Source organism: Panthera uncia, assembly GCF_023721935.1.
Source record: "Panthera uncia isolate 11264 chromosome A1 unlocalized genomic scaffold, Puncia_PCG_1.0 HiC_scaffold_17, whole genome shotgun sequence".
Taxonomy (NCBI): Eukaryota; Metazoa; Chordata; class Mammalia; order Carnivora; family Felidae; genus Panthera; species Panthera uncia.
Genome location: NW_026057577.1, coordinates 6,256,002 through 6,316,949, shown reverse-complemented (window position 1 = coordinate 6,316,949; position 60,948 = coordinate 6,256,002). Strand labels below are relative to the sequence as shown.

General features: G+C 41.0%; 1 protein-coding gene and 2 long non-coding RNA genes across 4 annotated transcripts in view; 2 read left to right on the top strand and 1 right to left on the bottom strand.

Moving 5' to 3' along the window:
- Positions 1–2,800: 2,800 nt before the first annotated feature.
- LOC125934780 (nuclear envelope pore membrane protein POM 121-like) lies at positions 2,801–28,488 on the top strand. Of its 2 annotated transcripts, none has more exons than XM_049648378.1 (2): positions 2,801–4,056; positions 28,315–28,488. In XM_049648378.1, exons 1-2 carry the CDS (start codon positions 2,920–2,922, stop codon positions 28,360–28,362), a joined length of 1,185 nt encoding a protein of 394 aa, XP_049504335.1. In that variant the 5' UTR covers positions 2,801–2,919; the 3' UTR covers positions 28,363–28,488. The 2 variants fall into 2 exon arrangements, with proteins under 2 accessions (XP_049504335.1, XP_049504333.1); XM_049648376.1 differs by having other exon boundaries at positions 2,802–4,136.
- An 11,111-nt stretch (positions 28,489–39,599) lies between these two features.
- Positions 39,600–45,232, bottom strand: LOC125934824 (uncharacterized). Its single transcript, XR_007461529.1, has 3 exons — positions 45,024–45,232; positions 42,975–43,088; positions 39,600–40,874 (listed from the first exon to the last, which is right to left on the bottom strand). It is a non-coding gene; the product is annotated as an uncharacterized LOC125934824 (long non-coding RNA).
- A 12,072-nt stretch (positions 45,233–57,304) lies between these two features.
- Positions 57,305–60,948, top strand: part of LOC125934832 (uncharacterized) — a 6,254-nt gene continuing 2,610 nt past the window's right edge. The window contains exons 1-2 of the long non-coding RNA XR_007461537.1: positions 57,305–58,121; positions 60,406–60,564. This is a non-coding gene — a long non-coding RNA (uncharacterized LOC125934832). The remainder of the gene's footprint in view (positions 58,122–60,405; positions 60,565–60,948) is intronic.

The following is a 60,948-nucleotide window of genomic DNA, read 5'->3' as shown; positions in this document are numbered from 1 at the left end:
TAATACCTTTGAGTTCCATCCACATTGCTGCAAATGGCATGATTTCATTCTGATTGCCAAGTAGTATTCCATTGAATATATAAACCACATCTTTATCCATTCATCAGTTGATGGACATTTAGCCTCTTTCTATCATTTGGCTATTGTTGAAAGTGCTGCTATAAACACTGGGGTACAAGTGCCCCTATGCATCGGCACTCCTGTATCCCTTGGGTAAATTCCTAGCAGTGCTAGTGCTGGATCATAGGGTAGCTCTATTTTTAATTTTTTGAGGAACCTCCGCACTGTTTTCCAGAGTGGCTGCACCAGTTTGCATTACCATCAACAGTGCAAGAGGGTTCCCATTTCTCCACATCCTCACCACCATCTGTAGTTTCCTGATTTGTTCATTTTAGCCACTCTGACAGGTGTGAGGTGGTATCTCAGTGTGGTTTTGATTTGTATTTCCCTGATGATGAGTGACGTTAAGCATCTTTTCATGTGTCTGTTGGCCATCTGGATGTCTTCTTTGGAAAAGTGTCTATTCATGTCTTCTGCCCATTTCTTCACTGGGTTATTTGTTTTTTTGGGTGTTCAGTTTGGTAAGTTTTTGTTTGGATTTTGGACACTAGCCCTTTATCCGGTATGTCATTTGCAAATATCTTTTCCCATTCCATCGGTTGCCTTTTAGTTTTGTTGATTGTTTCCTTTGTAGTGCAGAAGATTTTTATGTTGATGAGGTCCCAATAGTTCATTTTTTTGCTTTTAATTCCCTTGCGTTTGGAGATGTGTCGAGTAAGAAATTGCTGCTGCTGAGGTCGAAGAGGTTTTTGCCTGCTTTCTCCTCTAGGGTTTTGATGGTTTCCTTCTCAAATTTAGGTCTGTCATCCATTTTGAGTTTATTTTTGTGTATGGTGTAAGAAGGTGGTCTAGTTTCATTCTTCTGCATGTTCTCCCAGCACCATTTGCTAAAAAGACTGTCTTTTTTCCATTGGATGCTCTTTCCTGTTTTGTCAAAAATTAGTTGGCCATACATTTGTGGGTCTAATTCTATGTTCTGTATTCTATTCCATTGGTCTATGTGTCTGTTTTTTGTGCCAATACCATAATGTCTTGATGGTTACAGCTTTGTAGTACAGGCTAAAGTCTGGGATTGTGATATCTCCCACTTTGGTTTTCTTCTTCAATATTACTTTAGCTATTCAGAGTCTTTTGTGGTTCCATACAAATTTTAGGATTGTTTGTTCTAGCTTTGAGAAGAATGCTGGTGTAATTTTGATTGTTATTGCACTGTGTAGATTGCCTTGGATAGTACTGACATTTTAACATATTTATTCTTCCAATCCATGAGCATGGAATGTTTTGCTATTTCTTTGTGTCTTCTTCAATTTCCTTCATAAGCTTTCTATAGTCTTCGGTGTATAGATTTTTCACCTCTTTGGTTAGGTTTATTGCTAGGCATTTTACAGTTTTTGGTGCAATTGTAAATGGGATCAATTCCTTGATTTCCTTTTCTGTTGCTTCATTATTGGTGTATAAAAATGCAACCGATTTCTGTACATTGATTTTGTACCCTGCAACTTTGCTGAATTCATATATCGGTTCTAGGAGTCTTTTGGGTTTTCCATGTAGAGTATCATGTCGTCTGTGAAAAGTGAAAGTTTGACTTCTTCTTTGCCTATTTCATGCCTTTTACTTCATTTTGTTGTCTGATTGCTGATGCTAGGACTTCCAACACTATGTTAAACAACAACGGTGAGAGTGGACATCACCAACCAACAATGGTGAGAATGGAGATCATGACCTGAGGTGAGGTCAGATGCTTAACCAACTGAGCCAACAAGGTGCCTCTGATTTTTTTTTTAACAAAAAATTAAAAAAAAAATTTTTTTTTATTTATTTATTTTTGAGAAACAGAGTGAGACAAAGCGTGAGCGGGGGAGGAGCAGAGAGAGTTGGAGACACAGAATGTGAAGCAGCCTCCAGGCTCTGAGCAAGCGGTCAGCACAGAGCCTGATGTGGGGCTCCAACCCACAAACTGTGAGATCATGACCTGAGCCGAAGTTGGAGGCTCAACCGACTGAGCCACCCAGGTGTCCCATAACAAAAATTTTTTTTAACGTCTATTTATTTTCGAGAGACAGAGCATGAGCGGGGGAGCAGCAGAGAGAGAGGGAGACAGAATCCAAAGCAGGCTCTAGGCTCTGAGCTGTCAGCACAAAGCCAGTGGTGGGGCTTGAACCCAGGAACTGTGAAATCATGACCTGAGCCAGTCAGGTGCCCCTACAAGTTCTGATTTTATAAAATGTGTCTAGAATCCTTACTTCCCAGGAAAGGGGAAGGAGAGACAAGAAGGAGTAGCTGGAAAGTCAGGTTCTAGGGAAAGGGAAGAGGGTAGGTTAGGGACTCCACTCTGGTGTCCCACGCCTAGCCAGTTCCCTCCTGGGGTCCTCCCGCCTCCTGAACACTCAGGTGGTTGTACCATCCCTTAGGATCTAGGCACCACAGATTCTGAGTGGTTTGACCTCTGGGTATGGGGGGCTAGAGTAAGCACAGGTAGACCCCGGTGTTGACTCTGAATCTCTGGATTGGAGGGAGCACTCCTGAGCCTGGAGCCGTTCCTGGGTTCTGGGAACCATGGTGTTGCACCTTCCCCACCCCCAAAGGAACTGGGGCCTGGCTGATGAAGGGCGGCTGTGCCCGCAATAAGCTGGTCTATTTCGTGCCTTCGATGAGAAGCAGGGGTTAGGAAGCGACCTGGGTGCGCGCGCCCATCCCTCGTGCAGTACTCGCGCGCCCCTTTCTTTGTTCACACGTTCCAAGGACGCGTCATAGGCGGGACACCCAACAGTGTGCGCTTTGCCTGGCCCCTTTGGCAGCTAACGGAAACCTGAGCCACTGACTCCATTTGAAGGACCCGACCTTGCAGAAGTGCTCCTCATGGGCAGTTACCTGAGCCGGCCCCGCCCTCGGCCGCTGTCCCCTTCTCTGCTAGGCGGGGACCCGCCCGAGACGCTTGAGAGCCTCGGGCCCGCACACTCAGCCCGCAGTGTTCCTCCGACGTGCCGGGTTCACTCGGCGGCCCCGACCCTGGACCTAACTCGCAGGCCGTCATGCGAGAATCTTGTGGCTTCACCCCGTCGTCGTCGGTACCGTCGGCGGTTTGCCATAGTCCATCTGCGGCAGTATCCAATCCAGCAGGCCCGGTGTTTATTTCTGGGGGTCTTTTCCTCAGTGCCCCACACCCGCCATCCGAAGCCTGTGCTGTCTGCCTGCAGGTCCAAGATGTTCTGCACTTCAGTGATCCTGAAGATGGCATCTGCTAAGGGCAAGCTGACGCTGCGTTTGGCTCTGAAGGAGACAGTCCTCTGTATGTGGTCTTCGCTGTCTAGTCACCTCCCAAATCCTTGTGTAAGGGAGACCTTGATGAGGGCCCTCGAAGAGAATGGTCAAGCGAAAGCCAAAGAAGAGAAAGACCTGACCTCCCTGGTTGAGAGCAGGGAAGAGCTGGCAAAGCCTGGAGAAGGGCACCCAGTCCCCAAGAGGCAGGATGATCTGAGAGGGGATGCCGAGTGCAGCAGGAGCATGCAGTCAGCATTTAGGCGCCTGATGGTCAATGGAGTCCTCTCTTCCTTTGTGCCCAGGCCGGGGCCTCTGAAGAGAGACTTCTGTTCTACCAGCTTAGCAGACAGCCTGATTAGGAAATCCCACACCTGCTTTTTGAGCTCATGCAGCAAACGCAATGCCATCACCAGTTCTTACAGCTCCACTCGAGGGTTCCCACCGCTGTCGAGGAGCTTCCCAGGCACAGCTGGGATCCGAGGCCCAGCCTCATACCAGCCCCAAGTGGCCGCAAAGAAAGCCAGTGAGGAAAGCTATCATTCTAGCTCTTCAGCCTCAGTAGAACCACAAAGGAAGATCAAGCATGAAAATGTTGCAGATGCACCTTCTGGGCAGAAGCAAAGTTTGAGGGATCGCTCACCTCTACCTGACAGCTCCAGGCCCCGGAAGCGCAAGATTCCTCTGCTGTTGTCCTCTAGGCGACATGACCCACTGATCCTGCTCCCACCACCCCAGGTGGGTTATCGAGTCACTGCTGAAGACCTTGACTTAGAGAAGAGAGCTGCGATCCAGTGGATCAACAAGGCCTTGGAAGGGTAAGACTGAGGCCATCTCCAACTGTAGCGCCCCTCAGCTTTCCTGTTTGTCCATACCCGCCTGTGGCAGGCACTCCCTCCTCCAGCTCCCAGCACTAATTCACAGCAGAAGACTTCTGGCAGATGCAGAACTCCCCAGGCCCAGTGGCCTTCCCATAGTTGGATGGAGGGGCACCTCCATGGGCTGTTTTTCTTGGTTCTCTCTAAACCTTTGCCTTACTTGGCTTGGCTATAAGAAAGGGGTCCTCCTTTCCCTGGTCCACCAGGGTTTATTCCCCAGTACTTTGTGCAGGGCCTCACTGGTTCTTTGGAGGAGCATTGTAGGAAACCATCAAAGTTCTGCTATGCCCAGGGCACTGTGCCTGTGGGCCAACTACCCCCATCAGGTAGCTGTCTCCATAGAGACAATGTTTCATTCCCATTGTCTTTCTGCCTGATGTGTCCCTAGAAATTGGGTGGCTGGAGCTTGTTAGGCCGGCCCACCCAGTGATCCCTGCAACCGAAGAACAAGATTTGGACCAGTTTTTCTCTAGGCAGGAGCAGGCAAGACAGCCTTCAGTCTTTCTCTTTCTACATATGAACACTTGGTACCACATAAACATTCAATAAATGAACAAAGTTGTATATGTCACACACATATATAGTCATATATGTTTATATGTTATATGTTTTATATAGTCATATATAATATATACGTATATAATATGTATTATGTGTATTGTTAGATGTATTATATATATTACATAATTTACTATCTGTAATGTACATAATATATATGTAATGCATATGTATAATATGTATATTTAACATGCTACATATGTATAATGTATAATATATAATTATTATACATAATAGAATATACAATATAAAATATATGCATACATTATATACATATGTAATATATGTATATATAGGTGATATATATAATAGGTGATATATATAATAATTTTTGTACATATAAAATGTATATAATATGTGTAATATATACAAAATATACAATATGTATCATATAATAATATATATCGAATACATATGTGATTTTTTGTTATGCCAAATGTTCCATGTCTTTTCTCTTTGAACATAATGGAGGAAAAATTAACTCGTACAAGTAGCTGGTCTTAACTGTGTCAGGTTTTCTGTGGCTCAGCTGATGGGAAAGCAGCACCACTTTATGCCTCTAGACACTGACTCCTGATTTTTGTATTTGAGACCATGAGGTGGCAACCCGTGCACCAGCCTTTTCCCTCTTTTGTGTCTCACAGGCTCACCCGACATCACTCTGGGCTTGATCATGCCTACTGTATGTTATGAAATGGCTGTGACAACTTAGTCTTTTTAAAAATTTTTAAATTGGATGCAACTGTAGACTTACAGGACAGTTACAAAGTTACAGAGAATCCCCATCTAGTCTTCACTGAGCTTCTCCTAATGTTAATATCTTACAGAACAATGGTTGAAACCAGGAAACTGACACTGATATGATGCTATTAGCTAAACTTCAGACTTTAATTGGATTTTCCTAGTTTTTCTAGTAAAGTTTTCTTTCTGTCCCAGTATCAGTCCAGAATCTCAAATTTGATTTAGTTGTCATGTCTCCTGAGTCTCCTCCCAACTGACCATCTCTCTGTCTTAATATCTTGTGTAACCTTGATACGTCTGAAGAGTACTGGTTAGGTATTTTGTAGAATTTCCCTCAGTCTGGATTTCTCTTTTTTCTCATAAGAACATTGAGGTTAGGATTTTGAAGAAAAATCTTAGGTGATGTACCCTTCTCAGCACGTCACCTCAAGGGTACATAATATCCATATATCTTACTATGGGAAATATTAGCCTTGATCACCTGGTTAAGGTGATGTATACCAGAGTTCTCCATTGGATAATTATTTTTCCCTGTGTCATAAATATTTGAGGGGGGAAATCATACTTTGATGCTACAAAAAAATTCTGTTTATCCTTGAACTTTGCATCATCAGTGGATCTTGACTACAGCAATTATTATTGTGCTGTTTTATAAAAATTTTTTAATGTTTTTTTATTATTTATTTTTGAGGGAGAGACAGAGTGTGAGCAGGGAAGGGGCAGAGAGAGAGGGGGAGACACAGAATCTGAAGCAGGTTCCAGGCTCATACCTGTCAGCATGCGGGGCTTGAACCCACCAACCATGAGATCGTGACCTGAGCTGAAGTCAGACACTTAACCGACTGAGCCACCCAGGTGCCCCCAAAACACTTCTTGTAAGAATCACTTGGTTCAGATCCTTTCAGCTTCCTTTAAGTGAGGTTATGTGATTCATTTGTATCACACTTAGATTCATTTCTCACAGTCTGCATTCCATTTCAGGTTCCCCTAACAGTCTAACAATCTAGTTGATTTTAATTTGCAAACAGTGAATCTCACTCTTTTTGGTGTACAGTTTGGTTATGTTTTGTTGAGTACTTCTGTGTCTGAGTATTCTGTGTTTGAGTATCCATGAGAGATATTGGTCTGAAATTTTATTTTCTTGTGCTCTTTTTGTCTGGCTTTGATATCAGAGTAATATTGCTCACATAGAATGAGCTGGAAGGGTTCCCTCCTATATATCTGGAAGAATTTGTAGAAGGATTGGTATAATTCCTTCTTGAAATGTTTGGGAGGATTTACCAATGGAGCCATCTGGGCCTGGGTTTCTATGGGAAGATTTAAAAATTACTAATTCAATATCTTGCTGTAGGCCTACTAAGGTTTTCTAATTCTTCTTGAATCAGTTTCAGTAACTGGTGTCTTTCTGGGAATCTGCCCATTTCATGTAAGTTGTCTAATGTGTTGGCATAAAATTGTCCATTGTATTTCCTTATAATCTTAATATTTGTAAGGTAGAAAATGATACCCTCTCTTCAATTTCTAATTTTCTTAGTGACTTTACTCTGTATCTCCACCTAAATGTCTCCCATTCTCATTCTTGCTTTCTTTTTGGTTAGTGTGTCTAAACGTTGTTAATTGTGTTGATTTTTTGTGGTTTTTATTGCTGTTTTCTATTTTTGTTGTTAATTTAGGTTCTAATCTTTATTATTTAATTCTTTCTGCTTCCTTTGGGTTTAGTTTGCTCTTCTCTTAGAAGTTTCTTAAGGTGGAAGATTAGGGATTTGAGACCTTTCTCTTCTGTAATTTAGGCATTTTAAGCTATAAATTCGCCTTTTTAATGGCATTAGAATAATGTTGAAACTATGTTTGGATGACACTCAGTTCAATATATGTTCTAATTTCTATTATGATTTTTTTCTTTTACCCTAAGTTTAGAAGTATGTTCTTTAATTTCCAAATATTTGGGGATTTTTGCACATTTCTTTCTGGTTTTGATTTATAATTTTATTCCACTGTGATCTTAAACCTACATTTAATGATTTCAATCCTTTTAAATTTGTTGGGGCATTTTTTATGGCCAACCATATGCTCTATTTTGGAAAATGTTCCATAGGTACTTAAAAAAAGGTATATTCTACTGTTTGGGGGCAGAGTGTTCAATCAATGTCAAGTTGAGTTGTTGGATAGTGTTGTCCAAAACTTAAAAATAAGTCTTTTAGGGGAGCCTGGGTGGCTCAGTTGGTTGAGCGTCTGACTTCAGCTCATGGTTCGTGAGTTCGAGCCCCGTGTCGTCTCTGTGCTGACAGCTCAGAACCTGGAGTCTCTGTGCTGACAGCTCAGAGCCTGGAGCCTGCTTCCAATTCTGTCTCCCTCTCTGTCCCTCTGTCCCTCTCCCCCTCACGCTCTGTCTCTATCTCTCAAAAATAAATAAATGTTAAAAAATTTTTAAAAATGTCTTTTTATTCTTGCTGTTTTCCTGTCTAATTTTTCTATCAGCTATTGAAAGTGGAGGCTTAAAATACTCAACTATAATTGTCTTATTGTCTGTTTTACATTTCAATTCTGTAAGTTTTGGCTGTGTGGATGGATGTTGGAGCTCTGTTGTTAGCTGCATATAAGTTTTAAATTGTGACAGCTTCCTGATTATTGATCATTTTATCATTATGAAATGTCCCTCTTTCTCTTTTGTAATATTTTTAGACTTAAAGTTAGCTTTGCCAAATATTGTTACAGTTAATCCAGCTCTTATGGATACTGTTTACGATTAATATATTTTTCCATTCTTTTAATTTGAATTTGTTTTTATACTTGAATCCAAGCTGTATCTCTTATAGCCCAGCATATAATGGGTCTTGCTATTTAAAATCCAGTCTCTGTTCTTTTATTTGTACTTTTTAATCTATTCACATTTATTGTAATTATTGCCAAGGTTGGGTTTACTTTTTACATTTTGCTACTTATTTTCTATTTGTCTCATGTGTGGTTTTTGTTTTTTGTTTTTTGCTTCTCTGTTGCTCCTTTACTACCTTTGTGCTAAATAGATTTTTTTTAGTGTATAATTTTAATCTCCTCTCTTCCCCCTTTATTTTTACTATTTTTGAGTTATTTTCATAGTGGTTTCTCTAAGAATTACAATATGCATCTTAAATTTTCAAATATCTACCTCCTTACATGCAGATGACAAATAAATACATGAAAATATATTTAACATCATTAGCTGGTAGGGAAATGCAAATTAAAACCACAATGAGCTATTACTACATGCCTATGAGAATGGCTAAAATAAGTAGTGATGATATCAAGTGCTGGTGAAGATGCTAGGTCATTCATACATTGATAGTCAAAATGCAAAATGATACAGCCACTCTATGGCAGTTCCTTTGAAAACCAAAAGTGGACTTACCATTTGACTGAGTTGTACTCATGGCCATTTATCACAAAGAAATGAAAACTTATTTCCATGAGAAAACATGTTCACCAATGTTTATAGCAGCCTTATACCTGATATCTCAAAACTGTAAACTACCCAAAAGTCCTTCAATGGGTGAATGGTTAAACAACTATGTACATCATTCTATGAAATACTATTCAGCAATAAAAATAAACGAGGAACACCTGAGTGGCTCAGTCAGTTAAGTGTCTCCCCTTTCTCTCCGCCCCTCCCTGATCACTCTGTCTCTCAAAAATAAATAAATGTTAAAAAAAATGAACTATTGTTATATGCAATTTAGATGGATCTCAAGAGAATTATGATGAGTGAATAAAGTCAGTCTCCAAAGGTTACATAGCATATGATTCCATTTATGTAACATTCTTGAAATAATAAAAGTATGGAAATAGAGAATAGATTAGTAGTTGACAAGGGTTAGGCATGGGGTGGATATATATGGCTATGAAGAGATGTCACAAGGAAGGCTTTTGGTGATAGATTAGTTCTGCATATTGATTGTGGTGGTTACATAAATCTGCATAGACATTGTAATTGAATTGCATAGAAATACACACACATAAATACATGTAAAATAATGAAAAATGAGTAAACTTTGTAGATTGTACCAATGTAATTTTTCTTGTTTTTATGTTGTTCTATAGTTATACAGGTATTGTGATTGGGGGAAATTGACTAAAGGGTACATACAAACTCCCTGTACCTTCCCCCAAATTTGCTGGCAAACATAAAATTATATCAAAATAAAATGTAAAGGAAGTATATCTCAGATTAATATGAATTAATTGATTAATACTAATTTATTTCCAGTAAATAACGTAAACTTTGCTCCAACATAGATATATTATTTTTCCTCTCTGAGAGACTATTGCATCTTTATATGTTATAAGCCCAGGTTGATAATTATTATTTTGTAAACTTATGCCTTTTAAATCAGTTTCTTCATGATAAGAGCTAAGATGATGGAGTAGTAGGAGGACCCTATGCTTACCTTGTCCCTCAAACACAGCTAAATGAGTATCAAATCATTCTGAACACCCAACAAATAGATCTGAGGACTGAGAGAGCAGACCGCACAATTAGTGGGAGAGAAGAGACTACATCATGGAAGATAGGAGGTGCAGAGATGTGATTTGAGGAACAAAAGGATCTCAGGTGCTGCAGAGGAGAGGGAGCCCTGATCACAGAGGAGAGAGAGCAGCACAAAGGAGATTGCACAAAGAAAACACTTCCCCAAGGCTATTTACTGGGAAAAGGAGAGGGACTGATTATTTGAGTTTTTACAACTAGCAGAGCTCAAAGACTGGAGTTCTAGAGGTCCACACCCTGGCTAGTGTTGAATCTGGCAGGCACTACAGTGGATCCAGTGGATAAGGCAGGGAGAGGGCTGGGAGCAGATGGTGTGATCTGAGAATCCCTCAGATCCTCGCTGAAAATAAATGATATAGAAGATAATAATAATAATAATAATAATAAAACAAGTAGAACAGATCAATGAGACTAGGAGCTGGTTCCTTGACTTAATAAAATTGGTAACCCCAGCTTTATCAAAAAGAAAAGAGAAAGGACCCAAATAATAAAACCATTAATGAGAGAGGAGAAATCATAACCAACAGAAATACAATTATAAGAGAATATTATGAAAAATTCTATGTCATCAAATTGGGCAATCTGGAAGAAGTGGATAAATTCCTAGGAACATATAAACCACCAAAACTGAAACAGAAACAAAATTTAAACAGACTGATAACCAGCAAAGAAATTGAATCAGAAATCAAAAATCTCCTAACAAAAAAAATTACAGGGCCGGATGGCTTCCTAGGGGACTTCTATGAAACATTAAAAAAAAGAGTTAAAATGTATTCTTCTGAAACTGTTCTAAAAAATAGAAATGGCAGGAAAACTTCCAAACTCATTCTACAAGGCCATAATTACCTTGATTCCAAAACCAAAGACCCCACTAAAAAAGAGAATTATAGGCCAATATTCATGATGAACACGGATGCAAAAACTCATAACAAGTTACTACACATTAAATCCAACAGTACATTAAAGGAATCATTCACCACAATCAACTGAGACTTATTCCTTGGCTGTAAGTTTGGTTCAATATTCACAAATCAATCAATGTGATATACCACATTAATAAATGAAAGGATAAGAACCATATGATCCTCTCAATAGATGCAAACATATGTCAAAAAGCATTTGACAAAATACAGCATCCATTCTTGATAAAACCCTCAACAAAGGGATGTTAAAGGGGACTCTGAGTATAAAGGAAAGGCCATAAGTAAGAATTAGAAAAATAAGAAGTATAAAAGGAGTAAAAATAAGGATATCAGTCAAGGGACTCACAAAATAAAAGGACATAAACTATGACACCATATACCTAAAACGTGGGGAGAAGAGTAAAGAATGGGTTCAAACTTAAGTGACCATCAACTTAAGATAGACTGCTGTGTGCAGAAGATGTTATACACACTTAATGGTAACCACAAATCAAAAACCAGTAGTAGATATGCAAAAAATGAAGAGAAAGTCATCCAGGTATGTCACTAAAGACAGCAAACTTATGGTGAGAGAAGACAGCATGGAAAGAAAGGAACAGAGAAAATCCACAAAAAGAAACACAAAACAAATAACAAGATGGCAATAAGTACATACCTATTATAATTGTTTTTAATGTAAATGTACTAAATGCTCCAATCAAGAGACATAGGGTGATAGACTGGATAAAAAAAAAAAAAAAAAAAAAAAGCCATCTATATGTTGCCTACAAGAGACTCATGTAAGACCCTAACAACACATGCATATTGAAAGTGAAGGGATGCAGAAGCATTTATCATGCAAATGGATGTGGAAAGAAAAGCAGGGGTAGCAATACTTATATGAGAAAAAATTGACTTTAAAACAAAGACAGTAACAAGAGATAAAGACGGACACTATATAATCATTAAGGAGACAATCCAAAGAGAAGGCATAACAATTGTAAGTATGTATGCACCCAACATGTCAGCACCCAAACACATAAAATGGTTAATGACAAATATAAGGGAACTAACTGATAGTAACACAATAATAGTAGGGGATACCCCACTTACATTGATGGACAGATCATTCAGACAGAAAATCAACCAAGAAATGGTGGCTTTGAATGACACAGTAGACCACACAGATTTAATAGATATATTCAGAGCATTTCATCCTATAACAGCACAATACACATTCTTTTCACCAGCACACAAAACATTCTCCAGAATAGATGACATATTAGTCACAAGTCTCAACAATTTCAAAAAGATCAAATTATACCATGCATCTTTTCTGACCACAATGCAATGAAATTAGAAATCAACCACAAAAAAAATTTTGGAAAGAGCACAAATATTTGGAGTCATTTTAAATAACATGCTACTAAACAATGAATAGTTCAGTGAAGAAATGAAAGAGGAAATCAAAAAATACATGCAGACAAATGAAAATGAAAACATAGTAGTCCAAAACCCCTGGGATACAGCAAAAGTGGTTCTAAGAGGGAAATTAATAGCAATACAGGCCTGCCTCAAGAAGCAAGACAAATGTGAAATAAAAAATCTAAACTTACACCTAATGGAACTATAAAAAGAACAACAAACAAAGCCTAAAGCCAGCAAAAGGGAAATCATAAAGATTAGAGCATAAATAATCAATGAAACCAACAGCTTGTTCTCTGAAAAGATCAACAAAATTAATAGCTTCTACCCAGACTCATCAAAAGAGAAAGGGAAGGAGGGAGGGAGGCAGAGTGAGAGAGAGAGAGAGAGAGAGAGGACTCAAATAAAAAAACCCAGAAATTAAAGAGGAGAAATAACAACCAACACCACAGAAATACAAAGGATTTTAAGAAAATTTTATGAAAAAATATATGCCAACAAACTGGACAACCTAGAAGAAATAGATAAATTTGTAGAAAGAAATAAACTACCAGAACTGAGTCAGGAAGAAATAGAAAATCTGATTAGACAGATTACCAGCAAGATAATCTTTTCCAAAATATAGAAGAGAAAAGATCACTTCCAAATTCATTCTATGAGGCCAACATTACCCTGATTCCAAAACCAGATAAAGATACTACACAAAAAGAGAACCACAGGCCAATATCTCTAATGAACATAAATGTAAAAATCCTCAAAATTATATTAAACTGAACCCAACAATATATTTTTAAAAATTCACCATGATCAAGTGGGATTTATTTCTGGGATGCTAGTGTGTTTTAATATTTTCAAATCAATCAATGTAATACATCACATTAATAAGAGAAAGAACAAAAACCATACGATCACTTCCATAACTGCAGAAAAAGCATTTGAAAAAGCATAAGATACACTCATGACAAAACCCTCAACAAAGTATTTAGAGGCAACATACCTCAACATAATAAAGGCCTTTTATGAAAAACCCATAGCTAACACCATAGACAAAGGTGAAAAATTGAGAGCTTTTCCTCCACGGTCAGGAACAAGATGGGGCTGTCCACTCTCACCAGTTATCCAGCGTAGTACTAGAAGTCCTAACCACAGCAATCAGACAAGAGAAAGGAATAAAAGGTGTCCAAATTGGTAAGGATGGAGTAAAACTTTCACTATTTGCAGATGACCTAATACTATATATACAGAAAACTCCAAAATCTACTAGAACTGATAAATGAATTAATCAAGGTCACAGGATACAAAATTAATGTACAGAAATCCACTGCATTTCTATATGCCAATAATGAAGCAGCAGAAGAGAAATTAAGAAAGCAATCCCATTTACAGTAGCACTAAAAGTAATAAGATACTTAGGAATAAATTTAACCAAAGGGGTGAAATTGAAATTGAAGATGACACAAAGAAATGGAAAGTAATTCCATGCTCATGAATTGGAAGAACCAATATTATTAAAATGTCTATACTACCCAAAGCAATCTACACATTTAATGCAACCCCTATCAAAATACAAATGGGATTTTTCACAGAACTAGAACAAACAATCCTAAAACTTGTATGGAACCACAAAAGACCCCAAATACCAAAGCAATCTTTGAAAAAAAAGAAAAAGAAAAAAGAAAACAGGAAGCATCACAATTCCACACTTCAAGTTATATTACAAAGCTACAGTAATCAAGACAGTATGGTACTGGCACAAAAATAGAAACATAGATCAATGGAACAGAATAGTAAGCCCAGAAATAAACCTGTAATTATATGGTCAATTAATCTTCAACAAAGGAGACAAGGCTATTCAATGGGAAAAAGACATTCTCTTTAACAAAATGTGTTTGGAAACCTGGACAGCTACATCCAAAAGAATGAAATTGGACCACTTTTTTTTTTACATCATACACAAAAATAAACTCGGAATAGATTCAGAATTTAAATGTGAGACGAGAAATCATAAAGATCCCAGATGAGAGCACAGGCAGTAATTTCTCTGACATCAGCCATAGTGACATCTTTCTAGATAAATCTCTTGAAGCAAAGGAAATAAAAGCAAAAATAAAATATTGGTATTACATCAAAATAAAGAAGTTTCTGCACAGCAAAGGAAACAACAAAACTAAAAGACAACCTATGGAATTGGAGAAGATATTTGCAATATAAGAGATATTCACTGAAAAGGAAAAAATAAAACTCCATTTCCAAATGGCATGATGGTCTGTATAGAAAATCCCAGGAAAATCTACAAAATAAATCCTCCTGAAGCAAATTATTGAGCTTGACCTGCTCTCAGGATACAAGATCAATACACAAAAATGAATTTCATTTCTATATACTAATGGTGAATAGGTAGAAACTAAAATCAAAGCCACAATAACACACTTACAATTTCTTTGGAGAAAACGAAATACTGAGGTATAAATCAAACAAGATATGCACAGGATCTGTGAGATAAAAATAAAAAATGCAAATGGAAGAAATAAAAGATGATCTAAATTCTTGGAGAGACCTACCACATGAAAGGACCAAAAATCTCAACATAATAAAGATGTCAAATCTCTCTGAATTCATTTATAGGGTTTTTTTTTGCTTGCTTATTTGTTTGTTTGTTGGGTTTTTAAATGTTTTTAAGTTTTAATTCCAATGTAGTTAACATACAATGTTACATTTGTTTCAGGTGTACAGTATAGCGATTCAACAATTCTATATACTACTCAGTGCTCATCAAGGTGTATACTCTTAATCCCCTTTACCAATTTCATCCATCTCCCCACCCACTTCCCCTCTACTAACCATCTCTTCTCTATAGTTTGTTGATTTTATTTTTTTCAGAAAAGTGGGGTTTTGCTTAATTTTCTCTATTTTCCTGTTTCAATTTCATTGGCTGCTGCTTTTGTCTTTAATAATTCTTTCCTTCTGCTTTCTTGGTATTTATTTTTATTTTTTTCTAATTTCTGGAGGTAGGAACTTAGATTATTGAGTTCTATTGAGTTCTGTTTTTTTTTTTAATGTTTGTTTGTTTTTAAGAGAGAGAGAGAGAGAGAGACAGAGTGTGAGCAGGGGAGGGTCAGAGAGAGAGGGAGACACAGAATCCAAAGCAGGCTCCAGGCCGTGAGCTGTCAACACAGAGCCCGATGTGGGGCTCAAACCCATGAATGGTGAGATTATGACCTGAGCCAAAGTCAAACGCCCAACTGACTGAGCCACCCAGGTACTTAGTGAATTCTGTTTTCTAAAGTAAGCATTTGTTGCTATAAGTGCCTCTCTCAGCACTGCTTTGGCTACATCCCACAAATTGTGATAAGTTGTGCTTTCATTTACATTCAATACATAATATATATATTTTTCCTGTGGGACTTTCTCTTTGACTCATGAATTATTTAGAAGTATGTCATCTAATTTCCAAATATTTGAAGATTTTTTTGTTCACTTTCTGTAATTTATTTCTAGCTTTATGCTAGTATGGTCAGAGAACCTTCTCTATGATTTCTACTCTTTTAAATTTGTTAAGGTTTATTTTATGGTCCTCCTTAAGTGTTATCTTGATAATTGTTCTATGGATGTCAGAAAAGAATGTGTATTTTACTATTTTTGGAGTATTTTACAAACGTCCATCAAGTTCTTTTTCTTTATATCATTGCTGAATTCTTCTATTTTGCTGATTTTCTGTTTAATTTTATCAATTGATAAATGAGGACTGAAACCCCCAACTATACTTGTGAATTTGTCTATTCTTTTGGTGCTTTCAGTTTTTTGCTTCATGTAGTTTGTTTTTTTAAAAAAAATTTTTAAATGTTTATTTATTTTGAGAGAGTGACAGAGTGTGAGTGGGGGAGGGTCAGAGAGAGAGGGAGACACAGAATTCGAAGTAGGCTCCAGGCTCTGAGCTGTCAGCACAGAATCTGATGCAGGGCTTGAACTCAACCTGAGCCCAAGTCAGATGCTTAACCGACTGAGCCACCCAGGCGCCCCATGCTTCATGTGTTTTGAAGCTTTATTGTTTGGTACATACACCTTTAGGATTGCTGTATCTTCTTGGTGGATAGGTCCGTTTGTTGTTACGTAATGTCCCTATTTATCCCTACTTACTTTCTTTGCACCAAAGTCTACTTTATCTGATGTTAATATATCCCTTTCTGATTAAAAAAATAATGTTTGCATGCTTTGTCCTTTTCCTTTCCAGCATAGGTATGTCATTATGTTTGAGGTGAGTTTTTGCAGGCAAACTACGTTTAGGTCTGCCAAACTCTGTCTTTCAATTTGTGTATTCAGACCATAGACATTTAAAGTAATTATTGGTATATTCGGGCATGGTTCTGTCCTTTTATTATTTGTTGTCTGTTTCCTATATTTCTCGTTCTTCTGCTACTTTTTCCTTCTATCCTGTAAGTTAGCTGAACATTTTTAGAGTTCCATTTTGACTGATTTATAGTGTTCTCCAGCATATTACTTTTTGTGTAGTTTTCATAGTAGTTGTTCTAGTTATAATCATACATATATGTAATCACAGCCTACTGGTGTTGATGTCTTATCACTTCAAGTGAAATGTAGAAACTTTACCTACCTTTACCCTTCCACTTTAAAAAATATAATTATTTCCACTATATACTTTAAGTACCACATCACATGGTGTTATAACTTTTGCTTCAACCATAAAATATGATTAAAGAAACTCATGAACTGAAGGATTGTGTATTATATTTACTTCCAGTTTTATCATTTTCTTTCTATTTGGAGATCTTCCTTTAGCTGGTATTTAAGACTAGGTCTGTTAGCAATAAATTCTCTTAGTTTTCCTTGTCTTAGGATATCATTATTTCTTATTCACTCTTGAAGGAAGGACATGGGATTCAAAATTGACAGTTCTCTGCTTTCAACGCCTGAAAGATGTGTCTTTTCTTTTTAGCCTCCATTGTTTTAGATGAGAAATCTGTTGTCGTTCAAATGGGTGCTCTCTTCAATGCAATATCTTGCTTCTTTCTGGCTGTTTTAAAGTTGTTTCCCTTTTTGGGGCACCTGGGGGGCTTAGCCAGTTTAGCATCCGACTAGATTTCTGTTCAGGTCATGATCTCGAAGTGGTGAAATCAAGCCCTGCATCAAGCCCCAAGTTGGACTGTGAGCATGGAGCCTGCTTAGGATTCTCTCTCTCTCTCTCTCTCTCTCTCTCTCTCCCCCTCCCTCCCTCCATACCTCCCTCCCTCTCCCTCTCTCAGCCCCTCCCCTGCTCATGCTCACTCTCTCTCAAAATAAATATACATTAAAAGAACAAATAAAATTGTTTCCTTGTTAGTTTTCAGAAGTTTAGTTTTGCTGTGTCTCGGCATGGATTTTTCTTTTCTTGTTATCCTTTTTGGGAATTGTTCAGCTTCTTGAATCTGTAGAATTATGTCTTTTGCCAAATTTGGGACTTTCAGCCATTATTTCTTCCAATACATGTTTATTTCCACACGTTGTCCTCTCCTTCTTCTGGGGCTCTGATAGTATAAATTCTATGAATGGTAGACCTCCTTTTTATTTAGTCCTTTAAGTTCCCGAGGATCTTTCACACACTCTTCCCCCCTTTTTTGGTCTACTGTGTTCTCTTTACTCAGATTGGGTAAATTCTACTCACTTGTTTTCATTGATTCTGTCCTCTGTCAGCTTCACTTACTATTGAGTCTATCTAGCAAGTTTTTAAACATTAGTTATTTTATTTCAGTTGTATAATTTCCACTTAAGGTTTTGGAGAAGTTAAAATGGCAGAATAGTGGGGGTTATGCTGAGCTTGCCTTGTCCTTCCAACACAGCTAGATCATCATCAAATTATTTTTAACAACTAGGAAATCAATCGAAGGATTAAGAAAATAATCTGTACAATTGGAGTGGGAGAACATGGCAGATGTGAGGTTCAGAGCTATTAATTGAGGGAGAGGAAAGTCTCAGTACCACAGCGGGAAGGGAAACTTTTTCATGGAGAGTGGTCAGGAAGAGAGGGAGAGAGTGGTGGGGAAGGAATGACTTGTAGGATTCACACAAGACTCCATGGTGTGTGGATCCCCTGGGTCGCACTAAGAGATATTGCTTCCTTTCCCGGTGTATATTTGGAAGAGGGCTTTTGTTTGTTTGTTTTTGGTTTTGTCTCTTCAAGGACAACAGTCCTGTTGGGAGCCATTGAGTGGCCATTCAATAGCAGGGAATTGCTATGGTAGCACCTGCAGATGGTAGACATACTGGTTGCAGCTTTTTGCTGTTCACTGCAGTAGACTCCAGCCACTTGGCTTGCCTTGTGCGACTGCTTTTCTGGAACAGAGGCACACAGAGACTGCAAATAACCTGATCACAGCTTTTCACTGTGTGCCACAATATATTCCAGCCACTGTGAGCGTGCCATGTGACTACTTTTCTGGGACAGGCCAGTGAAGGGCAGAGGAAGAGAGCAGGTCTGCTCCAGGCCTGGCCCTTTAAGACTTGGGGTTTTGAATCACAGTCACCAGCCAGAGATAAAACACAGGAGAACTGTGGTGCTGGGTGTGCCAACTGCCAGGTACAGACAGGTTAAGGACAGGGATTTGACAAAAGCCTAGGACGCTTTTCTGTAAGGGCCACCTGAACAGAGGTGAGTTCCCCTCCTATGGGATTAAAGGGTGATGTGATGCCATCTTCCATCTACTCCCCAATCCCAGCAACATCAGGCTTCAGAGGGAAGCACAGCGCCATCTAGTGGAGGCTGAAGTCTTTTACATCAATCCCCACCCCCTGCATCCTGGAAGTGTTTCCATGACACACGTCAGCCTGAGAGTCAGTGATGCAGGACCTTCCGGCAAAGACCAGCACAAACAACTCCCTTGCACCAAGTCTACATATCGTAGTGTTGCAAAGTTTCAGCTCGAGGGAAAATATGATCTAACTTCAGTTTTACCGTTATTCTTTATTTTATTATTTTTCATTTATTTTCTTGTTTTTTAAATTCTTTTTATTATTATTATTTTTATTTATACATTTTATATATATACATATTCTTTTAATTTTATTGTTTCTTGTTTTTTATTATATTTTGTTATATATATGCATATATATATATATATATATATTGAAGTTTATTTATTTTGAGACAAAGACAGAGTGTGAACAGGGGAGGGGCAGAGAAAGAGAGGGAGAGTCACAATCGCAAGCAGGCCCCGCACTGTCAGCATGGAGCTTGATGAGGGGCTCAAACTAAAAAACTGTGAGATCATGACCTGAGCTGAAACTAAGAGTAGGATGCTTAACCTACTGAACCACTCAGGCACCCCTATTTTATTTTCTTATATTTTATTTTATTTTTGGATCTAGATTTCTTTAGCAAGTAGACCAAAACACATACAGGATCTAGGCGGTTTTTTGTTTGCTTGTTTTTCTTTATTATTTTTCTTCTTCTTTTCTTTTCTGGACAAAATAACAAGATGGAGAAATTCATCCCAAAAGAAAGAACAGTAGACTTCAAGTTGTGTTACAAAGCTGTAATCATCAAGACAGTATGGTACTGGCACAAGAACAGACACTCAGATCAATGGAACAGAATAGAGAACCCAGAAATGGACCCACAAATGTATGACCAACTAATCTTTGACAAAGCGGGAAAGAATATCCAATGGAATAAAGACAGTCTCTTCAGCAACTGGTGCTGGGAAAACTGGACAGCAACCTGCAGAAAAATGAACCTGGACCACTTTCTTACACCATACACAAAAATAAACTCAAAATGGATGAAAGACCTCAATGTAAGACAGGAAGCATCAAAATCCTCGAGGAGAAAGCAGGCAAAAACCTCTTTGACCTTGGCCGCAGCAACTTCTTAGTCAACACGTCTCCGGAAGCAAGGGAAACAAAAGCAAACATGAACTACTGGGACCTCATCAAAATAAAAAGCTTCTGCACAGCAAAGGAAACAATCAGCAAAATGAAAAGGCAACCAACAGAATGGGATAAGATATTTGCAAGCTACATATCAGATAAAGGATTAGTGTCCAAAATCTATAAAGAACTTATCAAACTCAACACCCAAAAAACAAATAATCCAGTGACGAGATGGGCAAAAGACATGAATAGACACTTCTCCAAAGAAGACATCCAGATGGCCAACGGACACATGAAAAAATGCTCAGCATCACTCATCATCAGGGAAATACAAATCAAAACCACAGTGAGATGCCACCTCACACCTGTCAGAATGGCTAACATTAACAACTCAGGCAACAACAGATGTTGGCGAGGATGCAGAGAGAGAGGATCTCTTTTGCACTGCTGGTGGGAATGCTAGCTGGTGCAGCCACTCTGGAAAACAGTATGGAGTTTCCTCAAAAAAATTAAAAATAGAACTACCCTATGGCCCAGCAATTACAGTACTAGGTATTTATCCAAGGGATACAGGTATGTTGTTTTGAAGGGGCACATGCACCCCAATGTTTATAGTAGCACTATCCACAATAGCCAAAGTATGGAAAGAGCCCAAATGCCCCTCAATGGATGAATGGATAAAGAAGATGTGGTATATATATACAATGGAGTATTACTCAGCAATCAAAAAGAATGAAATCTTGCCATTTACAACTACATGGATGGAACTGGAGGGTATTATGCTAAGAGAAATTAATCATTCAGAGAAAGACAAATATCATAAGACTTCACTCATATGAAGACTTTAAGATGCAGAACAGATAAACATAATGGAAGGGAAGCAAAAATAATATAAAAACGGAGGGGGACAAAGCATAAGAGAACAAACTGAGGGTTACTGGAGGCGTTGTGGGAGGGGGGATGGGCTAAATAGGTAAAGGACATTAAGGAATACACTTCTGAAATCATTGCTGCACTATATGCTAACTAACTTGGATGTAAATTTAAAAAATAAATTAAATAAAATGGTAAAAAAAATTTAAAAAAAGAAAGAAAGAACAGGCAGTAGAACTCACAGCCAGGGATTTAATCAATACAGATATAAGTAAGATGTCTGAACTAGAATTTAAAACCATGATTACAAGGATACTAGCTGGGCTTGAAAAAAGCATAGAAGATGCTAGAGAGTCCCTTTCTGCAGAGATAGAAGAACTAAAATCTAGTCATGCTGAAGTTAAAAATGGTATAATTGAGATTCAATCTCCAATGGATGCCATGATGGCAAGGATGGATGAAGCAGAGTAATAAATCAGTGACACAGAAGATAAAATTATGGAAAATAATGAAGCTGAAAAGAGTGGGAAACAAGGCAAAAGACCCACAATACAAGACATAGAGAGAACCCAGTGACTTATTAAGAGGAAAACAATTATATCATAGGAGTCCCAGAAAATGAAGAGACACAAAAAGGGGCAGAAGGTGTATGTGAGCAAATTATAGCTGAAAACTTTCCTAATCTGGGGAGGACACAGACATCAAAATCCAGAAGCACAGACAACTCCCTTTAAGTTCAACAAAAGCTGACGATTACCAAGGAATATCATAGTCAAATTCACAAATACACAGACAAGGAAATAATCATGAAAACAAGGGGAAAAAAACCTTACCTACAAGGCAAGAGAGATCGGTTCACAGCAGATCTGTCTACAGAATCTTGGCAGGCCACAAGGGAATGGCAGGAAATATTCAACATGCTGAATGGGAAAAACATGCAGCCAAGAATTCTTTATCCAGCAGGGCTGTCATTCAGAATGGAAGGAGAGATAAAGAGTTTCCCAGACAAACAAAACTAAAGGAGTTCATGACCAGTAATCCAGCCCTGCAAGAAATTTTAAGTGAGACAGTGAGACTCTTTCAGTGGAGAAAAAACAAAACAAAACAAAAGACCAAAAGCAACAATGACTAGAAAGGACCAGAGAATATCACCAGAAACACCAGTTCTACAGACAACACAATGTTCATATTTTTCAATAATCACTCTGAGTGTAAATGGACTAAATGTTCCAATCAAAAGACATAAGGTATCAGCATGGGTTAAAAAAAAACAAAAACAGGATCCATTTATATGCTGCCTACAAGAGCCTCATTTTAGACCTAAAGACACCTGCAGATGGAAAGTGAGGGGATGGAGAACCATCTATCATGCTAATGGACATTAAAAGGAAAGCCAGAGTAGCCACATTTATAGCAGATAAACTAGATTTTAAAACAAAGACTGTATCAAGAGATGAAGAAGGGCATTATATCATAATTAAGGGGTCTATCTATCAAGAAGATTTAAGAATTATAAATAATTATGCCTCTAACTTGAAAGCACTCTAATATATAAATCATTAATAACAAACACAAAGAAACTTATTGACAGTAACACAATAATAATAGGGAACTTCAACACCTCATTCACAGCAATGGACAGATCATCCAAGCAGAAAGTCAACAAGGAAATAATGGCTTTGAGTAACACACTGGACCAGATGGACTTAATAAATATATTCAGAACATTTCATTCTAAAACAGCAGAATACACATTCTTCTTAAGTGCAAATGGAACATTCTCCATAATAGATCATATACTAGGTCACAAATCAGCACTCAACAAGTACAAAAAGATCAAGATCATCCATGCATATTTTCAGGTCACAACACTATGAAACTTGAAGTTAACTACGAGAAAAAATTTGGAAATCCCTCAAATACATGGAGGTTAAAGAACATCCTACTAAAGAATGAATGGGTTAACCAGAAAATTAAAGAATAAATAAATAAATGCATGGAAGCAAATGAAAATGAAAACACGACAGTCCAAACCCTTTGGGATGAGGCAAAGACAGTCCTAAGAGGAAAGTACATTGCAATTCAGGCTTATCTCAAGAAGCAAGAAAGGTCCCAAATATACAACCTAATCTTACACCTAAAGGAGCTAGAAAAGGAAAAGCAAATAAAGCCTAAAGCCAGCAGAAGAGGGGAAATAATGAAGATTAGAGCAGAAATAAATGATATAGAAACAAACAAAAAACCTCGAGTAGAACATATCAATGAAACTAAGAGCTAGTTCTTTGAAAGAATAGATAAAATTAATAAACCCTTAGCCAGATATATAAAAAAGAAAATAAAAAGGACACAAATAGATAAAATAATGAGTGAAAAAAGACAGATCACAACCAATACCACAGAAATACAAACAATTATAAGAGAATACTATGAAATATTATATGCTAACAAATTGGGCAATCTGGAAGAAATGTACAAATTCCTAGACACTCACAAACTATCAAAACTGAAACAGGAAGAAACAGAAAATTTGAACAGACCTATAACCAGCAAGTAAATTGAATCAGTAATCAAAAATCTGCCAACAAACAAGAGTCCTGGGCCAGATGGCTTCCCAGAGGCATTCCACCAGACATTTAAAGTAGAGTTAATACCTATTGTTCTCAAACTGTTCCAAAAGAAGAGAATGGAAGTAAACTTTCAAACTCATTCTATGAAACCAGCATTACCTTGATTCCAAAACCAGACAAAGATCCCACTAAAGTGCAGAGTTATGGGCCAATATCCCTAATGAACACGGATGTAAAAATTCTCAACAAGATGCTGGCCAATCAATTTCAACTGTATATTAAAAGAATTATTCACCACGATCAAGTGGGCTACAGGGCTGCTTCAATATTTGTATATCAATCATGATACACCTCATTAATAAAAGAAAGGATAAGAATCCTATGGTCCTGACAATAGATACAGAAAAAACATTTGACAAAATACAGAATTCCTTCTTGATAAAAACCCTCAAGAAAGTATGGATAGATGGAACATACCTCAACATCATAAAAGCCATATATGAAAGATCCACATCTAATATAATCCTCAATGGGGAAAAAGTGAAAGCCTTTTTCCCTATACTGAGGAATGAGACAAAGACATCCACTCTCATCATTACTATTAGCCTCAGTAATCAGAAAACAAAAAGAAATAAAAGGCATCCAAATCAACAGAGAAGAAGTAAAACTTTCACTATTTGCAGGAGACATGTACTCTACATGGAAAACCTGAAAGACTCCATCAAAAAATTTCTGGTACTGATACATGAATTCAGGAAAGTTGCAGGATATAAAATCAATGTACAGAAATTGGTGTATACCAATAATGAAGCAACAGAAAGAGAAATCAAGGTATTAATCCCATTTACAATTGCACCCAAAACTGTAAGACATCTAGAGAAAAACCTAACCAAAGATGTAAAAGATCTCTACACCTGAAAATTATAGAATGCTTGTGAAAGAAATTGAAGAAGACACAAAGAAATGGAAAAAGTTCCATGCTCATGGATTGGAAGAACAAACATTTTTAAAATGTCTAAACTACCCAAAGCAATCTACACATTTAATGCAATCCCTATCAAGATACCAACAGCATATTTTGCACAGCTAGAACAAACAATCCTAAAATTTGTATTTAACCACAAAAGACCCATATAGCCAAAATAATCCTTAAAAAGAAAAAAACTGGAGGCATCATGATTCTGGAATTCAAGCTATACTAAAAAAACTCTAATGATGAAAACAGTATGGTATTGACCCCCAAACAGACACATTAATCAATGGAACAGAATAGAAAACCCAGAAATGGACCCAGAACTATATAGTCAACTAATCTTTGACAAAAGAGGAAAGACTCTCCAATGGAAAAAAGACCATCTCTTCAACAAATGTTTCTGGGAAAATGGATGCCATGACATGCAGAAGAATGAATCTGGACCACTTTCTTACACCATACATAAAAAATTCAAAATGGATGAAAGACCTAAATGTAAGACAGGAAACCATCAAAATCCTAAAGGAGAATACAGGCAGCAACATGTTTGGCCTTGGCTGGAGCAACCTCTTACTAGACATGTCACCAAAGGCAAGGGAAACAAAAGTAAACATGAACTATTGGTATTTCATCAAAATAAAAAGCTCTGGGGCGCCTGGGTGGCGCAGTCGGTTAAGCGTCCGACTTCAGCCAGGTCATGATCTCGCGGTCTGTGAGTTCGAGCCCCGCGTCAGGCTCTGGGCTGATGGCTCGGAGCCTGGAGCCTGTTTCCGATTCTGTGTCTCCCTCTCTCTCTGCCCCTCCCCCGTTCATGCTCTGTCTCTCTCTGTCCCAAAAAAAAAAAAAAAAAAAAGTTGTAAAAAAAATAAAAAGCTCTGCACAGTGAAGGAAAAAATCAAAGGCAAACAAAAATCAAAAACAAAACTAAAAGGCAGCCTATGGAATGGGAGAAGATATTTGCAAATGACATATCTGATCAAGGGTTAGTATCCATAATCTATGAAGAACTTATCAAACTCAAAACCAAACAACCCAGCTATGAAATGGGCAGAAGACATGGACAGTTTTCAAAAGAAGGCACCCAGATGGCTAACAGACACATGAAAAGATGCTCAACATCACTTCTTATCAGGGAAATACAAATCAAAACCATGATTAGATACCACCTCACACCTGTAAGAACAGCTAAAGTTAAAAACATAGAAACAACAGCTGTTGGCAAGGATGCAGAGAAACAGGAACCCTCTGGCGCTGTTGGTGGGAATGCAAACTGGTGCAGCCTTTCTGGAGAACTGTATGGAGGTTCCTCAAAACACCAAAAGTAGAACTGCCCTACAATTCAGCGATTGTACTAGTCAGAATTTACCCAAAGGATACAAAAATATGGATTTGAAGGGGGTACAGGCAACGTTTATGGCAGCATTACAAACAATAACCAAACTGTGGAGAGAGTCCTAATGTCCATTGACTGATGAATAAAGAGGAAGTGGGGTGTGTGTGTGTACACACACAATGGAATATTACTCAACTATCAAAAAGAATGAAATCTCGCCATTTGTAATTACATGGTTGGAGCTAGAATGTATTATGCTAAGCAAAATAAGTCCATCAGAGAAAGACAAATACCATATGTTTTCACTCATATGTAGAATTTAAGGAACAAAACAGATGAACATATGAGATGGTGGCAGGGAGGATGAGAAGAGAAGGAAACAAACCACAAGAAACAAACCACAGACCAAACTGTGGGTTGATGGAGGGAAGTCGGTGGGGGATGGACTAGATGGGTTAGGGGTATTAAGGAGTGCACATGTTATGAGCACTGGCTGTTGTATGTAAGTAAGTGATGGATCACTAAATTCTACTCCTGAAACCAATATTGCACTGTATGTTAACTAAAATTTAAATTTAAAAAATTCTTCTTGGTTCTCCCCCCCCCCATTTTTTTCTTTTAAAAATAACTTCTATTTTATTGCTTAAAATTTTAGTCTCTTTTTATTTGTTTCAAGAGAGAATTTGTAATTTATTATTGATGCATATTTATGATGACTGCTTTAAAATATTTAACATTCCATCATCTTACTCATCCTGGTTTTGGTGTCAGCAAACTCTTTTATTCAAATTGTGATTTCACTGGTTCTTGGTATGAGGAATGATTTTTCTGTTATATCCTCAATGTTTTTGGTTATGTTGTTAAGAGACTCTTTATCCTATTTCAATATTCTATTTAGCAGGTAGTTTTGCTGTTTAAGTTTAGCCTGTACGTTCTGACCTATTTTTGTGAGCTTGACAGTTTAATTCCAGAGACTTGCAATGTTATTCTGTTCTGCTTTATTCTTAATTCTCCTTAATTCTGCTAGTACTCTCTGTGGGGACAGTGAGTGTTCACTGGGTTGCCTGGTATCCCTGAGCTACCTCCTGTTGAAGATAGGGTGTCAGTAGCCATTTCTTTGAGGTCTTCTTATGCCGCTGTTAAAGGGCAAAGAGACAAAGGGCTTTGCTGCTGCTGCTGCTGCTGCTGCTGCTGCTGTTGTTGCTGTCATGGGCAGTTGGGGTTGTTTGCTGATGGCTCAGTTGTAGAGTGAGGGTTGAATCTCTCCATGAAGTCTCTGTTGGGCTTCTCTATTCTTGTTCTTTGGCCAGAGACAACAGGATTTTATTGTTGTTGTTGTTGTCGTTTTGTATATGCCCATTGGTGGTTCTAGGTTCTAGAACCCAGGTTCTTGGTTCTGGCACCAAGTCCTGGATATATGAGAAATTAACACACACAAGGAATTTGTCATATGTCATTCCTCCTGTTCCTAGTTAGTCCACTTTCATTTTTCCAGTCTTCAGAGTCTTTTTCATTGCTATCTGCATAATTTCTGAGGTGTTTTGTTCCATTAGAGGGCAGACACAGGGAACAGTAGTAAGTTTATACCATCTTGTTATGGTTCTGGTGTCTCTAACATTGCTTTTTGAGGAGAGGCTTTGCTGACCACCCCACTCTGCCACTGTGGAAGTCCCATACCCAAATCAGTTTAACTGTAAATTTGCTGACAAAAGTCTCATTTATTCCATATTTGTATCCTCCTCTGAAGGATCCTAACACAGTCCCAATACCCATCAACTGTTCCCATTAATTAAAAAATAACAATTTTTATACATGTGTGTTTTAAATGGGTAAAGATACTAATTACATTACATAATTATACATTTCTGGGATCCCTTTTCCTGTATTCCAAGTCTGTTCTCTAGGCTCACTTTTGTTCTTTCTGATACTATTATTAAATAGTTCCTTTAAGTGAGGCTGTATGGGAGTAAGTTCTCTTATTTTATATCTATGACTTTTTTAGCCCTTACTTTTGAAAGATAATGTAGATAGGTATAAGGTTTTTAGGTTGATACATAAATCCCCTTACCACCTTTTTATTAGGGCATGGTTATGTGAAGACACTATAAGTTTTGAGTCTGTTGGCCAAGTACATTCCCATGGATAAGATTTTGTGTTCTTGTGTCAGGGTCAGTCATTCAAATGTGGACTCACATGTGTGTTGGGTAAGTTACTAATCCTCTGTTTACTTACAGATAAAATAAGGATAATCATAAGTGAGAGTTACAGAGTGCTTATATAAGTCCTCCTCTATGTCAAGTGCTTTGTGTCTAATACCCTTTTTTATTATTTATGTTGTTACTATTATTTTTTTCTCTTTTACAGATGATGGAGCTAATATCCAGAGCAAACTTGAGGACAGTGACATCATGACTCATCTGCATATGAGCTGACCCTCAAATCTGAGTACATATACTGTACTCTGTACTTGTAGTGCAATATTACATTCTATGTAGGGTCATTTTGATACTTAAATAAGATAATCATCTAAAGTGCTAACTGTTGTATCTGACTTATACTTGTATTCAGTACATTTTATCCCTTATGATTTCCTCCCCTTCTGCTGGCCACATCTGTGAGCCCACAGCCTTTTAGAGAATCCTCTCATTTCCCCTTGGCTGTCATGGGAATGCTCATGTGTTGGCTGAAGTGATGGCCCAGATACTTCTTAACTCCTCATTCCCCAGGGTTCCAACAGTGGTGCTGTCTTCCATGTAGAGCCTGGGGAAAGCGCCACTTCTTCCTCCCATATTTACTCTCTGTGTCATGCCATGGAAGCATCTGTATTTACGTACAGAGCATCATAAAACCTCTCTTCAGTAACACCATGGGCTTCTCCATAGGCACTCAGCTCAGTATGTGGGATCAGGTTTTGGACAGATGACAGTCTGGTATCCTCCACATACCCTTTTCCTTCTCTCTTGCCTCTAACCCCCCCAAATTTCCCTTGTCTTCCCATCCCACTGTACCACTACCAGTCACTCATCTTCTCCATTGCTAGCTTTACTGAATCCAATTTAATTTCCTGCTCTAGGATAGTGAGAGCCACAGGGAAGAGCTTCAACACTTCAAGATGAAAGAGAATGAGGTGCCTGAGACCTGAATCAGAAATAAGTCCTAAAAGAGGAGGGGACGGCTGAGGCAAGGTGCGCTACCAACACCAGAGCAGAGGGTTCTGTGAGGCCAGTGCCAGAGGAGGGCTAGATTCTTCTAGATTGGGACAGAGACGGATCTGCTGAGTGGAGTGCCTAGTGTTAGGTAGAGAAAATATCCCCCAGGTGTCTTTCAAAGGTACTAAGGAGGAGGAGGTCCTGTAGCAGCCCATCTTGGGCTAGAGTCATTCACTGTGGAATGACAGACATGAGACAGGTACAATATGACCCTTGTTGGTTAGTGTTGGAATCTGGCATTTGTTGACTACTGCTGATGCCTAGCATCAGGGGATGGTGGCACCAGGGCACTGGGAAAATTGCTGTGGCCAGAACTCCTGGTCCTTCCTCCAGCAGTGATCAAATAGATACATAACAAGCAGGCCCTCAGCTCAGGGCCTCAAGATGTAATGGATGATTCAGAGGACATGCTAAATCCCACATGGCTTACATGTAAGGGGACTGTCTATCACCACTTGGGAGACCTGGACTCCTGGAGGAGGCAAGGGCTGACCTGAGAGAGGGGTCCCCACTGCTCCCACCTCTGAATGGTCTCCTGAAAAAAACACAACGTCTGGCTTCTGCAGGTGAGACCCTCTCCCAGTAGCCTTAGGTTTATTATCTGAGATGCTGCATTTTGTGTTGTGTTCTATTTTGTCTGTTGTGGCCATGAGTGGCAGGACCTGGATCTTTCCTGAAGGACGTGGATATCATTTGTATTTCACATCTTATAAATCAAGGTGTCCACAGACAAGTGACTGGATATGGAAATGTGGACAAGAACCAGGAAGAAGAGGGAAGCTGGGGGACCAGTGGTTACTTCTCTGTTAAGTCGGTGGAGTAAAAAGACACCCTTCTTTTATAATGCAGCTTTAAAAAGTCTTATTTTTCCTCCATCCTCCCTGCATTTATCCAATGTTAACAATATTCTTATATGAATGTATACACATAAATGGCACACAGAAAAAGTTGGTCATCATTTGTTTTACGAAAATGGGGTTATAATGTATGCCTTCTCTGCCTCTTCTGAACACATCTGAGAGATCTACATGAATCAGTTAATAGAGATCTAGCACATTCCTTTTAAGACCCTAATCCTGGGGCACCTGGGTGGGTCAGTTTGTTAAGTGTCTGACTTCAGCTCAGGTCATGCGTCCGACTTCAGTTCAGGTCATGATCTCATGGTTCATGGGTTCAAGCCTAGCATTTGGCTCTGTGCTGACAGCTGGAGCCTGGACCCTGCTTTGGATTCTGTGTCTCCCTCTTTCTCTGCTCGAGCTCTGTCTCTCTCTCTCTCAGAATAAATAAACATTAAAACAATAATAATAATAATAATAATAAAAAGACCCTAATCCCGAGAGTCATCTTAACCCTAAAGTACCAACCTAAGCCCTAATTGTAAGATCTTAAATTTAAGGCCCTAACTCGAATCTTAACATTAGGGTCCTCACCTGAACCCTAATCCCCATGCCCTAATCCTATAAACCCCAAGAGTGACTCTGAGGCCCTTGTCCATGGTGGAGATAAACTGCAACGTACCTCCTCATTATTGAAGAGCACGGGAAATTTTTTTGCTTAATAACATCTTTGAATGTGATCTTTACTTAGTGATTATTTCCTCAGAATAGATATCCAGGAATGAGATTATGGTGTCTAGGGGTAGATATATTCTAATGCTATGGAACATTGCCAAATTGTTTTCCAAAACTGACTGAAAGATGTTTCCTTTTGTGATGTGTGAGAGGACCTGTATCAACAACCAGATATAGGATTTATCACCTCCATCTTTTCTCCATTTGAAGTAGCCATTGACCAGAAGTGGGTGGGAGAACAGGTCGCCGCCCCTTCATTCCTAAACCTAAAAAGGTTTAGGGGCGCCGAGGAACTCCTCCTGAGGTCCCTATCAGCGAAGGAGACTCCAACCCCATGCTAAAGTTCTCAGAGGATCCCTGTGTGCCGTCCCCTGGAAATGAATGAGGCCCTAGAAGAGCGTCAGACAAGGAGAGGCTGTAGGTTCATCACAGAGTAAGGGAGAGGGATGGTCTCCTGGTGCCACTCAGGCCAGGGCGCCCATTCCCAGCGCTCACGGACATATACCCTATTATCTTCGCGGTCCGACCTCTGGCGTCCCTAAATGAGCCGGACCTGATCAGGCCAGGGGGCGCTGCGGATAGCGGCAGTTTCTCTGAGTGAGCTTCCGTGCACCTTAAAACAGTGGGGGCATATCTGTTTCATTATGGGTAGAAAACCCAACACGGAAGAATCTGGCAATTAAGAACCGGGGCCAGAACCCGCAGGGGCAAAGGAAGCAAGGAAGGGGACTCAGAGAAGGCGAAAGAGGGATACAGGAAAGAGGAATCGGAGAGAGGCAGAAGGAAGCAAGGGAGCTGGCAGGGCGCCCCTCTCCGGGGTCTGGAAGGACGCGGAAGGTTGGGAGTCGGGGCTTGGGATCAAGTACTGTTGCATCCCCAGCCTCAGCCGGGAGCAAGCTGGCTGCCGGGTAGAATGCGTCTCTGGGCAGGGTGCAGAGAAGGACCAATCAGGAGAGCGGGTTCCGAGATCATTTGCATATGCACCGCCCCCTGGGTCACTCCCTCAGGGCGCCACCTCTGTGCTAACCGAACCGACCCAACTGTAGTAAGAGACTTTCTGTGCTTGGGCAAAAGCTGAGTTCCCAACCCGGGGGAGCGCTCCCAGAAGGACCCGAAGAGGGGTCGTCTGCGGACAGCAATGCTCCTTCCATTAAGGCACAGAGCAGACTCATTTATTTTATCTTACTTTTTTTTTTCTTTTTTTTTGAGAGAATTACAGAGTGCCAGCAGGGGAGGGGCAGAAAGAGAGGGAGACAACAGAATCCAAAGCAGGCTCCAGGCTCTGATCTGACAGTACAGAGCCCAGAGGTGGGGGCTCGAACTCACAAACCGTGAGATCATGACCTGAGTGGAAGTCAGACACTTAACTGATTGAGACACCCACACACCACAGAGCAGACTCATTTAAAAAGCATAGTGAAAATGGAGAAAAGTGGAGAATTTCTAGGGAAGAAAATGGGGAGAAGAGGCTAAAAGCAGGATGGCAGCATGAAGAGGGCAGGAGAAAAAATAAAGGCGGGGCCACCTGTCTCTACACAAGGGCTCGGGTGACAGGTGCCTCTTTGTAGTAAGGGTGGGTGGTGGGTCGGTAACGGTGGGTCGGTGGGTGGGTCGGTGGGTGAGGGCTTGGCGGTCTCAGTGACCAGCCTCTTCCGGTTGGAATCCTACTCTCTGGGGAGAAGGGAAGTCAAGGACAGGAAGGAGTTGGGGTTTGGGGGAACGGTGGCCATTTAGTGCCCACTGGGGGTTCTAGGAGGTTTGGCTCAGCTCTAAGGGCAGAAGAGAGAGTGAGAAGCAGAGCAGTGGAAACTCCAGTGGACCTGAGGGAGACTCTTACCCAGCTCTGCTTGTCCAGCATGAAAACATTCAACCCTGGGGGGGGATCCTGGAGAGGATGGCTCAGATCCCTGGGAACACTCCCCCACTCTGTCCCTGGTCTTCCATTTCAGTCTTACTTTCCTATGGAAGGCCAAATCTTCTAATGTATTGATCTGTCCTGTGCTGTGGGACAGATGTTCCCTCCTGCTGTCTAGGGGGAAATTCCAAGGTGTTTCTAAGGTTTTGAAGCTGAACACTGTCTTACTCATCTTTAAACGGAGACATTAATCAGGGAATTCCTGGTTTCAGGGCAGCTTGAATTCATCTCTGGTCCCCTTCACCATTTCAAGTTCAGCAGGGGTCCCACTGGCAAGGCAGCTGCAGACCAGCAGGCAGGGCCTGGCTAACTTGCTGAGGTCTGGGGCTCTGCTGGGTATGGGTGTAGAGAAGAGAGCTCCTCAGGCCAAATGAGAGCCTGGCTGACAGCAACAAGGAGGCTTAGGGCAGATCAGAGGCCGCTGCCTCCAGGCACCTTGAGAGCAGCCTGCCTACTATCCCCTGGGGTTGGGGGCTGAATGTGTGAGTTTCCCGTTGCCACTGGAACAAAGTGCCACAAGCTTAGTGGCTTAAAACAACACACATCATTCTCTCACAGTTCTGGAGGTTAGGAGTTTTACTGTGTTAAAGTCAATGCGCTGCAGGGCTGCTTCCTTCTGGAGGGTCTGAGGTGAAAATCCATTTACTTGCCCTTTCCAGCCTCTAGCAGCTGTCTATATTCTATTCTTTGCCTTGTGGCCCCTTTCTCCATCTCCAAATCACACCTCTTCAGTCTCTGCTTCCACCATCACACTGTCTTAGTTCTGATGGATTCCTCCTCCCTCCTTCTTACTAGGGCATGCAGCCTGCCCCGATAATCCAGAACAATCTCCCCATCTCCAAAATCTTTAACTTGGTCACTTCTTCAAAACCCTTTTGCCATTTAAGGTAATATATCCCCAGGTTCTGGGATTCAGGATGTGGACATATTTGCAGGCCCATCATTTAGCCTACCACAGAAGGCTTGATGGGCTTTCCCATCCCAGGAAACTGAAGATCCAGAACCGCTGCTAGCTCACAGAGGACTGGTTCTCTGTAACCCAAGGCCTGTGGGAGGCAGCCTTTGTAAGCAGAGACTTGGGGGCCGAGGGTGCTAGGCAGAGATGTCTCACAGAGGCACACATGCTGTTGACAGTCTCCTAGCCAGAACCGGACTCATGACTTTTTTTTTTTTTCCTGGATGGAGGAGGGTATTTAGCTGGGGTTCCCATATCCAACCCTACCCACAGGCTGCTTGCTCCTACCTCCAGCTTGAGTGAGGGCAGGAACACAGCTCCCACCCCTCCCCTTACTCCCTCCTTTCACCTCTTCTATATACTCTTCCTCTTCCACTTCCCTTCCTAGACTTTCCCACGTGGAACATCTGGTCTCCTCCCTCCCCTGAGACCCTGATCCTACTCTTGGTCCTGCCTCTCCCTAAGGCCCCTACCTGGTTACCCTACCAGGAGAGGAAACCAGGGACACACAAGCCCTAGGGGGCAGACTGATGACTCTGGGGCTCAAGGTCTCCAGGACTTCAGGAGGAGCTATCACTGCCCTCTCCCCAAGCTTGACACCCTGCTTTGCTTCCATGGATGCTCCTCTCCAAGCCCCACACAGCTGCACTTGGGCTTTGGGGCCCCAAACCTCCATCTGGGATCTGCTGTGGGGCCTAGTCAATAGACCCCACTCAACTTACCAGCTGAAACTGCCATGTCCCCTCCTATACCTTTATCCTTACCATTGCACTTGAATTCTAGTCATTCTCCCACTGCCTTGAGGACACGGGCTCTGTCTCATTCACTTTTACACCCAAAGTACATTGAGGACCCCATTATGTGCATAGGGAAACTGAGGCAGCAGGAGGAGGGCTCATGGCTATTGGTAGTATTCTGTGGGGGCTTGAATGCCAGCTCACTGAACAGCCTTTCCTGAGATGTCTGTGGATCCCTTTATCCTGGGCAGTCAAGAGACCTTCTGCTTAGGGCGGGGGAAGGAGGGAGCAAAGGCCTTGTCCAGAGATAGGGTCCTCCTGAAGATGAGCATTCTACCCCGGGGCAGGGATTCAGGATCCACACTGGTGGGATGGTACTCAAGGTTACAGATACCAGGGACTGCCTGGGAGACAAGGAATGCCTCTCTTGAGTCTTGCTGGAGCTGTATTCAGTGGGACAGACCGGCCTGTAACGGGAGATTCAGTTCCAGGACTCCAACTGGGATTTGAGCCTTATCCTGGTCCCTGAAGGCTCACGTATCTGAGGACCCCGCTCCCCCCAGGGCTCCTCCCATCCTCCACCTTCTCAGTGGATTTAACCTCCTGGAACAAAATACTGATGCTGGCAGATACCTTACAGGTGCCTCACTAAAGGGTGAGTAATAATTTTTGCTCTATGGATTCCTGCCTAACTGATGACTCATGCATTGCCAGGATGAGGGGAGCCCCAAGGGGAAGAGGAAGGCTCAGGCTTCTGCCACTGCCTATTCCTCCTCACCTGGAAATGACTGCACGGAGCTAAAGCACCATTGTCTCATGCATGCCCCCAGTTTCTGCTGGTGGCCAACTTACATATCTGGGGGGAGGGGAGACCAAAGTCTCAGAGTTCCTAGGGGGACACCCATGCCAGGTAGCTTTTGCACAGGGACCAGGCCCCTTGGGAGGCTGGATCATAGCAGCAGCCTCATCATTGCCAACCTCACCCCTCCAGGGACTGGCTCCCTTAGGGAAGCCATCTTTAGATGTGGCTGACTGCAGAAGCTGGGTCAGACTGAGGTTTGATTGTTTGCGAAGACAATTTTGTTCTTTGAGTTGTGGCTTCCATCTGGTTGTCTGGTTGTCTTTCTCTTTATGGTGTTGGTGATCATTGGTGATTATTGCTTACATCTCAGTTTTCATGTGTAAATGCAAAGTAGTGATAGTCTATCATTCTTTCTCCAATTATTGGCTGAGATACTGCTATAAATCCAACCATCCCCTCATCAGGTACCTGGCTGCTTTTCTCTTTGTTTCACTCAACTTCACCCTATCTAGGAGTCCTCTTGACTCTCATTTTCTTCACCTTGAACATATAATCTAATGATTTATGATTCTAATAGTCTTATGAATCTATGATTTATGTCAAAATCATAAAATTTGACATTTATGTCTCCTAAATATTCCTAAATTCCCTCAGGTATATCCAGATCTTACACTGCTATGGATATGAATATGGATATGGATATGATTTTTAGATAAATTCCCCTCTGATAATTTCCTCACTAAAATAATAAATGCATGTCTTAAGGTAACCTTGCATATCCTCAGCGGTACCTGTATGGCAGAGTGGGAAATCCAGACTATATGAAGAGTACATGACTTGTCCAAGACACAGCTTTGGAACATACAGTTGATCTCATTTTGACTTCCTATTCCTTCCAGCATGTCCCTGGAGCCAAGGGTCAGTAATGGTTTTCTGTGCTGTGCCTCAAAGAGGGAGATCAGGTTGTGAGCTTACTTGGAATCCCTACTTTATCTTGACAATGTTTTGCTTGTTAATCTCTGATTATTAATTTCTTATTCTTTTTCCCAGAGAACCCAACACCCCATCAATTGGGCCTCACTTTTTAAATAATTTTTAGATTTTTTAATGTTTATTACTTTTTAAATTTTATTTATTTTTATTGCTTAATTTTTTAAATTTACATCCGTTAGCATATAGTGCAACAATGATTTCAGGAGTGGATTCCTTAATGCCTTTACCCATTTAGCCCATCCTCCTCCCACAACTCTTCCAGTAACCCTCTGTTCTCCATATGTAAAAGCCTCTTATGTTTTGTCCCCCTCCCTGTTTTTATATTATTTTGCTTCCTTTCCCTTATGTTCATCTGTTCTGCACCTTAAAGTCCTCATATGAGTGAAGTCATATGATATTTGTCTTCCTCTGACTAATTTCACTTAGCATAATACACTCCAGCTCCATCCACATAGTTGCAAATGGCAAGATTTCATTCTTTTTGATTGCCGAGTAATACTTATATATATATATATATATATATATATATATATATATGTATATATATACCACATCTTCTTTATCCATTCATCCATCGAGAGGCATTTGGGCCCTTTCCATACTTTGGCTATCATTGATAGTGCTGCTACAAACATTGGGGTGCATGTGCCCCTTCGAAACAACATACCTGTATCCATTGGATAAACACCTAGTATTTAGGGTAGTTCTATTTAATTTTTTGAGGAACCTCCATTTGTTTTCCAGAGTGGCTGCACCAGCTAGCATTCCCACCAGCAGTGCAAAAGAGATCCTCTCTCTCTGCATCTTCGCCAACATCTGTTGTTGCCTGTGTTGTTAATGTTAGCCATTCTGACAGGTGTGAGGTGGGATCTCATTGTGGTTTTGATTTGTATTTCCCTGATGATGAGTGATGTTGAGCATTTTTTCATGTGTCAGTTGGCCCTCTGGATGTCTTTGGAGAAGTGTCTATTCATGTCTTTTGCCCATCTCGTCACTGGATTATTTGTTTTTTGGGTGTTGAATTTGATAAGTTCTTTACAGATTTTGGGCACTAACCCTTTATCTGATATGTCGTTTCCAAATATCTTCTCCCATTCTGTTGGTTGCCTTTTAGTTTTGTTGATTGTTTCCTTTGCTGTGCAGAAGCTTTTTATTTTGATGAGGTCCCAGTAGTTCATGTTTGCTTTTGTTTCCCTTGCTTCCAGAGATGTGTTGACTAAAAAGTTGCTGTGGCCTAGGTCAAAGAGGTTTTTGCCTGCTTTCTCCTCAAGAATTTTGATGCTTCCTGTCTTACATTGAGGTCTTTCATCCATTTTGAGTTTATTTTTGTGTATGGTGTAAGAAAGTGGTCCAGGTTCATTTTTCTGCAGGTTGCTGTCCAGTTTTCCCAGCACCAGTTGCTGCAGAGACTGTCTATTCCATTGGATATTTTTTCCCGCTTTGTCAAAGATTAGTTGGCCATACATTTGTGGGTCCATTTCTGGGTTCTCTATTCTGTTCCATTGATCCGTCTGTTCTTGTGCCAGTACCATACTGTCTTGATAATTACAGCTTTGTAATACAGCATGCAGTCTGGGACTGTGATGCCTCCTTCTTTGGTTTTCTTTTTCAAGGTTGCTTTGGCTATTCAGGGTCTTTTCTGGTTCCATACAAATTTTAGGATTGTTTGTTCTAGCTCTGTGACGAATGCTCGTGTTATTTTGATAGGGATTGCATTGAATATGTAGATTGCTTTGGGTAATATCGACATTTTAACAGTATTTGTTCTTTCTATCCAGGAGCACGGGATATTTTTCCTTTTTTTGTGTGTGTGTGTGTTCTTCAATTTCTTTCATAAGCTTTCTATAGTTTTCAGCATATAGGTTTTTCATCTCTTTGGTTAGATTTATTCCTAGGTACTTTATGGTTTTTGGTGCAATTGTAAATGGGATCGATTCCTTGATTTCTCTTTCTGTTGCTTCATTGTTGGTGTGTAGGAATGCAACCGATTTCTGTGCATTTTATATCCTGGATCAGTTCTAGCAGTTTTTTGGTGGAATCTTTTCTTTATAACATTTATAGTGTGAACATTTATTTTACTTTATTTTTTTAATTTCATTTTTTATTTATTAAAATTTACATCCAAATTAGTTAGCATATAGTAAAACAATGATTTCAGGAGTAGATTCCTTAATGCCCCTTACCCATTTAGCCCATCCCCCCTTCCACAATCCCTCCAGTAACCCTCAGTTTGTTCTCCATATTTATGAGTTTCTTCTGTTTTGTCCCCCTCCCTGTTTTTATATTTTTTTTGTTTTTGTTTTTTTATATATTTTTTGTTTTTATGTTTTATATTACCTTTGTTTCCCTTCCCTTATGTTCATCTGTTTTGTCTCTTAAAGTCCTCATATGAGTGAAGTCATATGATTTTTGTCTTTCTCTAATTTCACTTAGCATAATACCCTCCAGTTCCATTCATGTAGTTGTAAATGGCAAGATTTCATTCTTTTTGATTGCCAAGTAATACTCCATTGTGTGTGTGTGTGTGTGTGTATATATACATATATATATATGCATATATATATGTATATATATACATACACATATACAGATATATATGCATATGCATATATATACACACACACACACATTTTCTTTATCCATTCATCCATCAGTGGACATTTGGGCTCTTTCCATACTTTGGCTATTGTTGATAGTGCTGCTATAAACATTGGGGTGCATGTGTCCCTTTGAAACAGCACACCTGTATCCCGTAGCTAAATGCCCAGTAGTGCAATTGCTGGGTCATAGGGTAGTTCTATTTTTAGTTTTTTGAGGAACCTCCATACTGTTTTCCAGAGTGGCTGCACCAGCTTGCATTCCCAAGTTTTTGGTGGAATCTTTTGGGTTTATCATATTGACTATCATGTCATCTGTGAAGAGTGAAAGTTTGACCTCCTTCTGGCCGATTTGGATGCCTTTTATTTTTTGTGTTGTCTGATTGCTGAGGCTAAGACTTCCAATACTATGTTGAATAACAGTGGTGAGAGTGGACATCCCTGTCTTGTTCCTGACCTTAAGGGGAAAGCTCTCAGTTTTTCCCCATTGAGGATGATATTAGCGTTGGGTCTTTCATATATCGCTTTTATGATCTTGAGGTATGATCCTTCTATCCCTACTTTCTTGAAAGTTTTTATCAGGAAAGGATGCTGTATTTTGTTAAATGCTTTCTCTGCATCTATTGAGAGGATCAAGTGGTTCTTGTCCTTTCTTTTATTGATGTGATGAATCACATTGATTGTATTTCAGATATTGAACCAGCCCTGCATCCCAGGTATAAATCAGACTTGGTCATGGTGAATAATTTTTCTAATGTATTGTTGGATCCAGTTGGCTAATATCTTGTTGAGGATTTTTGCATCCATGTTCATCAGGGAAATCGGTCTATAGTTCTTTTTAGTGGAGTCTTTGGTTTTGGAAAATGTTTATTATTTTTGAGAGAGAGAGAGAGAGAGAGAGAGAGAGAGAGAACGAGTGCAGGAGATGCAGAGAGGGAGGATCCAAAGACAGCTTTGTGGTGATAGCAGAGAGCCCAACGTGGGGCTCAAACCCATGAACCATGAGATATGACTGAAGCCAAAGTTGGACGCTTAATAATGAACTGAGCCACCCAGGTGCCCATTAATTTCTGATTGATTCTTAATTATTATAATTGTGAAGTGTAAAAACAAAATGCAAGAAAAGTGAATGAAAGAGATAGAAACAGAGGCAGAGCCCCACTGAGAGAGAAAAAAGTTCAGGGTGTAGTTAAAACAAAGTAGATTTATAGCCAAGAGTTTTCCTAGAGACAAAGAGGGACTCTCCATAATAATGAGTCAGTTCATTAGGAAGATATAGCAGTTTTAAATATATATACATATAATCATAGAGCTTTAAAATACATAAAAACCTGAAAAATTAAGGGAGAAATAAATAAATTCACAATTATAATTGCAGACTTTAAACAGTAGAACAAGGTACAAAACTATGAAGGATATGGTAGGTCACAGTGACAGCATCCTTTACCTGAATTCACATTCATTTCTACAACAATATCTTCAAGGACTGCAGAATACACGTTTTTCAAGCGCACATGTGTCATTCAGCAATACAGACCATATGGCAGGCCATAAACAAGTCTTAAGAGACTCCAAGCAATTGAAATCCTACAAAAATATCCAAGAAAAGCAAAGAACATTTGGAAATTGCAAGACTCACTAGAAAATAACCCATGGGTTGAGGAAGAAATCACAGGGTAAATGAGAAAATAGTTTAGACCCAATGAAAACATAACATATTGAAATTTGTGGAATGCGGTTAAAGCATTGAGGAAAATTTATAACTTAAAGTGCTTATATTGGGAAAAAAGAAATGATCAAAGCTCCCACCTTAGGAAGTTAGCAAAAGAAGGCAAATTAAATGCCAAGCAAGTAAAATAAAAGAAATTATAAAGATTAAAGTAGAAATTAAAAGAAATAGAGATGAAGGATAGAGAGAAAAAACAAATAAAATTACAACTCTTACTTGGAATGTATCAATAAATGTGCCAAGGTGCTGTCTAGATCAAAACTGACAAGGGAGGCCTGGGTGTATCCAACTTTTGATTTTGGCTCAGGTCATGATCACAGGGAAATGAGATCAAGCCCTGGGCTCTGATCTGGGTGTGGAGCCTGCTTGAGATGGTCTCCTTCTCTCTCTGTCCCTTTCCCATGCTTGTGAGCTCTCTTAAAAAAAAACAAAACAAAACAAAAAAAAAACAACCAACTTCAACCCCCCCCAAAAACTGACACAAGGGAAAAAAGAAAAGTCCATATAGTTCTACAATCTACTGAAGATATTACATTTATAATTATAAACATCCTCACAAAATTTCCAGATTCAAGTAGTTTCATTTAAAGAAATAATATCTATCCTACCTGTATTCTTTCCCTCCCCTCTCCCTCCCTTTCCATTCTTTGGCATCTCAGTGGCCAGTGTTGAAGAAATATCCTTGTGTGTACTCCTTACCTATGACTACTATGGAATAGCTTTCTAGGAGTGTGATGGTTGAGCACGTTATTTTCTATATTTTAAGTGTTAATTTCTACTTCCAGGTTGCTTTCCATTTTACAATTGCACCTTCAATGTGGGAGAGTACACTTGACTGCATCACCACTTGCCATATGGGTCTTTATGCTTTTTCATTTTGTATCAGTTTGATAGGCCTAAGTAAGGTGATGTCTCATCATTTTATCCTAATTTCAACTTGCATTTCTCCACTAGTAGGAAAGTCCTTTTCAGATATGTGCTTGTTATTTTGTTGAGCTCCTCTGTGAATAGGATACCCAGATGCTTTGACTGCTTTTCTCTTTTGTTTTCAATTTGAAAGATCCGTATGCTGTATATTATTCATATTATCCATGTACCTGACATACACACATACTCATTTTCCCCAGTCTATCTTTTCTTCCCACGTTATCATATTTTTGCCTCTCATGCTTTTTATGAGTTTAAAAATTTATTACATGGTTAATAAATGGCTTTTGTGTTTAAAATTTGGTTTGTCCTGGGGCCCCTGGGTGGCTCAGTCAGTTAAGTGACCGACTCTTGATTTTTGGTTCGGGTCATGATCTCGCCATTGGTGGGTTCGAGTCCCGCATCCAGCTCTATGCTGACAGTGTGGAGTGTGCTTGGGATTCTCTGTCTCCCTCTCTCTCTCTGCCCCTCCCCTGTTTGCACACACTCTCTCTCAAAAATAAATAAACATATAAAGAGTCCCAACAGGAAAAACAGGGAGGCAGGAGACTGAGGTCAGAGTCAGAGAAGGAGAAGTCACTGGATGACACTGGAAGCAGATGTTGGGGTGATGTAGGTGTTGGGCTTCAAAGGTGCAAGGAGCCAAGAGTGGAGGAATTCAGATAGCCTCTTGAAGCTGGAAAAGGAAATGGGTTTTTCTTTAGATCTTTCAGAAGGAACACAGCCCTGCTGACAACTGATTTTAGTTTTGTAAGACAAGTCTAAGACTGCTGACCTCCAGACTGTGTGGTAACAAATTTGTGGGCTTTTTTTAAAGTTTATTTTGAGAGAGACAGAACGTGAGTTGAAGAGGGGCAGAGAAAGGGAGAGAGAGAGAATCCCAAGCTGAGTCCGTGATGTCAGTGCGTAGAGCCTGACCTGGGGCTCAAACTCACAAACCATGAGACTATGACCTGAGCCAAATCAAGAGTCAGATGCTTACTTAATTATGGAGTTTGCAGAATCCCAAGATCTGCCATCTGCAAACTGGAGACCCAGGAAAGCTGGTGGTGTAATTTAGTTGGACTCTCAAGGCCTGAGAACCAAGGAAGCCAATGGTGCAGATTCCAGTCTAGGTCTGAAGGTCTGTGAACCAGGAGCCCTGAGGGCAGAAGATACATGCCTTAGCTCAAGCAATGTGGTAGAAAAGGGGTGAATTCCTCCTTCCTCTGCTTTTTGCTCCAGCAAGGCCCTGAAGGGATTGTACGATGCCCACCCACATGGGGGAGGGCAATCTACTTCACTGAGTCTGCTGATTCAAATGTAAATCTAATCCAGAAACACACATGTTCCCAGACACATGCAGAAACAATGTTTAATCTGAGCACCCCATGGCCAGGTGAATTGACACATGAAATTAACCATCACCAGGGCTCTTCACTTTTTGGCAGTTGTTCTACAAAAAGTTTATTTTTCTTCAGATTTTTTTCCCCATGGGTGTAGACAGGTGTCATTTATTTTCTGAAAACACATATATCATATATACAAAGATATATGGTGTGGTGCATGCAGAGATGTCTACTACCTATCAAGGAGGACTTGTCACTCACCTGGGAGGAGTTTGTTTAGTGGACAGCCCCAGGCTATGGGTTTCAGCAGTTGGCTTCGGCTGCAGAGAGATGGCTCCTGAGGTCAGGCTCTTCCCTGGCAGCACCTTCCTGTGCCTGGGAGAGGTATGGGTATAAAGATCTGGTCACCTGGTGTTGACCCAGCTAACTCTGATGGATCCTGCTTGTTCTGGAGTCCCTGTCAGCTGGCTGAGGTTTTGTTAGCCCTGCATTATGGTTTGACTTTTCCCTCTACCCAAGCCCACTTTTGCTTGCTTGCTTTTATAGACGTTTATCCCTAATTGCTTCCCCTCCTACCCATGGTCTCTCCATCATCTGCTCTGAAGGACCTTGCCTGTTACAAACTGTATGTATTCTTTTAAACCCTGTTTCCAGTTAATTTAGCCATTTCAATGTTTGTAGCCGTTTCAATGACAAAATACTCACAGCACCATTTTAAATAATTGCATAGTGGTCCATTATATGGATCTTATTTAATGCGTTTAAACAATTGCATGTTTTTCTTAATTTTGCTATGATAACCAATGATTCTGTGTAATCCTTTACTACCCCCTTTCCTGCTTGTCAGAAATTTAAGGATTAATCCCTAAAAAAGGAATAGCTAGATCAAAGTGGTTGCACTTCTAAGCTTTTTGATTCCTTGTTCCAAAAGGTTCCCAGAGAGAGCATCTCATTTTTAATCTCCCATCTGGCAATTTATGATGGGTGTTATCTATTTTTATAACACTTCGCAGTCTGGTAGGAGAAACAATGTTCCATTGTTCTAATTTGTTCCTACACTACTCATAAACCCAGCTGTTTCTGTGATTCTCCAATTACGAGTTTCACCATTTTGTGAGGTTTTCTCATTATCTTCGAAGTCACCAAACATTAACCACAAGGGGGCGCTGTTCCCCTGTCAATGTCCTGCGGTTGTACACTCACTCTCCAGCTGCCTTTCTGAGCCAGGACTGAAAAGTTCCAAGCAGGGTTTACAGAGAATAAGTTAACAGCATTAATACCCACAGGCGGAGACTCTGGTTTCTTAAGTCGTTTTTTCAACCCTGGTCAGTTACATCTCTGGTCAGTTACATCTCAGGCGGGGACCCTGAGCCTGCAAAGGGGACATGTCCGCGCCTTCCGCTCACGGTCCCTAGAGTACCTAGGGCAAGTCTCGGGAAAGAACCCCAGTACCCCACCCGCCAGCTCTGGGGGGCGCCCCAGGGGTCGTGTGCAGGGCAGCGCTCCAGGAGCTCTGTCTACAGGGCCTCAAGTGGGCCCAGTCAAGGGTGCAGATGAGGCTCTGTTATCAGGAGGTTATGAGGGGCAACCAAAGGGTTGGGGGTCTGCACTCGGACCTCTTCAGTATGGAAAGAGGGCAGCAGGATCTGAGTGGAGCGATCACGCCCCCACCCCCCCTTCCCCGCAGCTGCCCGACCTCGGCTCCGCTCTGCTGTGCACTGGTCCTGGAAGAAATGAAGTCTCCCTGGGGTCCTGCCTGGGTCTGAGTCCGAGGCCGCCAGGTGCGTGAGCTGGGAAGGGCCGGGTGGGGGGGTGCCAGCGAGCTCTGAGATGGGCAGCATGGCGGAGATCATGGGGGGCATCAAATAGCTGGGGTTCTGCTAATGCTGGACGCAATACGGTTGGAACCACAGATGGTCTGACTTGCCTGCCCTCGTTCCAGGCTCCAGACTCCTCCCATTCTCGCCTCTGTCCCCAGGCTCTCTTCCCTACACATTCTACCTCACCCCATTCTGCAGTGTTGGGTCTCCTCTCAGAGGGCCTGGGCTCAGACCCCGCTTCGTTCCCTGACCGGTGGATTATCAGAGTGGATAACTGTCTGGCTGAGAGACCGCAGGGACTAGAGGCCGTTCTGAGTCGACTCCGGGTGGGTTATCCCTTTAGGGGCTGTCTTTGTCCAGTACCAATAACCCTGCCTCCAGGCTAATAGGCGGCAAAGGGCCTATAGGCACGACAGGAAGTTATTTCAGGGAAGCTGGCCCTCAGAGGCCCTTATGGCCATTATCCGGGTTTCCCCGAGAGAAGGCAGACCTGGGGTACTTGCATGGATCACCCTCCCAAGCACTGAAGAGAGGACCAGTCTCCAGCTTCGGAATTGGGGAGGGTGGAGGAGGGCACCAGCATAGTCCACTTCTCAGGGAGAGTGAGTCTCCGCTCCCAGAAGCTGGGTTGAGTGGCACCAACAGTGGGTCCTTCGAAAAAACACTTCGCGCGCCAAGAGAGTGGGCTCTTCGTCCTGGGTCTACCTTGTAATGGCTGACCTCGACGATGCAGCTTTACCTTTCCCAACCTCAGTTTCCAGAAGTAACGTGGCAGCCCATGGGGCTAATGGGGAGGTTCAAGACCCACCCCGAGGTAATCCGGAACAAATTTAACCAAACCCGTCACCTTGTTGGAGAAGGCGCCTGCGCAGGCGCGCTGGACACGTCCGCCCAAAGGCTGGCAGATGGAAGCGACCGCAAGGGCCCCTGGGGAGTGTAGTCTGTGCCGAGAAGGGGCAAGAAGAGGCGGAGCTTCACTGGGAGCCTACCCCGGCCGTGTTTAGAGAAAACAGCGGATGAGCCACCAGTGGCTGTGGTTCAGGAGGCGTGGCTTTGTCTTTTCCGCGGCGCCGGCGGCAATCCCTGTGCTCAAAGGATTCTGGGTACTGTGGTCCTGGTCCCTTGGCAAGCAGGGCAGTGATGGGTGCTGGCCCACCCAGCCTTTGGTCGTGTGGCGGGAGTGAGTCTGGGGGAAGGGGAAGATAGTTGGGAGTGGCTAGGGTTGGGTCTCTGGCAAGGCTTAGGGTTGCTTTCCCAAATTGTTCTTTTTATTTGTGGGTGTGGGTGGGTAAACAACTCGCAACTGGAGGAATGAATTTGAGGAGTGAATTAGAGGAATGAATAAGGGGTGATGTGAGGCTCGGCGGTGAATCCTAGGGTTGCAGGGCACGTCTCCGGCCCCGGCAGGGGCCCCAGGATTAAGGAGCCACGCTTTTCTTTTGAGGCCGGGTGGCGTGCGGGACCGTTCTAGGCCACTGTAGTGGTGGCAGTGGTGGCACGTCTCTAGTTCTCTCTTCACGTGGTATTTGGGGCTTAAGTTGGAAGACCTTAGGGGTTTTGTGGTGTTGACATAGTCTTGGTTTGGGAGCAAACATCCCCTGGTGGTGGTTAGGGGCGCTGTGACTCCTGTGGGAGGGGAGGTGCGTGAAACCTGGGCGGTGTGGTGGTGGTGGAGCTCTAACCTGACTGATGTCAAGGTGTTTGGCAGAAGCTGGCTGGGCCCGTCGCACTGGGAAAGGGGTGCTGTTTGGTCATGGAGATTTGGGGATTGGAACAAAGGGGATTTTGGAGAGTGGAACGAAGTTTGGCTTAGAGGAAACTGCTGAATATTCCCAGGTGCGAATGGGTTGGGGTGGGAGTAGGTCCCTTTACACGCGTGTTTTTGGGTGATCAGGGCAACTTCTCTTTCTCCAGGCTTGCTGTCCCATGGTTTGTTGCTGGTGGGGGATATTGGCATGGTTCAAACGTCTTTGGGTTTGGCTGGAAACCTGGATGACGAGTTGGTTTGCCTGGTTCTGCTTTAGACAGTGGCTCTTAATTAACTGGCCACTCCCAGAGTTAGGACTGTGAGGTTGGTGGTGGCTGGGTGGGGGAGGTAGGGTGGTGGCCCCTGGGTCCAGGACTCTTTGTCACAGCCCCTAGGTGGCTGTTAGATGGCACCTGATTTACAAATACAGGCATCACTGGTGGACTTCAGGCATTGGAACCTTTATTTTTAACCTTATATTATGGAAAACATTCAAACATTCACTTTAGTAGAGAAAATAATACAAGGTTTCCTTATGACTCTATCTCCCAGACCCTACACTTATCAACTCATGCATGGTCAACCTTGTATCCAAACCCCCAACGTTACTTAAGGACTGGCTCACAGGTTGACAGGTTAAGTGCATGGCCTTTTACAGAGCTCAGCCACTTTTTAGCTAAACTAATTTGAACAAGATACATGACTTTAACTGTGCTTGGTTTCTTTATCTGTAAAGAGTGGATGGTAAATAGGACTGTTCAGAGGCCTGAATGAGGCAAGCCACGCACAGTGACCAAACAGTCTTTGGTATATAGTAAGTATTCAGAGTGTTAACTTTTTTAAAAAACTTTTTTAATGTTTTATTTACTTTTGAGAGAGAGAGAGAGAGAGAGAGAGAGACAGAAAGAGAGACAGAGTGTGAGTGGGGGAGGGGCAGAGAGAGAGGGAGACACAGAATCTGAAGACACAGAATCTGAGCTGTCAGCACAGAGTCTGATGTGGGGCTCAAATTCATGGACTGTGAGATCGCGACCTGAGCTGAAGTCAGATGCTTAACTCACTAAGCCCCCCAGGTGCCCCCTCAGGAAACAGACTCTTAATTGTAGAGAACAATGTGATGGTTACCAAAGTAGAGAGCCATGGCAGGATGGGTGAAATAGGTGATGGGCATTAAAGAGGGCACTTGTGATGAGCACTGGGTGTTGTATGTAAGTGTTGAATCACTATATTGTACATCTGAAACACTGTACATTAACTGGAATTTAAATAAAAGCTTAAACAAAAGCAAAAGCAATAAACAGAACAGAAACCCCTATTCATCCAATATGAATTGGCACACATTATGACCAGGTTCTAGTCTGGAATGCTGGATTTTTACTTTTTGATTTGTAAAAATTGGAGAAGAGTCTTAGAATTGCTGTGGGCATCTGAAGTCAAATCCTTTCAGTAATCAGGCCCTGGACCATCTCTGTCTTTTGAATGTCCACATGTCCTTAGTGGTCCTCACATTGTTTTGAGGCTGGACACTTCAATTCAGATTTAGTTTACACATTATATTTGAGGGGAGATTGTCCCTCCAGACCAGGCAACTTTTGTGCCACTCAGTCACTGTTTTTATAAGGAAGTTCCCTGTGGACATTTCCACCTATGGTTTGTTATCTTCAATAGGAGAAAACAGTGTGTCAGATATTTATATCATAAAATAAGTGTAGCAGGGCAAAAAGGCTGACTATAATTACAGCCATTTATAGAATGGCTTCTGCTGCTTACTTGAAAGATTCCTAGTCTGACTAACACTTAGAAACTCTACTGGTATGAATTTTCTGGATTTCAGTTATGGGTAAAAGAGGAAAGAAAAATCATTTTTGTAGAGGATTTATTGGTGGGATACAGAGCTTTTGTTGGAAACCTGCCACATGTGTTTTGGAGGGGCAAGTCTTCAGATCGGAGGAGTGGCTGCTTCATCTAGGACCGCTCTGACAAAAACTGCTTTCTCTTGAGCAGAACCAAGCCAGAAATCCATTTCTGTGTTGATTGCCCTCTGGCTTTCTGCAGTCAACCTTTCCTCAGCCAACATGTTTGGCTCAGCCATCCCCCTAGGATCGTCCCAGTCTTGGGTGCAGAAAACCACCTTCAGCCAGGGGATATTTGCCAAGAGGATCCAAAGGCACAAGAACAACAACTTTCTGCACAAACCCGCTAGGGTGGCCAAGCAGAAGCACATGAGACAGAAGACACCGAGTCCTTGTTATGGAGGACAAGTAAAAGCAGAGGGTCCTAGCAGCACTTTGCAGCCCAGCCCTGGGACAGCCTCTACACCTTAGGGAAGGAACTAGATAAGCAGAGTGGCAGGCACAGAGCCCAGCCTGGTAAAGAGGGCAATCCCTGAGGAGACAGAGGGCTGAAGGGGGTAGACTTTTCAGGATGTGGACCAGTCAGTTGGGCAGAGTGTGAGAGGGATCTTAGCCAGCAGTTAAACCTCCCTTGTATGGGGCACACTCAGAGGAGAGGCTCTTATGGGCAGGCTTTGGCAATGAGTCATCCCTCTGGAGACCCCAGGGGATGCATGTGAGGGAGCGGCCCTGCGTGTGCCGTGAGCGTGGGTGAAGCTGCAGTTGGAAGTCAAATCTTTGCAGACATCAGAGGTCACACTTAGGGGAGAAGTGTTTTCTGTGCTGTGAGTGTAGATGGATTTTTACTGAGAAGTTGACCCTCATAGCACATCCAAGGATGCATTCAGGGTAGAAGTCTTCTGTGTGTAGAGGTGTGAGCATGGCTTTAGACAGCTGTCGATCCTTGTGAAACACCACAGAGTACACTTGAAGCAGAAGTCCTTTCTGTGCAGGGAGTATGGACAGGGCTTCTGGCTGAGGTTCGGGGTCCTCAGGCACCAGTACACACATGTGGCTGTGCTGTGCCTTCTGTGCACGGAGTGTGGGTGTGGCTTCAGCTGTAAGTCAGCCCTGGTCAGACCTCAGGGAACACACTTGGGAGAGAAACGCTTTGTGTGCAGGGTATGCAGGCTTCAGCTCTAAAAGGGGGAGGTGTCTTCAGACACCAGAGAACACACTCGGGGAAAGAGCAGTGGCCCTTTGTGTGTAGGGAATGAGTGAAAAGTTTTAGCTGAAAGGTGGCCCTTTCAGACACCAGCAGACACTTAGGAGAGAAGCCCTTTGTGTCTAAGAAGTGTGGGTGAGGCTTCAGCCTGAAGTCAAATCTCGTCACACATCAGAGGAAACACTAGTGGGAGTGTTGCGGAGGCTTTAGACGGAAGCAAGTCTTAGGGCGCCTGGGTGGCTCAGTTGGTTAAGCGTCCGACTTCGGCTCAGGTCATGACCTCATAGTTCTTGCGTTTAAGCCCTGCATCGGGTTTGGTGCTGACAGCTTGGAGCCTGCTTCAGATTCTGTGTTCCTCTCTCTCTGCCCCTCCCCCATTTGCACTCTGTCTCTCTCCCTCAAAAATAAACATTAAAAAAATTAAAAAAATTTTTTTCTAGGTGGAAGCAAGTGTTTGTCAGACATAGAATGTGCTCAGGGGAGAAACAGTCTGCATGCAGTGTGGATGGATGGGGCTTTATTTAGAAGTCACATCTTAGGATATACAGAGGACAATTTGGTCATCACTACCCCCACTGCAGGATAGAGATGCTTCAGTATCAGTTTCCTGGCCCTCTACATGCCCTGTGGATGTGAACATGGCATGGGAAGCAGTAGAAAAATGGGGTTTTTCTTGTCAAGGAGATAGTCAAACTGTGGTCTGATTTCTCTCTCTGGGTCATTTGTTACAACATGAGTTCTTTACAGAACTGTAAGTGTACAATTCATTTATTTGTCTGTGAGGACAGAGGACATCAGGACTAGCATAGAGGACTCAAACTCAGCCTTTGTTTCCTCCAAGAAATTGAACTCCTGAGAAAAATGAGTCCAGAGTCACATTTGTATATTCGTTATAGGACCCAATAATGCAGAGACATGGAAGAGAGTTCCAGGTGTGGGAGACAGGTCTCCTGGAGGCTCTTGTCTTTCCATTTGGATGAGCTTTTCAAGGTTTGTGTAACAAGCAGCTTCCGCAGAGGTGCCTGTGTGGCTCAGTTGGTTAAGCATCCAACTTCAGCTCAGGTCATGATCTGACAGTACGTGGGTTTGAGGCCTGCATTGGGCTCTGTGCTGACAGCTCAGAACCTGGAGGCTGCTTTGGTTTCTGTGTCTCCCTCTCTCTCTGCCCCTCCCCTGCTCACACTCTGTTTCTCTCTCTCAAAAATAAATAAACATTAAAAAAAATAAAAACAACAAAAAAACAAGCAGCTTTGCAGAGTGTCTTCCTCTGGAGCAGAAAGCAGCTTTGTTTGGTTTCCAGGATAATAGAGAATATCTTTCTCCAGGACAAAGTGTGGGTAGGTTTGCTTGTAGCCCCTGTAAAAAGATTGGGGATTTTCTAGGCTTGGAGATTCTCAGCTGTGACACAAACCCATTGTGACCTATCCACCTGATCCCATCCTCCATGTCACTTGGGGCATAGGGGGAACCATGAGCAGGAAGCTCATGTTGTCTGTTGTGTCATGAGTAATAAAATCTCTTTTCTATGGCCCTGGAGTCTGGGGTCTTCCACCAGAATCCATGAAACTGGCAAGCTAGAGTATGATGAAGTCTGATTTTTCATATACTTTTTTTTAAAGGGGGTGTGATTTAAAAAAAAAAAAACTTTATTGAGATGTAATTCACATACCATAAAAGTCACCCTTTTAAAGTGTACAATATTTTCAGTATATTCACAGAGTTGTGCACCCCTGTATCCAAGAAATAAATCCCACTTAATTGTGGTGACTAATTCTTTTAATGTACTGTTGAATTCAATTTGCTAGTATCTTGTTGAGAATTTATGCATCCATGTTCATCAGGGAAATTGGTCTGCAATCTCCTTTTTAGTGGGGTCTTTGGTTTTGGAATCAAGGTAATGCTGGCCTTGCAGAATGAGTTTGGAGTTTTCCTTTCATTTCTTCTTCTTCTTTTGTTTGTTTGTTTGTTTGTTTGTTTGTTTGTTTGTTTTTTTGGAACACATTTCAAAAGAATAACTATTAATTCTTCTTCAAATATTTAGTAGCATTCCCCTGGGAAGCCATCTAGCTCTGGACTCTTGTTTGTTGGAAGAATTTTGATTACTGATTCTTTACTGGTTGTGGGTCTCTCTAACTTTTCTGTTTCTTCCTGTTTCAGTTTTGGTAGTTATAGGTTTCTAGGAATTTATTAATTTCTTCCAGGGTGCCCAATTTGTTGGCATATAATTGCTCATAATAGTCTCCTATAATTGTAATTCTGTGGTGTTGGTTGTGATCTCTCCTCTTTCATTTGTGATTTTTTCTATTTGGGTCTTTTCCTTTTTCTTTTTGATAATTCTAACTAGGGGTTTATCAATTTTGTTAATTCTTTCAAAGAACCAGCTCCTAGACTTGTTAATCTGTTCTGGATTTTTTTTTTTATTTCAACATCATTTGTTTCTGCCCTAATCTTTATTATCTTCATTCATCTACTGGTTTTGGCTTTATTTGCTGTTCTTTCTCCAGCTTGTTTAGGTGTCGGGTTAGGTTGTGTACTGGAGACTTTTCTTCCATCTTTAGGAAGGCCTGAATTACTATGTACTTTCCTCTTATGACTGCCTTTGCTGCATACCAAAGGTTTTGGACTGTTCTGCTTTTATTTTCATCAGTTTCTGTGTATTTTTAAATTTCTTCTTCAATTTCCTGTTTAGCCTATTCATTCTTTAGTAAGATGTTGTTTAATCTCCATGCATTGGTGATCCCTCCAAATTCTTTCTTGTGATTGACTTCAAGTTTCATAGTGTTGTGGTCTGAAAATATGCATGGTATCATTGCAATATTTTTCTACTGGTTGAGGCTTCATTTGCGACCCAGTATGTGATCTGTTCTGGAGAATGTTCCATGTGCACTCAAGAAGAATGTGTATTCTGCTGCTTTAGGTCGAAATGCTCTGAATATATATGTCAAGTCAATCTGGTCCATTGTGTCATTCAAAGCCATTGTTTCCTTATTGATTTTCTGCTTAGGTGATCTGTCCATTGTTGTAAGTGGGGTGTTAATGTCCTCTACTATTATGATATAGTGCTCTTCTTCATCTCTTATTACAATCTTTGTTTTAAAATCTGGCTTGTCTGATATATGTATGGCTACTCCAGCTTTCTTTTGATGTCCATTAGCATGATAGATCATTCTCCATCGCCCCACTTTCAACCTGGGGGTGTCTTTGGGTCTAAAATCAGCTCTTGTAAGCAGGATCTTTTTTTTTTTTATCCATTATGATACCCGATGTCTTTTGATTGGAGCACTTAGTCTATTTACATTCAGAATAATTATTGACAGATATGAATTTAGTGCCATTGTATTATCTGTAAAGTTGAATTCTTTGATTGTTTTTGTTCTTTTCTAGTCTTTGTTGCTTTTGGTCTCTCTTTTGTTCTCAGTGTTTCTTGTGGAGCTGGTTTAGTGTTGATGAACTCATTTGGTTTTTTGCTTGTCTTGGAAACTCTATCTCTCTTTCTATTCTGAATGACAGCCTCGCTGGATAAAGAATTTTTGGCTGCATGTTTTTCCCATTTAGCCTGTTAAATATATCATGACACTCCCTTTTGGCCTGCCAAGGTCTGTGGACAGGTCTACTGCTAATGTATCTTATGTATCTACCATTGTAGGTTAAAGGCCTTTCATCCGTAGGTGCTTTCAGAACTCTCTTTTTAAATTTGTATTTTGCAAGTTTCACTATGATATGTTTTGGTGTTGACCTGTTTTTGTTGATTTTGAGGGGAGTTCTCCGTGCCTCTCAGACTGAATGCCTGTTTACTTCCTTGGATTAGGGAAGTTCTCAGTTATAATTTGTTCAAAGAAAGCTTCTGTTCCTTTTCCCCACTCTTCTTTTGGGACTACTATGATACAGATATTACTGTGCTTCATAGAATCGCTGATTTATCTACGTCTCTATTCATGATCTAATAGTTTTATTTTCCTCTCCTTTTCAGCTTCATTATTTTTTATAGTTTTATTTTCAATATCACCTATTCAACCCTCATACTTCTTCCATCCTTATTGTGATTACATCCAGTTTTTATATTTTATACATTCAGTTATAGAATTTTTTATTTCAGTTTGACTAGTTTTTAGGTCTTTTATCTCTGCAACAAGGATTTCCTTGGAGTCTTATATGTTTCTTTCAAGCCCAGCTAGTATTCTTATGACTATTATTCTAAATTCTTGTTGAGATATATTACTTATATCTGTTTTGAGCAAATCCCTGGCTGTGGTTTCTTCTTGATCTTTCCTTGGTGTAGAATTCCTCTGTCTTGTCATTTTGTCTAGGTGTCTGTATTTTGCGTGTTAAGAAAGCTTGTTATATTTCCTGCTCCTGAGTGTAATGCCATATGAAGAAGGAATCATACACCATCAAGGGCCTGGCACCTCAGAGTTTTCTAGTGTATGCTGTGTGCACTCTGTCCTGTGATTTGGCTGCTCTTTGCCCCAGTCAGTACTCTACAGAGTTCCTCCTTGCACACAGTGAGGAATGTTTGGATCTTTAGGTGTGGTTTGATTTATTTGTTAAAATAAGCCTGATTAAAAAAAAAAAAAAAAAAAGCCTTATCCAAGAAAGAAAAGGAGAAGAAACAACAACAAAAAAACCCCAAATATACAAACAAAAACTATGCACTTAATTCCAAAGAAAAAGAACACAAAAAAGAAGAAGAAGCAGGGACAGGGACAAAAAGAAGCCTGTTGCAAAAAACGAGAAAATGAAATAAAAAAACAAATGAACAAAGAAACTGTAAATCTGATTAAAAAAAATAATAAGCCTGGTCCTATTTCGACCAGAACTGAAGAACTGAAGCTTACACTTTGGAGCACTCTATGATCAGTAGACTTGGTGCATGAGGACGGCTCTTTGTTGGTATGCTGGGGGATAGGCCTGCTGTGCTGGCTCATAGTCAGACCTACTCTTATAAAGATGATCCTGTAGAGTGCAGTGGGGTGGGGCTTGGTGTAAGCAGCTCCAGCCTGGATGGGTGGGCACTCTGTTACTCACTGAAGTCCATCCATTCTGGTGAGCAGGAGAAGGTGGTGTCACCTGCTGTCCCATTCTGGGTGGGGGAACTGGCACCCACCACTGTTCAGGTACCCCTCACAGACAAGTGAACAATCTTTTCTCCTGTGTTCCAGACTTCTGTCAGATCCCTGTCCTTAACCCTTCTGTGCCCAGGACATTGACACACCTGGAGCCTCAGCTCTCTTGTATTTTGTCACTAGCATGTGACGGGGATTCAAAATTCCAAGTATTAAAGGACTTGGCAAGGTGAGGACCTGCTTCCCACCTCTGGAGGAGAGTCTTGCAGCACTAAGCCTAGTGCTATTCTGTCCCAGGAAAGGCATCTCACAGCCACATAGGTGCCTGGAGTTTATGGTGAGCACAGTGAAAAGCTGTGACCACTTTATCAGCCCTCTGTACATGCCTTTGTTCCTTGTTGTTGAACAGCCACTCAAAAGTGCCACCCGGGTCTTTTGTCCTTGGAAAGGCTATGTACCCTCTTCCAAATGCACTCAGGGAAGGGGAACTTTCCCTCCGAGTGTGACCCAGGGGATATCCACATCACACTGTCCCCAATCCACTCCCAGGCTTCCCCTCCTCCCCAGGAGCACCGCTCTCCTTGTGGATCTACTCCAGCAGACTTCCAAAAACTCAGAATTTCAGCCCCACTGTTTGCCAAAACTTGTGATATTCAGTTCCTCATGATTCCTGTCGATGGTTTTGGGGGAGTGTTTTTCTTGACAAACCTGACATGCTGCTCTCTCTTCCCCCACCTCTCTCTTCTCTGCAAAAAGGGTTCCCACTCCTCTGCACCACCATGGCTTTTTTCACCCCCAAACCCCTTCCCCACACCATGAACCTGCCATGTTCTATCCCTCAAATTTTGCATATTGTTCTCTTAATCCTCAGATTTATTTCCTAGGTGTTAAAATGATTTGATGTTGATCTAGCTGTGTTTGAGATTAGCCCAGGGTCCCCCTACCACACTGCCATCTTATTCCCTCCTCATAACTTAGAGTTTTTTGAATATACAAACAAAACTGACAAACCTTTATCGAGATTAAGAAAAAAAGAGGTAAGGCTCAAATAAAAAAATCAGAAATAGAAGGTGGGAAGGGGACATTAAAACTGATGCCATACAAATAAAAAAGAATTTGAATACTATAAACAATCATATGCCAACAAATTGGATAACTTGAAGAATGGATGAATTTCTAGTAACAACCCACAAATATTGATTCATTAAGAAATAAAAATATTTGAACAAATTTATAACAAGTAAGGAGATTGAATCAGTAATCAACCCAGCAAAAAAAAGCCTAGTACCAGATGGCTTCTAGGAGGATTCTACCCAACAGTTGAAGAAGAATTAAACTGATTTGCAAAATCTTACTAAAAATTGAAGAGTAGGGAACAGTCCTAAAATTATTTTATGAGGCCATCAGTACCCTGATATGAAAGCCAGACAAAGACAGTATAAGAAAAGGAAATATGGATTGATGTCCTGGATGAACTGTAATGCAAAAACGTCAACAAAATTCTTACCAAACTGAATCCAATAGCACATTTAAAGGATTATACACCATGACAAAGTGGAATTTATTCCTGGGACATAAGCATGGTTCTACATACAAAAATAAATCAATGTAAATATACCACATTAATTTAGAGAAGCCAAAAACTACATTATCTCAGTTGATGCAGAAAAAAACTTGACAAAATTCACCCTTTCATGATAAAAACACTCAACAAACTAGGAATAGGACACTGTCAACATAATAAAGGCCTTGTATAAAAAGCCCACAGCTGACATCATATACAATGGTGAGGAGTGAAAACTATTCTAAGAACAGGCAACGGTGCCCACTCTTGCCACTTCTGTTCAACATAGTACTGGAAATCCTAGCCAGAACTATCAGACAAAAAATAAAAGGAAATAGGAAAGAAATAAGTAAAATGATCTTTGCAGATGCCACGGTCTTGTATGTTGAAAGCCCTAAAGAATCCACTAATAAACTCTTACAACTAATGAACAAATTCAACAAAGTTTCAGGATACAGTACACTCAAAAAATAGTTGTGTTTCTATATACTAAAAATGAAAAATCTGTCGTAGACTCTGGGTCTAAAGTTCTTTCTTGTCTAGCAAGAGAGCAGGATGCAGGATCAGAACATGAGAGATGGCTACTGTCTGGGAAAAGACAAGAGCCCCGAATAAGGGTCCTTGCCCCTGTTTTTATTAGGATCAGAAGGCTTACAAACACGGTGATGGCCGTGAACAAAGAGACAATGAATCTGTGAACATTAACTTGAGGATGTGAGGGAAAGAGGGTCTTGAAGATATTCAGGGTTAGGGGTTTGGGTTAATACAAAACAAATACCTAATGCCGGGCAGTCTGGTGGAAGGTTGTTTACAGCGACATAAGGCACTACCTCTGTTCATCTTAGCTAGTCTAGGGGATGAGACAGGTAGGGGAAATAGCCTCAGAGTTAGCAAGGCTCTCTTTCATTAATCATTTCTGCTCTGGGCTGCTTCACCTGCAGTGCAGCGGTCCATAGCCCAATTTACCTGTTTACCTCTCTTGGTCCTTCCTGTGAAAGCAGCTTTCTGTTATAGTACTAAATTGGGGGGTGCTTCCATCCTGAATATCTAATCTTGCTTATTTCATATACCTGTGTTCTATATTGGTGCCTTTGCACCATCCTATTTTTGGGCCTTTGCCCCTCCCTCTCTATTCTGGGGGCTGTGCACCCCCTTTCTGTTCTGGGGTGCCTTTCACCTCCCTATTCTTGGTTGCCTTGTCTTGATTACCCAAACTCGGGTGTGAGCATCCTATGGCTTTCAATTCTTTATGCCTTGCTAACCCATTGATGTATGCCCAGGGAATTTGTAAGCTTATTCCCCACAGTTCCCCCTTTTTGTTTTTCTCTTTCTATCTTTTTCTTTCTTTCTTTCTTTCTTTCTTTCTTTCTTTCTTTCTTTCTTTCTTTCTTTCTTTCTTTCTTCTTTTTTTCGTGTTTGAGGACTGTCACGATGAGCTCCTGGTCCTTCTTTTGCATTTGGATGGCTTGGAGGGTGATTCTGCAAAGACATAAAAAGAGACACAGTAAAAGCATTCTGCTTCCCAAAGTTATCCAGAATTTGAGATGGGTGCTAGCCGTAAGTGAGAAAGGATTTAGGTCGCGCCACATTTCCCAGGAATCAGCCCATTCATTTTTAAGCTGATCCTCTGCGTATTGTAGCTGTTAGCGCAAAGTCATATCTAAATCTTCTATATTGTCAGAGAGATAGGAAGACAGGACACTGCGAAGGTGTGTCTGGACAGCATCCAAAGCTTGGGAGTGATTAGAAGGAATGCCAGTCATGCAGATATGCTGGTAGAATCACAGGGCAGTTTAGAGTGGAGGAACAAGTACTCTTGTCTTTTCCAAATAAATTCCATTGCAGCCTCAAGAGCTTTGAGGTGGGCCAAAGCTTGTTTATCAATGGGAGTTTGGCTTATAAATTCTTTGGTAGTGTTGACTATAAATTTATTAGGGACATGGAACGTTTGGATAGTATGATGCAGATTGACTGCAGTTACAGTGGCAGAGGTGATAATACCTACTGCTGTGAGGATGCCCATGATTAACAGGCCAAAAAAAATTTTTTTTTCCTTACAGCAGAGTGCCAGGGTTGAATAAGCTTGGAAAGTGCACCTAGTCCTGATGGATGTATATATGGTACAGTGCTATTAACAGGAACCCAGGTTGAGATGCAGTAAGTTTTAATTGGGTGATGTTATCATTACTTATTTTTAAAAATTTTTTTAAATGAAATTTATTGTCAAATTGGTTTCCATACAACACCCAGTGCTCATCCCAAAAGGTGCCCTCCTCAATACCCATCACCCACCCTTCCCCTCCCTCCCACCCCCTATCAACCCTCAGTTTGTTCTCAGTCTTTAATAGTCTCTTATGCTTTGGCTCTCTCCCTCTCTAACCTCTTTTTTTTTTCCCTTCCCCTCCCCCATGGTCTTCTGTTAAGTTTCTCAGGATCCACATAAGAGTGAAAACATATGGTATCTGTCTTTCTCTGTATGACTTATTTCACTTAACACTCTCCAGTTCCATCCACATTGCTACAAAGGGCCATATTTCATTCTTTCTCAATGCCACGTAGTATTCCATTGTGTATATAAACCACAATTTCTTTCTTTCTTTCTTTCTTTCTTTCTTTCTTTCTTTCTTAATTAATTTTTTTAATATATGAAATTTACTGTCAAATTGGTTTCCATACAACACCCAGTGCTCATCCCAAAAGGTGCCCTCCTCAATACCCATCACCCACCCTACCCTCCCTCCCACTCCCCATCAACCCTCAGTTTGTTCTCAGTTTTTAACAGTCTCTTATGCTTTGGCTCTCTCCCACTCTAACCTCTTTTTTTTTTTTTTCCTTCCCCCTCCCCCATGGGTTTCTGTTACGTTTCTCAGGATCCACATAAGAGTGAAACCATATGGTATCTGTCTTTCTCTGTATGGCTTATTTCACTTAGCATCACACTCTCCAGTTCCATCCACGTTGCTACAAAAGGCCATATTTCATTTTTTCTCATTGCCACATAGTATTCCATTGTGTATATAAACCACAATTTCTTTATTCATTCATCAGTTGATGGACATTTAGGCTCTTTCCATAATTTGGCTATTGTTGAGAGTGCTGCTATAAACATTGGGGTACAAGTGCCCCTATGCATCAGTACTCCTGTATCCCTTGGATAAATTCCTAGCAGAAACCACAATTTCTTTATCCATTCGTCAGTTGATGGACATTTAGGCTCTTTCCATAATTTGGCTATTGTTGAGAGTGCTGCTATAAACATTGGGGTACAAGTGCCCCTATGCATCAGCACTTCTGTATCCCTTGGGTAAATTCCTAGCAGTGCTATTGCTGGGTCATAGGGTAGGTCTATTTTTAATTTTTTGTTATCATTACTTATGCAGGACATAAACCAGCCTTGGGAGGTAGAGATATTAAATTATTTTCTAGTTGTTGGCTCTGTAAGGTGGAGGTAGCAAAGAGAACGTAGAGAGAAAGGACACAAATAGTGGTCCGTGTAAATCGGTTATTGTACAGGGAGGCCCAAATTAGGTTAGCATGTTGTTTTACATAAATTTCGCTGTGGCTAATAGTACAAATAAAGAAGGAAAGACCTAGCTTCTAAAGATTAACAAACCAAGGCTTTTTTTTTTTTTTCAAGCCAAGGTCCTTTTAATTTCCCCTATGTGCAGAAATTATAGGGCTGGACAAGGCTCCGTTTTTCCAAGAATTATCCTCCCTACTAGGCTGGCCAAAGGATATGGTCTTATTGAATATTTTGTTTCAAGATGTCCTCTAGGACCCCTGTCAATAATAGTCCAATTACCCCAGTGAAGATTATGCTCAGTCTCTCCATAACAGGTTGTCCAAGGAGTATTATTGCAGGGGTGGTCTGAATATTTGAGACTAGAGCAAGCTATAACATTAGGAGTATGAGATATGCTTGTTTTTTTTTTGAGGTATATCAAAGCTTATGGCTGAGAAAAAGGGAAAATTTTCTGGCCTTGTAGAAGTTTTGGGCTGTACATGCGAAAGCCAGCTGATTTTTAGTTTGAGGCAAGCAGAAAAGTTGTTGAGTTTAGTAACACACATAGGAGGTGCTGAAGTAAGCCACCATTGAGGTCTTGGCATATAAAGTCAATGCTCTTGTTCAGTTTGGAAGGGCGGGTTAAGATTGGCTCCTTCCATGAACTTTGTCATTATTGCTAATAGGAATATCTCAGGCTAGGAGTGTTAAGCTATCAAGTATAGGTGGGTTAAGGAGATGAACCCAATATGAATATTGAGCTTGGCCTGGACAAATGAGGGGAAAGGAGTAGAATCAGGCTTACACATATTGAATTTTTGTTAATGACAGAAATCATGGCTATCATATGTGAATTAGGGGTATATGCAATATCGTTGTGTTGTAAGAGGATGTCGTCTTGGTTAGACATGCATTTAAGGATTCCCCATGTTATATCAGGGGCAAGGACTTGCATTTGTGGAGTGGCTTCAGGATGAGGAGTCCATGAAGAGGCTTCTTCCATCTTGAAAAAAGGGGGCCAGTGGCTGCTCACTCAGAGTCATTCTCTGGAAGTGTTGGTTCATTGGAAGATATCCTGGAGGTCTCCATGATGCCATGGTAAGGCTTCACCAAACAAGAGAAGTCCAGAATCTGAAAGAACAGAAGCATATCTTTGACCCTAGATGAGAAGTTTAGTGGGCCCAGTCCATTAGGACCCCCCTTCAGGGGTTTTGCATGGCACCATAGGGTGAGAGGGTTTATCTTATTTTGAAGAATGTCACTCAACTGCAGTTAGTCCTTGAGTGTTGAGATTTAAAAAGTTAAGAGTAATCCTAGCAAGATCAAGAAGGAGCTGAGGTTGTAATGCAGACAACCAGGGGTATCTCCCACTTTTTGTTTTTTAACATGTTTTTGAGCATATCATGTGCTCATTTTACAACTGTTTGGCCTGGTGGATTATAAGGAATGGTTAATTCTAACCAAGGCTTAAGTAAAACAACT

Coding starts and splice junctions, on each gene's coding strand:
- LOC125934780 (XM_049648376.1), top strand. CDS start 2,920: ATGGGCAGTTACCTGAGCCGGCCCCGCCCTCGGCCGCTGTCCCCTTCT.